The sequence below is a fragment of the Monodelphis domestica genome, chromosome 6, assembly GCF_027887165.1.
Source record: "Monodelphis domestica isolate mMonDom1 chromosome 6, mMonDom1.pri, whole genome shotgun sequence".
NCBI lineage: Eukaryota > Metazoa > Chordata > Mammalia > Didelphimorphia > Didelphidae > Monodelphis > Monodelphis domestica.
In genome coordinates, this window is record NC_077232.1 from 277,573,891 (window position 1) to 277,645,979 (window position 72,089).

General features: G+C 38.4%; 1 protein-coding gene across 2 annotated transcripts; it reads left to right on the top strand.

The window, feature by feature from the left end:
• Positions 1 to 9,083: 9,083 nt before the first annotated feature.
• Positions 9,084 to 54,191, top strand: RASGEF1B (RasGEF domain family member 1B). Of its 2 annotated transcripts, XM_001362167.4 has the most exons (14): positions 9,084 to 9,592; positions 25,807 to 25,989; positions 28,572 to 28,694; positions 29,442 to 29,579; positions 33,581 to 33,793; positions 35,090 to 35,164; positions 38,427 to 38,522; positions 38,723 to 38,825; positions 40,472 to 40,551; positions 42,015 to 42,110; positions 43,699 to 43,794; positions 45,332 to 45,455; positions 47,254 to 47,326; positions 53,218 to 54,191. In XM_001362167.4, the coding sequence occupies exons 2-14, from the start codon at positions 25,813 to 25,815 to the stop codon at positions 53,240 to 53,242; spliced, it is 1,419 nt and encodes a 472-aa protein (XP_001362204.2). In that variant the 5' UTR covers positions 9,084 to 9,592; positions 25,807 to 25,812; the 3' UTR covers positions 53,243 to 54,191. The 2 variants fall into 2 exon arrangements, with proteins under 2 accessions (XP_001362204.2, XP_056659238.1); XM_056803260.1 differs by lacking the exon at positions 53,218 to 54,191 and having other exon boundaries at positions 9,094 to 9,592; positions 47,254 to 47,688.
• The last annotated feature ends 17,898 nt before the right edge of the window (positions 54,192 to 72,089 follow it).

The following is a 72,089-nucleotide window of genomic DNA, read 5'->3' on the forward strand; positions in this document are numbered from 1 at the left end:
TAGACATTGAAAGAATTCATAGAACACCCTCTACACTAAACGCTCAAAAAACAATGCCCAGGAATGTAATTGCCAAATTCAAGAGCTTCCAAGCTAAGGAGAAATTTTTACAAGAAGCCAAAAAGAGACAATTCATGTACCAAGGAGCACCAATCAGGATTACACAAGATCTGACACCTTCCACACTAAAGGACTGCAAGGCTTGGAATATGATATTCAGAAAGGCAAGAGAATTGGGTCCTCAACCAAGGATCACCTATCCATCAAAACTTACTATATACTTCTAGGGGAAAGTATGGGCATTCAACAAAATAGAAGATTTCCAAGTATTTGTAAAGAAAAGACCAGAACTAAGTGGAAAGTTTGCTATCCAAACACAAATATCAAGAGAAACATGCAAAGGTAAATAAGGAAAAGAGGGAAAAGGGGAAAACGTTTTTTATTCAAACATTCTTCTTTAAGGGCTTCAATAAGATCAAATTATGTATATTAGTATATGGGGAAAATATTATTTGTAACCCGCAAAAATTATATTCACAGGGAGGCAGAGTCAAGATGGCATCATAGAGGCAGCAAAAGTTCAGATCTCTGAAAACCCTTCCATACCAATTACAAACTAAATGCTCCTAGGGGACTGAAAATCAAACCTAACAACAGGACAGAGCCAAGGAACCTGCCTGCTGGACTCAACTTAAAAGGTATGATCCAAAAAGACGGAATTCAAGAACACTGCAGTTTATGGGGAAGGAAGAAGGAAGGTCCTAGGACCCCTCCCCCACATAGAGCACTAAGCCTCCAGCGGTACCTGGAACCTCTGGGTGAGCAAAGGTGCTGATCTGGAGGGAGTACTTTGCAGGCAAAGCTGTGCCAGACTCAGAGTGTCCAACACAGGCAGTAGGGAAGCAGTTAGAGAAGAAATGGAGAGCTCAGAGTGGGAGGCATAGTTGCAACAGCAGAAACACTCCATATTGCTCCCCCTTCCAGAGGTTTTGGCCTCAGGGCACATTCAGCAACCCAGCTGGACTTAATCCCATTAAAGCCTCCAGAGGGCAGGGAAGCTCAAGCTCCAATACCCCTCCCCCACAGACTGCTGGACATAACCCCATTAAAGCCTCCAGAGGGCAGGGAAGCTCAAGTTCCAACAACCCTCCCCACAAACTGCACTGAGAGATTTACTGACAAAGCTCCAAGGGAGAAGGCAGAAAGAAAGGCCCAAAACCACCAAAAAAAAAATGAGAGGAGAAGGAGCTCAGGCAACAGCAGGTTGTAGAGAAGGGGTAAATATGAGCAAACAACAGAAAAAGAAAAAAGAAATTACAATTGACAGTTTCTATACAGGCAATGAACAAAGAGCAATGGAACAGAGAAGGATGAGGAAACACCAAGCAAAAAAAAAAAAAAAACAGAAACCTCAGCGAATCAGATACAGGCTCTGGAAAAACTCAAAATACAATTCAAAACACAATTAAAAGAGGCTGAAGACAACTGGGAAAAGAACTTTAAAACTAAGATAAGAAACAGAGGCACTTGAACTAAAACAAGAAAATAGAGTTTTGAAAGCCAAAATCAACCAGCTTGAAAATGAGGCAAAGGAGATGAAAGATGAGGCAAAGGAGATGAAAGATGAGGTAAAGAAGATGAAAGATGAACTCCAAACAAAATAAGACCAGAAGGAGAAGGATGACCAAGAAGCCAGGGATGAAATCTAGTCTTTAAGAACCATAATACAATAACTAGAAACAAGCTACATCACAAGACAGCAGGACACTATAAAACAAAATCAAAAGAATGAAAAAAAATTGAGGAAAATATGAAGCATCTCATTCACTAAACAGAAGATTTAGAAAACCATTTAAGGAGAGACAACTTAAGAATCATTGGTCTACCAGAAGACCATGACAAAAGAAAAATCCTGGACATCATACTACAGGAAATTATGCAAGAAAACTGCCCCGATATTCTAGAACAAGAGGGAAAAGTGGAGATTGAAAGAATCCACAGATCACCTCCTATATTTAATCCCCAAATGACAATACCCAGGAATGTTGTAGCCAAATTCAAGAACTATCAGACAAAAGAAAAAATATTAAAAGCTGCTAAGAAGCTTTTAGATACCATGGAACCACAGTGAGGATAACACAGGATCTGGTTGCATCTACACTGAAGGACCAAAAGACATGGAATATGATATTCCGGGAAAGCAAGGGAACCAGTTCTACAACCAATAATCAATTGCCCAGCAAAACTGATTATATTCTTACAGGGGAAAGTATGGGCATTTAACAAAATAAAAGAAATCCAAGCATTTGTAAAGAAAAGACAAGACCTGAACAGAAAATTTGATGCCCAAGCACAGAACTCAAGAGAATCATCAAAAGGCAATTAAGAAAGAGGGGGGGGGGAAGAAAAAAAAACTTTTTTAAGAGACCCAACAAGTTAAAATGACATGTATCCCTATAAGAAAAGAGGTCATTGGTAACTTTTAAAAATTGTTATTATCACCTGGGCAGCTAGAAGAATTACACTTAGAGAAAACAGTGACAAACTGTATAGGATGAAATGCCAAGACATAAATATGTATATAGATATATGTATGCATAAATACATATATGTGTGTGTGTGTGTGTGTGTGTGTGTGTGTGTGTGTGTGTGTGTACAAATAGAGCTTTAAAAAGAGGTTAATACTAAAATAAATGAGAAAAGAAACAAAAGGGAGTAAATTTATATGTCACAAAGAAGCGCATGGCGGGAGGGGGGAGAACATCAATATACTGGAAGGAAAAAGAGGTTGGAGATAGGAAATACTCAATTCTTATGTGAATTGAAATTGACTCATGTAAACCTTAAAATTTCTTAGACTTATGAATGTTGGAAATTTCCCCATTGGGAAATTTCATACTTGAAAAAATTTCCTACTGATAGTAAGAACTCTATTGGAATGTGAAACTCCTTGGCATGGGAGGATCCTTCTCCTCCCTACTTAAGACTACTTTAGGACAGAAATCTTTTGCTAAACAATGGAAAGGGCTTTGACCTATGCTTAAGCATAGAACAGGAAGTTCTTTGAGTCATGATTGATTTTAGAATTGATACAATAGAGATACTTGGAATGACAGAACCAGGTCTTGGAAACTACAATCTCCACCCTACTCAGAGTAACAGGATTTAGGAAGGGCTGCAGCAAAGATCAAGATTTAATTATTTGAGAATATGACCTTCAACAGACATGTGCAAAGGGGACAGACCTCTGGGCGGTCCTGGGTTAAGCTAGAGCCATCATTGGCACAGGGGAGACATCGACAGTGATTGGTAGATGTGAGAACTGAGGGGAGGGAACTTGGATGGTTTCCTTAAAGATAGCGGGGTCTGAGGACTGAGGAGGTTTCTGTTGGAGGACCAGGAGAGAAGGCTGGCTCTGAAGGAGGAGGTTTTGCTCTGAGGAGGCTTTGCTCTGAAGGAGTCTGAGAGGAGAGAGATCCTGGAGAGGTCTGAGAGGAGGGCTTGCTCTGAAGGAGGCTGGAGGTGGAGGCCCCTGAGACTGTTTCTCCATTTTGGTCACATGAGTGATAGGGACTGATCTCTTTTCTTTGCCTCAGCTATCTAAGGGCTTGGGCCTTTGGCCCAGCCTAAGCAGAGGGGGTATTTAAGCCCTATTCCCTTCTCTCCCTCTCTCTCTCTCTCTCTCTCTCTCTCTCTCTCTCTCTCTCTCTCTCTCTCTCTCTAATACCTTTCTTCCTCCTGTTTGTAATTAAAAACTCCATAAAAGGTTGACTGCTGACTTGAGTTTTCATTTAGGAATTACATAGCTGAATTCCTTGGCGACCTTAAATTAATATATATCAGTCTTTTAAAGTGATTTCCATATCACACTCAAAGAGGGAAGAACAATCCAATCCATTGGGGCAGAGAATTGATTTGTGCCCTATAGGGAAGTAGAAGGGTAACAAACAACCTGGTGGGGAAGGAACCAGTACAAGGGAGGGAGAAGATGGGGGTGTGGTTTAAAAAGACTGTAAAGAAGGGGGGAATAAAAAGGGGGGAAGAAAGGGAATTAGAATAAGGATGGGAATTAGGGGGACTGGTTAAAAGCAAAACATAGGTGTAGAAGGAAATAGTGAAAGAAGAAAAGGCAGGAATAGAGTAGAAATCAAAATGCTGGGAAATGCACAGCTGGTAATCATAACTCTGAATGTGAATGGAATGAATTTACCCATAAAATGCAAGCAAATAGCAGCGTGGATTAGAAGAAACACACATGGAGGAAGGTAGACACACATAGGGTAAGGTAAGAGGGCATCAACTGATAAAAAGAAGGCAGGAGTCACAATCATGATATCTGACAAAGCCAAAGTAAAAATAGATCTAGTTAAAAGAGATAGGGAAGGTAATTACATCCTGATAAAAGGCAATGTAGACAATGAGGAAATATCAGTACTTAATGTATGCACCAAATGGCATAGCATCCAAATTTCTAAAGGAGAAACTAGTGGAGCTCAAGGATGAAATAGATAGAAAAACTATACTAGTGGGAGACCTGAATCTTCCTCTATCAGAACTAGAAGAAAGAAAGAAAGAAAGAAAGAAAGAAAGAAAGAAAGAAAGAAAGAAAGAAAGAAAGAAAGAAAGAAAGAAAGAAAGAAAGAAAGAAAGAGAGAGAGAGAGAGAAAGAAAGAGAGAGAGAGAAAGAAAGAAAGAGAGAGAGAGAAAGAAAGAGAGAAAGAGAGAAAGAAAGAGAGAGAGAAAGAAAGAGAGAGAAAGAAAGAAAGAAGAGAGAGAGAGAAAGAAAGAAAGAGAGAGAGAAAGAAAGAAAGAGAGAGAGAGAGAGAAAGAAAGAGAGAAAGAGAGAAAGAAAGAGAGAGAGAAAGAAAGAGAGAGAGAAAGAAAGAAAGAAAGAAAGAAAGAAAGAAAGAAAGAAAGAAAGAAAGAAAGAAAGAAAGAAAGAAAGAAAGAAAGAAAGAAAGAAAGAAAGAAAGAAAGAAAGAAAGAAAGAAAGAAAGAAAGAAAGAAAGAAAGAAAGAAAGAAAGAAAGAAAGAAAGAAAGAAAGAAAGAAAGAAGAAGAAAGAAAGAAAGAAAGAAAGAAAGAGAAAGAAAAAGAAAGAAAGAGGTAAGAGAAGTGAATGGAATCTTAGAAAAATTAGAGTTAGTAGATATGTGGAGAAAAATAACTGGGGACAAAAAGGAATACACCTTCTTTTCAACAGTACATGGTACATTCACAAAGAATGACCATATATTAGGGCATAAAAACATTGCAAACCAGTGCAAAAGAGCAGAAAAAATAAATGCAAACTTCTCAGATCACAATGCAATGAATATAATAATTAGTAAGGGTAGGTGGAAAGGCAAATCAAAAATTAATTGGAAATTAAACAATACCATTCTCCAAAATTGGTTGCTTAAAGAACAAATCATAGAAAAAATTAATAACTTCATTGAAGAAAATGACAATGATGAGACATCCTTTCAAAATCTATGGGATGCAGCCAAATCAGTAATCAGGGGAAAATTCATATCCTTGAGTTCTTATATAAAAAAATTAGAGAGGGCAGAGGTCAATGAATTGGGCATGCAAATTAAAAAACTTGAAATTTAACAAATTAAAATTCCTCAGATGAAGACAAAATTAGAGATCCTAAAAATCAAAGGAGAAATTAATGAAATTGAAAGAAAAAGAACTATTTGATTTAATAAATAAGACTAGAAGCTGGTACTTTGAAAAAGCAAATAAAATAGACAAAGTACTGGGTCAGTCTAATTTAAAAAAAGGAAAGAAGAAAACCAAATTGACAGTATCCAAGATGAAAAGGGAGACTTCACGTGTAATGAAGAGGAAATTAAGGAAATCATTAAAAATTATTATGCCCAATTATATGGCAACAAATCTAGGTGATATGGATGAATATTTACAAAAATATAAATTGGCTAGACTAACAGAGGAAGAAATAGACTACATAAACAACCCCAAATCAGAAAAAGAAATTGAATAAGCTATCAAAGAACTCCCTAAGTAAAAATTCCCAGGTCCAGATGAATTCACAAATGAATTCTATCAAACATTCAAAGAACAATTAATCTCAATATTATACAAACTATTTGACAGAATAAGCAAAGAAGGAGTTCTACCAAATTCCTTTTATGACACAAATATGGTACTGATTCCAAAGCCAGGCAGGTCAAAAACAGAGAAAGAAAACTATAGACCAATCTCCTTCATGAACATAGATGCAAAAATCTTAAATAGGATACTAGCAAAAAGACTCCAGCAAGTGATCATGAGGGTTATTCACTATGACCAGGTAGGATTCATACCAGGAATTCAAGGAAAAACATCCACATAATTGACCATATCAACAAGCAAACCAAGGAAAATCACATGATTATTCACATAATTTAGATGCAGAAAAAGCCTTTAACAAAATATAACACTCATTCCTATTCAAAACACTAGAAATAATAGGAATAGATGGTCCTTTCCTAAAAATAATAAACAGTATATATCTAAAATCATCAGCAAGCATCATCTGCAATGGGGACAAACTAGAAGCAGGAGTGAAACAAGGATGCCTATTATCACCTCTATTATTTAACATTGCACTAGAAGCACTAGCAGTAGCAATTAGAGAAGAAAAAGAAATTGAAGGTATTAAAATAGGCAATGAGGAGACCAACCTATCACTCTTTTCAGATGATATGATGATCTACTTAAATAACCCCAGAGAATCAATCAAAAAGCTAGTTGAAATAATCAAAAACGTTAGCAAAGTTGCAGGATACAAAATAAGCCCACATAAGTGATTTGCATTTATATATATATATATAACCAGTACTGGTTAAGAGACAGAAAGGAGGATCAGTGGAACAGACTTCGGGTAAGTGACCTCAGCAAGACAGTCTATGATAAGCCCAGAGTTCCCAGCTTTTGAGACAAAAATCCAGTATTTGATAAAAACTGCTGGGAAAATTGGAAGACAGTATGGGAGAGATTAGGTTTGGATCAACATCTCACACCCTACACCAAGATAAACTCAGAATGGGTGAATGACCTGAATATAAAGAAGGAAACTATAAGCAAATTAGGTAAACACAGAATAGTATACTTGTCAGATCTATGAGAAAGTAAAGACTTTAAAACCAAGCAAGAGCTAGAAAAAATTACAAAATGTAAAATCAATAATTTTGATTACATCAAATTAAAAAGATTTTGTACAAACAAAACCAATGCAGCCAAAATTAGAAGGGAAGTAACAAATTGGGAAACAATCTTCATAGCAAAAACCTCTGACAAAGGTCTAATTACTCATATTTCAAAAGAGCCAAATCAATTGTACAAAAAATCATGCCATTCTTCAATTGATAAATTGGCATGGGACACAAATAGTCAATTTTCAGTTAAAGAAATCAAAACTATTAATAAGCACATGAAAAAGTGTTCTTCTAAATCTCTTATAATCAGAGAGATGCAAATCAAAACAACTCTGAGGTATCACTTCATACCTAGAAGATTGGCTAACATGACAGCAAAGGAAAGTAATGAATGCTGGAGGGGATGTGGCAAAGTTGGGACATTAATGCATTGCTGGTGGAGTTGTGAATTGATTCTGGAGGACAATTTGGAACTATGCCCAAAGGGCGCTAAAAGAATGTATGCCCTTTGATCTAGCTATAGCACAGCTGGGTTTGTACTCCAAAGAGATAATAAGGAAAAATACATGTACAAGAATATTCATAGCTGTGCTCTTTGTGGTGGCAAAAAAAAAATGGAAAATGAGGGGATGCCCTTCAATTGGGGAATGGCTGAACAAGTTGTGGTATATGTTGGTGATGGAATGCTATTTTGCTCAAAGGAATAATAAAGTGGACGAATTCCATGGGGACTGGAACAATCTCCGGGAATTGATGCAGAGTGAGAGGAGCAGAACCAGGAAAACGTTGTACACAGAGACTGATACACTGTGGTACAATCCAATGTAATGGACTTCTCCATTCCTGGCAATGCAGTGATCCTGCACAACCGGGAGGGATCTATGAGAAAGAACACTATCCACGTTCAGAGGAAAAACTGTTGGAGCAGAAACACAGAAGAAAAACAACTGCTTGATTACATGGGTCGAGGGGGATATGGTTGGGGATATAGACCCTAAATGAACAACGCAGTGCAAAAATCAGCAACATGGAAATGGGTTCTGATGAAGAACACATGTAATACCCAGTGGAATTCTGCGTGGGGTAGGGTGGGAATAGGAGAGGGAGAGATAGAACATGATTCTTGAAACCAAAGAATAATGTTCTAAATTGACTAAATAAAATAAAATAAAAAGAAAATTATGGTAATGTAATGTCATTGGGCTATAAGAAATGATATTTCAGAGGCAACTGCGAAGACCTAGATGAAATGATTTGAGCACAACCAAAACAATTTATACCATAACTGCACTGGTGAGGAAACCAATTTTGAAACACTCTGGAACGCTGATCAACGCAAAAGAATGACGATGAAACAGGCCTCCTGCCCGAGAGGGGATGAACTTAAGAAATGCAGAAAGGGTTGTACATTGTCCGACATCGCTAATGTGGAAATTTCCGTTGCCAAACTAGGAAAAGACCTTTACAGATTTAGAAGGGGGGGAGGGGGGGGGAGAGACATTGTTCAGTTGGGAAGGTCAGATTTATTTTTTAAAAGTTGTTACGTGAAAAAAAAATTAAAAAAAGGAAAAGTTCAAGGAAACTAATCCTCTGATTCCCAGCTATGCTACTAGATACTGTGTTACTAGTCGAGCAGGTAGCTGTGGAGCAGCTCTACAGCTTTTTGGGTACACCCAGGCCAGCAACAACAGCCGGAGTCAGGTACATGCAAGAGGAAGTGCCCATCGTCACTAGCAGACCGCACAGAAAAGGAATGGCTTTCGGGACACAGCAGCTCTCCAGCCCAGCCCTCAGCACCCCGGATGGATCCTGGTCTCCCCGCCCGCTCCGACGCTAGGACAGGGCAACAGCCAGTACCTTTGTGGGGCGGGGGGAGGGGTGGTAAGAGGAGCTCCCTCCATTGGTTCGGCTCGGCCATGGGGCGGGAAGGGGCGGGGTGAGCCACTGAGCTACCGGAAAGGGGGTGTGTGTGCGCGCCGAGAGTCCGCGGGGTCGTGGACAGTCTGGCACCTCTGGCACAGAGACTCTCAGCTTGTCCACCTCCGCGCGTTGTTGTCTGGATCCTAGACTTTGAGTGCCGGCAGCTCGCGGTAGCCAGGTGCCCCGGGGCCTCGGCTCGGTACAGGTCGTTCCTCTTTCCCCCGAGAGAGAGAGACAGAAACCGGAGGAAGCACCTCCTGTGCTGATCGCTCTGGCTGGTTGCTGCGTCCCCGGAGCTGGTACCTATGGACTCTGGCTTCTGAGATTGCGGCTACTTGAGGTTGTTCGCCAGGACTGAGACGGAGGTCGAGAAAGGCGCAGCAAAGAACTAGGCTGATTTTTCCCTGGTGAAGAGCTTCACGTCCCTTCCCCTAAGCAAAGCCATTCCAAAGGGAGCTAGTGAGCCCGCGGACTGCCTCGGAAACAGGCTGCTGCTAGTGGGAAGGATTGAGTCACCTGGTGCTTGAGGTTGGTTCAGCTCCATCTATCTGGGTTATTTCCCCATCCCAACAGGTGCCAGGGGCTGCTGGTGTGGATCTGAACTAGAGAGAATGCAGCTTTCTGGAGTTTACTACTTTGATGGAATCTTCCCCTTTGGGTCTCTGTGACATCTGCAAATGTTTTTGTTTTGCACGACCTCCTCTCCTCTCCACTCCTCACCTATCCTCTCTTCCCTCCCCCCACCCCCTCAGCACCGCTGCCTACCACCCTCTTTCTTTCTTCTCGATGGGTGGTTGTTTTGGTCTGATTGGCAGGTGAGCCTAGTGCTATTATCTGGTAAGACGACTAACGAGGAAAACTGAGAGATAGTGGAGAGCGGTAGAAGTTGGAGCTGAGGGGAGAGCTTCCTTTCTGTTTAGTGCTCATCCCAAGGATTTACTATTTATTTTGTCCATCGGTGCTTTTCGTTTACGATTTCAGAGGTGGGGGTAGGGGGGGATCAGTTCAAAGCATCCATCTCTGATTATATCTCACTCATGGATCGAGCTGTTTGAGGTAATGTCATGCGCCCCTAACATGGGCTTACCTCATAGTTTTGAACAGAAACCAGTCCTTACACACACACCCCACATTTTACTCATGAGGAAACTAAGGTAACTTAGTGCCTCGCCCAAGCTCACGCAGGTAGTAAATATCGAGGTGGAATTTGAACCAAAGTCATTCCAGGGCTATCTTCTTGCCACCCCAACTCCCAGTGCCTGGTGAAGAGAGTCTGGAATGCTAGTAGAAATAGGTCTTGACTGAGCAAACAATGTAAACTATGGCTGATATCGGGCAGAGAAAAGAAATGGGACCCTGGGCCACATGAGGAGTCCTTCCAACCTCTGAGACCTAAACTAGGTGAGCTCAGGTGAACTGCAGCCTGGTCGTCTATGAAGACCAGTGATTTCAACTGTATGGTCTTAAGTGCCCAGAGCAGGTCCAAGGAGAGGGGAAGAGAGGGCAAGGAGCTGAGTCGCATGCCCACCTCCACAGCCTTCACTAGCACCTGCACAGTACACTTACTATCTTTGGATAAGTGTTCTGTAGAATCCTAGTTTCCAAGGAATCTTGTCTCCACTACGACGTTTGTATGAGCTGAACCACACTATCAGGTTCGCCTTTGGAGTCTGATGCTTTTTCAACAAATAATTGTTCCTACCTCCACCAAAATAGTGCTTAGTGCAAATCATGTGATGGTCACACTAAATCGGAAACTAGGGGAAGTTGGACTGTAGTGCTATTTGCATGCTGAGAAACAGGAAATATTCTCACTTGACATAAAATACTGGAGAAAATGACAAGTAAAAATGTGATTTACAAGTTCATGGAATCAGTGTTGGAAGGAAGCCCAAAGGTCCTCAATCCAAGGCACTACCCTATCCTAGTGTTTAGGCTCTAGACCAGTGGTTCCCAACCTTTCTAATGCTGTGACCCCGCAATACAGTTCCCCATGTTGCGGGGACCCCAAACCAAAAAATTATTTTGGTGGCTACATCAAAACTGTAATTTTGCTACAGTTATGATTCGGAATGTAAATACCTGATATGAATTATGTATTCTCATTGCTACAAATCAAACATAATTTAAACATAGTGATTAATCACAAAAACAATATTTAATTATATGTTGAGAAATATTAATCCAGCAGGAGGCAACCTGAGTACTGGGGCAGGAGGTAAGTCCTGCCTGGGGAGGGGATCCTAAGATGCTGCCTTCTTCTTCCTGTTGGCTCCCTCCAGCTCGAGGTGAGGCTTCACTTTGTTACTTAGCCCAGTTATCTGCTCCAGGAGTTATCTGCTCCAGGACTCATCTGCTCCAGGACTCGTTCTTAACCCCTCTGGAGCCAGCGCTGGAGTGTTCTCTCTGGGTCTCTGTTTGAGTCCAGTCTCCAGGCAACAGGGTAAATCCATCACCCCTCATAGGGGGAGGGCTGCTGATAAGTAACTAATATTAGTACAATGTGCAGGCAGCAGGGTCCCCGTTCTTTCCGAAATCTTGCTGTAAAGTAGCGCGATTTCTCAACGACTAAAGCCATCGGAAATATGTATTTTCGGATGGCTTTCAGCTAACCCTGTGTTTTGATCGTTCGACCCCGGCCGGGGTCGCAACCCACAGGTTGAGAACCGCTGCTCTAGACCCCCATCTCAGAGGGTACCTATTCTTTTCTGGAAAGTTCTATTTCAAAATACATCTACAATGGACTTGAATTTTAGAAGCACTTGCTGCAGCAACTTATGAAATGAAAATGAAAGGTTGAATCTGGCAATTTTTGACACATTGGAAGGGGCTGCGTCATTATAGGGTGTCTTCCTTTCAATTGGGCCAATGAAAAGATATGCAGCAAGTTCCAAATTGTAAGCTCTGTTACTGCAGGGTGCTGTTTAAAATTTAAGCTTCATTTATTTTTAGCAGGCAGTCACTAAAGAAAAGTTTTTTTTAATTGATTTAAGCAAATGTTTTCTTTCATAGTCTTATGACCTTTACTTTAGATTATGTAGTAAAGATCGGGAAAGTGGTCATTGATCTGTCCACATCTTATTTTCTTTCCCTTGGATTTGGTGACATCTCTAGTCCATAAATTCTGTAGCTTCATTGGATTTCTGTTCATTCAGGGCTGGTTTTCATGGCATTTACCTTTGCTACATTTTTTTTCTATGCCCTTTCCTGTTTTAACCACTGCTCCAATTAGAATGTCATGGTGCACATATTCCCATCATAATTACAAAAGGTATTAAGCTTCATTGGAATGACAGGTACTATATGTGGTTTAGAAAAAAAATACAAAGAAATAGGATCTGTAAGAGTTTATGCTGCTTGGGATGATAAGCAAAATGCTTATTAACATGACCCCCCAAAAGGGAGGGAAAAAACCTCTTACTGAAAATACAAAATATTCAAATTGACAAGAGGGAAAAATAGCACAAGGTGATGTGCCTAGCTTTCATAGGAGCCTAGTTGTCAGGTAAGATGGAGAAGAAATACGGATACCCTGATCTAATGAGATTTCTCACCGAAAATGGAATTTGAACTACCAGAAAAGAAAAGTGCTGGATAGAAGAGGGTATTGGACCTTCCTTATAAGAGGGTGGAGGCGGAGAAGGAATGAATAATAATTATAATGGCTCTCCTTTTGTCTGGGCGTTTACATTTTTTATAAAGCACTTTCCTCACGATAACACTTTGCAGAGGTGAGTGGTTCACTCTTCACTGTTGGGGAAGCTCAGAGGACACTTTGGAATGGATCTGCAAGCTCCTAAGTGACCCAGCAGCTAAGTTTCAGAGCTGCTTCTCCCAGAATCTGATTCCAAATTCAGTGCCCTTACCACTAGAATGGAAAGTCTAGCATAAACATCCCCTAATTAGGGCTTTAGGGAAGAGGGACCCTGCTGTAACTTGATCCAGAGTGTAATGAATGGGAGGCCATTGTAGAAGTGTTGGCTGGTTGTTTGGCTTTTGGTGGGGTTTTAGTTAAATCCTGTCTGTTTTATTTGTTTTTAAATCATGACCCTTCATATAATTATAATAGATGAATCCCTGACTCTCCTCTTTCCTCTCTCCCTGACAGACCTCACAAACATTTAAAGATAAAAAAATAATAAATAGGAATGATGGAGATGGGGAGAGAGTATCATGCTGACTGAGAGAATCAGGCCACCTGACTTTGGAGCCTGGTCAATCAAGCAAGCCATCCAGAAACATTAGCCACTCACTAATTATGTGAATTTGGGTGCAATTTCAATTTTTACTCTCCTCTGAAAAATAAGAGATGTTGGACTAGATTATATAGGCCCTCCTGACTTTCTGATCCTATGAACCATTTTTCTGACTGCCATACACTTAGAGGACTATGAGGTAGAAACTAAAATGAAGGGCTTAGGGAACCCTGATTTGTTCTGGAGAACGAAGAGAAGGGAAGGAGAATTGGAATATACAGATGTCCAATGACTTTATAAATGCATTGTTTGTTTTAATTTTAAATGAATGGGAGGGAACAGAGAAAGAAATATGTTAATATTTGGATAAGAAAATTAAATATATTAATGGCATACAAAACTTTGAAAACATTCCCTTTTCTTAGCTGTCTTCCCCATCCCTGCATCTCCATTTTTCATTCTGTAAATACATTTAAAGAGCAAAGAGCAGGTTCTTTGGAACCTAATTTTATTTTGGTTTCTGACATCTAGGAAACACTTAACTTGAGATACCCTTCAGAAGACTATCCCAAATTCTTTGTTTTCAGCTTTATGTTGCTAATCTACTTCATTGATCTCCAGTATTTGGATATTATGCAACTGTTCCATGTAAAACATTATATTGTTTAAAATGTGTCAGAATCAGACTTCATTTGGCAAAGCATCCCTTTGAGTGCTCTTTTGGAAAGGAAAAATGTGTGATTTTGTAAAAATTTTATTGAATGTGTGAGAGCATAAAATTTAAAGGAGAGTAAGCAAGAAAAATTAATCTTTTAATCCAAGAACCTTGTTTGGAGGATGCATTTTAAACCGGTTTCTCAGTGTTCTGTCACTGTAGTAACTGTTACATAATACAGTGTAAATAGAAAATTCCACCTGCCACCAAAAACTATTACTGAATTTTGTTTTCCTGTTTTGATGAATAGTCTTTAGAGAGCATTTGTATTATCAAAGGATATCATCATTGTGTTTATTTTTTCTACTTAACAATTTTGGCTTAAACCTTTCACTGGCTTTGTTTGCTACTTAAAATACTTGGATCTGTTTTAAAAATCAGAAGATAAGTTATTCTCCTGAGAAGCTGGAATATTCCACTCTTATAAAAGATGGGAATCCAATGAGAACCAAGGGTAGAAACTGTCCTCACCCAGTGTACTTTCCAAACAGTCTATCATGTGATTTAATCCTTTCATAAATATTCCTCAAGGGCACAGAAGCCAATTTACAAAACATTTTATTTAGAGATATGATTGCTTGTTTTTTGCTTTTCTAATCAGCATGTTGCAACAGTGAAACTCAACCTTTTGAAACCATAAAGAGGGAAGAGGGAAGCTCGCCTAGTGAAGGAGTCTAGGTACTGCAATAAATATGCTTTTGTTTTTTTAATTATATTTTAATTTTTTCCAGATTACACGTGGATACAGTTTTCAATAATTCTTTTTTTGGTCACTTTGTGATCCATATTCTCTTTCTTTCTCCCATCACCACTCCTTCCCCAAGATAGCAGGTACTATGACATAGTTGGTACACATAAATACAATTACTATTTCCATGTTCATGTTGTGAAAGAAGATATGTCTTACACTAGAGAAAGTATTCATGGAGGAAATAAAGTGAAGAATGGTGTACTTCAATTTGCATTCAGATTCCATCAGTTCCTTCAACTGCAGCAGTGAATAGCTTTTTTTGTCATGAGTCCCTTGCATTTCTGCAGTTGATCACCATACATTATTGCTGTTATTGTATATAATGTTCTCCTGGTTCTGCTCGCTTCACTTTACATCACATTATATAAGTCTTTTAGGGTTTTTTTTTCCATTTTCATTCATTTCTTATGACACAATAGTATTCCATTACAATTATACACCACAACTTGTTCACTCAGTCCCAATTGATAGACATCCTTTTAAACAGAAAGTAAAAGTTGAGAGAGAGTAAGAGAGAGAGGGAGGGAGAGAAATTTGACTTTCAGTTTTAATTCCCCTGATGAAAATGAAAATAAGCCATTTTAAAGCAGCATTCAGTATATCCCTCATTGAAGATAAAGATGAACAGAGGCAAAAAGGGAGTATAACTGGGAAGAAAATTCACACAGCAACATCATTTTGGTACTTCAATAGATATGTGATCTCATTGATATCAAAACAGCAAGCATTTCATTAAGCATCTACTATGTGTTAAACACTTAAGATACAAAGGCTGCCCTTGGTCCAGGGAGCTCACAGTATAAAAGGGGCAGCAACATGCAAACAACTATTTAGAAAGAAGATCTAGAGAGTGCAAACTGAGGGTAGTTTCAGAAAGAAGGCACTAAAATTAAGAACTGGGAAAGGCTTCTTTCTTTTTCACCCAATAATAGCAACTAACTTTTATTAAGCATCTACTATTTGTCCAGCACTGTGCTAAGTGCTTTACAATTATTATCTCATTTAATCCTCCCAACAACCCCAGGAGGAGTGCTCTTATTATTCCTATTTTATAGACGAGTTAAACAGAAGTTAAGTGACTTGGTTCAGCATGGGAAAGATTTTTTTTTTATTGTTTTCTGTTTTTATTTTTTTCACTGCAGTCATTTATGTCTTCTGTGATCCAATGAATTCTTCACATTTCTCATTTCTTACAGCACAGTAATATCACTTTACATTTATGTACCACAATATAATTTATTCTCCAATTAGTGGGGATCTCCATTTTCCCTTTTCTTTGCTACTACAAAAAAAATTAATGCTATAAATATTTAGTATATATACTTTCTTCATACTTGGGTTACATAACTAGCCATGGATTATCTAGGTCAAAGGATGTGAGCATTTTAGTCATTTTTCCTTGCAAATTTTACATTGCTTTGCATTATAATTAGATTCAAACATTTGCCAACTCTATTAGTGTGTCTTCCTTGCCCACAACTCCAACACTAACTATATCTAAATTTTATCATCTTTGTCAATTTCCTGGGTGTGAAGTGAAAATTCATAGTTGTTCTGGTTCCCATTTCTTGCATTATTACTGATGTGGGTCAATCTTTCATGTGCTTAGTGGCAGTGATTTTGTTTGTACAAAAGCTTTTCAAGTTTATGTAATCAAAAAGTATCTATTTTATCCTTTGTGAATGCCTTTATCTGCTTCCTTTTTAAAAAATTCATCTTTATTCTCATGCAAAACACTATATTGGTCATTGTTGTAAGAGCAAACTAATACATAACCAAAACCCTGAAAGAAAACCATAAATATAGTGATGTGGAAAATGGCTCTGACAGTTCTTTCTCTGGAGAGAAAGAACCTCCTTCATAAGTCTTTCAGGATTGTCCCAAATCATTGCATTGCTAAAAGTAGCCAAGTTTTCACAAAACTTTCTAGCTTTTTCTGGACTCATCTTGCTCATCTTGTTTATCATTTCTTATAGCACATTAGTATTGCATCACCAACATGTACACAATTTGTTCATCTATTCCCGAACTGATGAATATCCCCTCAATTTCCAAATCTTTACCACTACAAAAAGAGCTGCTATTTTTGTACAAGTAGGTCCTTTTCCCTTTTTTATTATCTCTTTGGGATATAGACCCAGTAGTGGTATTATCAAATCAAAGGGTATGCACAGTATTATATTCCTTTGGGCATGGCTCCAAATTGCTCTCCAGAATGGTTGGATCAGTTCACAACTCCACCAGCAATGTATTAGTGTCTCAATTTTGTCACATCACCTCCAACATTTAATATCAAGTTCTTTTGCTGTCATATTGGTCAATCTGATAGGTGTGAGGTGGTACCTTGGGGTTGTTTTAATTTGCATTTTTCTATTTAACAGTGATTTAGAACATTTTTCATGAGATTATTGATGGCTTTGATTTCTTCACCTGAAAATTGTTCATATACTTTGACCATTTGTCAATTGGAGGAATGAGTTGAATTCTCATAAATTTGATTTGGTTCTCTATAAATGTGAGAAATTAGACCTTTATCACAAATATTTGTTATAAACATTTTTTCTCAGTTTGTTGTTTCCCTTCTAATCTTAGTTATATTAGTTCTGTTTGTACAAAAACAAGTTAATGTAATCAAAAGTATTCACTTTACATCTTATAATATTCTCTATCTCTTGTTTGGTCATAAACTCTTCCATGGGCTAGATTTCTTGCTGAAATTTGTCAATTACAACACATCTTTGCTTTTCCAGCTATTCATTTTATGCCCTATTACTCTCATAGCCCTATTCCTCTGGTCAGTTTTCCACAGTCTGCCCACAATGCCCAAAAAAGATTAGTTTGGAACTCTTGGCATCATGCTGATAGCAAAGGGCTAGCTGCTGGTTTTCCCTGTCTCCATCCACATGACCAGATTGCTTCTTTTCCTGGTAATATATTCCCTCACCTCCTTTAAACTAATCCTATTCAGAATATAACAGACTTCTTATGCCCATCATGGACTTCTCCATTGCCCTTTAAGCAACCTTAAGTTTCAGTCTGTCCAAGACAGATGTCTGAAAAAAAGAGCCTAAATAGCTATACTACTTATAAAAGAAGAGACCTATTTATTATTCTTCCCTAAGCCATGAAACCCCACCCTCTCCAAGTATATAGTCCTTTTGGAATCTAGCCAGGGAATTAGAAGTCACTAATTCCAGGATATTAGATCTGATTTCTTTCACAAAACAAATATACTTTCAAAGTTCATCTGTCAAATAGAAATAGTTTTTTTTTTAGAAACATTCCTTATAGGTTGTAAGAATCAAGGAACATAACATATCTAAAGTACTTTATAAAGTTTAAAGTATTATATAAATATTGGCTTTTAATATTATTAGGTGGTTACAGCCTTTTCAGTTTTTACTGAAAAGACTGAGGCTCTTTGAAAGAAACTCCTTCAACCTTTCTTCTCCAAACATCTAATGACTTCACCCATTCTCCTGCCTTTGTCTTAAAGTAAGAAATATGCCTTCTCCTTTATAATCCTTTTCTACATATGCCCTCATCTCTCCTCTCACTCGTATATCTTCCATCTGGCCATTTCTCCTGGTTTCTTTTGATGTGCCTCAAGCATTCAATTCTTAAAATTAAAAAATTAAAAAACTTCCTGTGGCCCATTAGCCTCAACTACTACTCTCTTTTTTCTCTTTCATGGTCATTTAATTCTTGAGAAAGTTGTTTATATTTGCTATTTCAACTTCCTCACTGGTGACCTTTGAGAAAGCATGAATGGAAGGGGGAAAAACACTGTCCAACTGCCTACTAAAGACCATCTTCCCTAGGTAGCAGAACATGAAATATGATGCCCAAGATAGGTGTCTCCTTGAAATCAAACTTTTCCCCCTTGGGAGTGGGGAGGGATGATGATCCACTCAGCTTTGAACTTCTGCTCTGGGCAACCTAGCTATCTTAATTGGTGGGTGATAGAAACCTCACCTACCTAGTTGGGCCCAGACCATTCTTCACATCCAACCCACTACGCTTCGTATCCATCTACCCTGGATATCATATTTCCTGCTCTATCACATAGGGAAGATATTAGTACCTGGTCCTTAGTAGGTTCTAGGTTAAGTGGGTCTTTTTTTCTTCCATTCTTTCTCAAAGGTCACTGGTGATGTAATCATCCAATTCAAAGCCTTTTCAGACCTCATCCACAGAGCTGGAAAGGACCAAGATGTCCATAGGAAGGAAAATGACTACTAATTATCTAATCCAAATGGCCCCTTTTGATGAGTGTTCAGCTTCTTACTATGAATTTAGTATTCAGCATTTATGGGGGGACAGGAACAAAGGGAAATAAATATTCATTTTTTACTTAGTGAACAGAAATTCCTGCCCTTAATACATTTAGTATTTTATTCTCTACAGAATTTGACACAATAAACTACCCTTTTTTTTAATCTCTTACTTTTTCCTTAGTTTCAGAGATACCTCCATTTTCCTGGAGTTTGTTGTTTGTTTTAACCTCCATGTGTTCATTCTTCCTACTGACTCATTGATTCCTTGCTGATTTCTCAAGGTGGGTATTCCCCATGAATGACTTTCCTTCTGTTCTAATCTTTCTCACTTGGTAATTTCATTTACTACTACATTACCTGACAGGTCTGTGCATTTTCCAAAATTTTATCTCTTAACTTCAGCCTCTTCAGGGTTCCAGACTTATACCTCCAAATGTTTAAAGCACATCTCCATCAGTTTTAACCAGTAGTCAGTTAGTAACATCTTCATACACAAAGATATCTTGATATCACTCAAATATAGTGGTTGTTTCAATTAGTGCTCATTGAGGCTTTTCAGATTAACACATTTAGAAAAGGAAAAGAGGGCTAGATTAGAAAATTATAAACATATTATAGTAAAGGGATTTGGAAATTGATTCCTGCTATGCTAATGACTTAGTGACCTTAAGAAACATTAGGTAAAGAATTTTACTTTTCCAGGACCTCATTTTCCTTACCTGAGTAATGAAGAAAGGAAGACTAACATAGTTATGGAGCACATTGAGGTTTATAAAAGCTTTTTTTCAGTACACTGTTTTGAGGTAGATAATGTAAGTATTATCCATATTCATATCTATTAGAAATGGCATTTGAACTCAGGTCTTCTAACTCCAAGTCCCTGGGATATTGCTGCTAATCCTCCTTGAGCCAGCATCTCATCAGAATGAATGCTCTCTGTGGTTCCTTACAACACTGATATTATATGACTAAAGAAAGTACATGCAAGCCATTAAGAGATATGTTGAATCAACCCCCATTTTTCTGCTTTCCTCATTCTCTTTTTCCAATTTGAGTCGCCACCTGAAACCTCCTCCTTTTCTTTCTTGACTGCACCTGCTTGATCATAAATAACATCTTAGCCAGTGATTTAGTAGAAGACAGCTTTTCATCTTGTTCTTTTAGCTTGTCTGAAGCCATTAGGCATGCCTTTCCCATCAATCTGTCCTTTGAACCACAAAAAGTTTGCTTCCATCACTCCTGAGTCAATCAGGCTGAACCTGGCAAAAGAGGGTACAGGAAGGTCACAGTCTATTATCTCTAAATTAGTTGCCCCTCTGAGATATTGTATCTTGCCAAAGCAAGGAATTTCTTAGCTAAGTTTACCCTATTGCTAGTAAGAAGGACAATTGTTTTTATTTACCAACAGGAGAGTTTTATAGGAAAACCTGACTAGAAAAGCCAGACATGTCAACTGATGCAAAAACAAAAAACTAATTTTACTTTGAAATAAAAATCTTCATACTTCCACCTCTATTTTCTTAGCCTCATGGATTGGGGGGTGGGGGGTGTGAGGAGGTGTGGGGGTGTGGACTCGCTTTCTCTCTGTCTCTTTCTCTCTGTCTCTCTTTCTAGATATGCATATATATGTGTATATATATATATATCTTTGAATTAACGTGGTAGCTTGGTCTTTTGAGATATTAAAAACAGACTTTCTGTTGTTCATTTTTTGATGTCCTAGCTCTCCTTTGCAATCTGTTGAAGTCTGGGGACCTTTTCTCATAATCATGTTTTTGAATATATAAAATTCATAGGATGACAAAGGAGACCAGTTTTATTGAAATAAAGATGTAATTTTTTTCCACTTATCCAAGGTGGCCTCTCTGGAATCTTATCCATGAATCCCAGGTTGAAAACCCTCCAATTAGATCTATATTTCTCTTGTTCTGAGAATCCATTTATCCCATGTTGTATTCTTGTCCACTGCCTCTGTTTTAAAGTACTATTTGAAATCAGTAATGTTAATGTTTTAAAAATATTATTAGGTTTGCTTCCATTTAATAATACATATAAGTTTTAATATCTTCGTTCAAAGGGCAATTAATTCAGTGTTTCTCTTTTTTGAACTCTATTCAACAAACCTCTCGACTTGGAGACTTGGCATGTCTCATTGTTGGATAGGAACATGTCTTGGCACCACAGGTTTTAGTGAATTTATTATCATTGCCTTTATTAACATTCTACCTTACAAACGCTCTGGAAATGTGAACAGCTAGTACTCAGTTCCGTTGGGGTTGTATTCCCTGCCCAATTCCTGGAAAACAAGTGTCCTCTGAGCCCTTGGGTATGTTCTTTTTTCTGTTGGTGTAGGCTGTCTTTGAACTTAGAGATGGGTGGGAGGAAGGGAGGGTAGAGATGGGAAAATTGTTTCTTTCTTTTCACTATGTTCCCAATGAAGATAAACTAGATACAGGCTTTAGTAGCTTAAAACTACACTGAAACTTTTGAAAAACAGGTACTATGAACATTAAAGTTTGACTAAATCACATGTTAACATAGGGTTTTGCGGGCTGACTTGTGAAATTAAAAACAAGTAGCTTTGGTAAAATGGGCTCAGGGTTTTAAGTTGTTTACAAACTTTTGGAACACAATCCATTTGTTTGTAAGTCACATGGGTACTAAATGTACAAGAACTAGCTTCTAGGGGTGTCCCACTGAAAGTCATTTGAATGAAACTATCATCTTTTGTTATTTGTACAGGAAAAATTCTCATTTTTTTTCTACAAAAGTAGGTAAGTATCAAACTATTATGGAAAATGAGTATTTAACTTGCTACTTTGAGCCAATCTTTGAAACTAGGAATTCTTAAACTGGGGTCCACAAATTCCTTGGAGCTTCATGAATTTATTTTAGGAAATATATGAACTCAAAACTTTTAATATATTGATAACTAGGTCTGAACAACAACGTATTTAAATATAATTGTTTCCTTTATAATCCTATTATTTTATGCATTTAAAAACATTCTTCTTAGAAGGTGTTCATAGACTTTACCAGGCTACCAAAGCTATGACCCAAAAAAAGTTAGGAATCCCCCATCCAGTTTAAGAGGTCAGATTTTTTTACTGCAGGGAGGGAAGAGGAATTAAAGAAATTTTTACTGAGGATTTGCCAAAGTTAGGAAAGGAATTAGCAGTATTGAAGGTGGATTGGGGTAGAGAGGGATAGTAAACTAAGAGATTTAAGTGTTGAAGAACAGAATCCACAAGTTACAAGAGATAGTGAAGGAAAGGAATCTGGGCCATGGGGATACTTTGTTCTTTGAAGACACACCCTGGAGACTAGAGAAAGTAACCAAAGTAGTCTTAAGAATAGATCCGTGCTGACTTGAGAAATTGAACCACAAACACAGGCCAACATACAAGATTTTTCCAGGGGAACACACCCCAGGAAAAGCCAGACCAGACTCCCCCATGGCTATATTACTATAAAATGAAGAGGTCTTATCTCACTATCCTTATTTACCTTCTTGTCACCACATGCTATCAAAGCTCTGATTGTGCCAACACTAAGGAAAGAAAGTACCAGCCAGAGAGACAGAGAATAGAGGAAATCAAAACACATGGGGAAAGGTTTCCAAAAAACTTGCTTATTGTGTCTGACTCTTTCTGACCCCATTTGAGATTTTCTTGACAAAGGTCCTGGTGTTTGCCAGTTTCCTTTTCTAGCTCATTTTACAGATGAGGAAACTGAGGCAAACAGGGTGAAAGGACCTGCCCCAGGTAACATAGCTGATAAATGTCTGAGCCTAGATTTGAATTCAGGAAGATGAGGCTTCTGGACTTCAGGCCCAGCACTCTATCCACTCTACCTCACTGTTCTAGTAGCCTGGCCCTTTCACAAAGTAGAAACTCCTGTAAGGACACATTCACTAGTGGAAGAAGGGGACCAGCAGGGTAGAGGGATGTTCCAGGTGAGAAGGTAGCTGAGTCATGGTGGTAAAGTTCAGGATTGTCTATGGATAAGAAAACTCCCTAGAGATCTTCAAACATAGGCCAAATAAACACTTTATGTTTGCGTTAAACTAGAAGGGATCTGAGATCCTTTCCAAGTCTTCAATTCTATGATTTGCAACTATAAATATCTGGTTATTAATAACAATTAAGGTTTAAAGCCATCAGAATGTGGCTCCGTGGATAGAAAGCCGTACTTAGAGATAAGAGATTCAAATCTGGTCTCAGATACTTCCCAGCTGTGTGATCCTGGGCAAGTCACTGAACCCCAGCTGCCTACCCTTACCTCTCTTCTGCCTTGGAATCTATTCTTAGTATTGGTTCTAAGATGGAAGGTAAGGGTTGGGGGAAAAAAATCTGATGGCAAATATAGGTAAGAATAGATTCTACCAATGACTGTAGAGAAGAAACAGAGATCTCTTGTAACCTTTACTAAATCTTCTGGATATCACTCCCTTTGGGCCAGTTTCCTAGTTCTTTGAGTTTCTCAGAATGAGAGCAATATTTCTCAGATTACTTTTAAAAGAGAAGACAGAAAGGACCACAAGAGTCAATGTCTTGATTCAGTGTATAAGGTTATTAGCCTGTGTACAGGCTAACTTCCAGAGCTAGAAGGCGCTTTCTCACCTTAGTATTCTTATTCCTAGAATTTATCCTTTCCTTCCAAATCCAGAGCAAATACTTCCTTGGACATGAGGCTTTTCCTAATCCACTCCCCTCTCCCAAGCCCCCAGCTGCTAGCATTTCCACTGAAATTGTTTTTATTTTGTATTTAATAGCTGGTGTATGATACTGTACATATATCATGGAGCTGTTACATAATAGCTGTAACAAATGCTACTGTTTATATAGTGCATAAGATAACAGTATCAAAAAGCTTTCAGATAGTGCTTGGCCCATAATAGGTCTTACTTCATAAATGCTTTTGGATTGATCAGGATCTGAACTGACTTTTCTTGAAGACATAGAATATGCCTGAATATTTGATCCTTTGGTCATTGGTGCGTACCAATACCTCATATACCCGGAGATTTGAACAGAAAAAGAGAATTCTGATTTTTGACATTATATACTGTTCACAACAAAGTTATTTAGATGGTGGGGGCCACATATAAATATATGTGAGATCCACAGACTCATCTGCATTCCCTCCGAAGGGTTCATGCCAAGATTTCAGAATCTATGAACCTGAGTTGGGAAAATAGGACATCTTTATTTTCACTAACCTTGGGTTTCCTTTATAATCCCATGTGCTTTATTTTATACATTTAAAAACATTATTTTGAGAAGGACTCTATGGGCCTCCCCAGAGTGCCAAAGTGGGGCCTGGAACACAAAAAAAGGTTAAGAACCTTTGGTCTAAGGGCAGCATTTGTGTTCTTTGAATTCCTTGCGGTTTCTAATCCTTCAGCTGTTATAATCATCCCCAGCTGTCCCAACAATGATGACCCGGGCCATGCCACCTCCATGTGGAGAAATTCTCAGCAATGGCTTGCCTCCTGTCGGTAGTTGGTTGTCTCCTGTGAAGTTTCTTCCTAGCCTCAGTTAAAAGAGCTTAATATTTGGTCTCTCTTTCCTCTCTTGCCTCATTTTTGTAAAAGAAAAAGTATATGGCCTGATCCTGAGGGACTTTTCATCTGCTCGTTTGGCCACAGAAGAAAAACTCTTGGCCTGGCCTTCCTCTGCCCTGGCACATGGTTTCATCATTCTATGTTCTCTACCACCCTCCGCCCTCATTTTCTCCTCTGTAAGGAATCCAGCTCCACTTGAACAGATGCAAGGAGTGAATTTTCAAAGTCTCTTGACTTTTCTCCATTTTGATGCAAATTGTTTTTGGCCTCTTGAAAGGAGTCCTTAGTACAGGTTGTATTATCCCTGGAGCAGTGGCCCTTCTCTCTCCCCTGCCCCCCCCCCTTGGCCCTGTCTGTCTTAGCTCCAGAGGACAGCTTTCCCTGCATTGTTTACCTACTCAATCTCCCCTGAGCCTTGTGCCGTTTTGAATGTGTCCATTGTCCAAGCCTGCTGCCAGGAGCAGAGTCTGTGCTCTCTTTAGGCCTGGCATTATGTCCTAGGAGTCTAACTAATAACTTAATAGCCTCTAATTCGCACTGAGCTCACTCTGAAAAGTGCTTTGTGAGTTTCCAGGCTCACAGATGGAGAGAAGCTACTTATCTCCAAGATGTCACATTACTACTTGTGCCTAAAATAAGATGCCTTTCTAGACTGGTGTTGACTGAGGATTGGGGCTTTTAAGAGAGTTTCTTCCCAATAGGATTTGACACAAAGGAGGGAAAATCAGCAGCATCTGGTCTTCCAATGAAGAACAGAGTCATTAAATCTTTTCACTGCTAGGCATGTAGCATCTGCCCCACTGCAGGCATGGACAAATTAATTTTCTTAACTTACTTTTTGTTGCGAACAAATTTGCCCAAGCAAATAGAAGCAGAGAGGATCATCTTAATTGATTTTTTTAAAGTATTGAGCTTCATGGCTGGGAATAGACATTTAAATTGGCATTTGTTCCTTTGGGTTAAATAAACTTTTTTTATTTGATTTGGTGAACTTCAGTTACTAAGGGCATTTATGTGTAAATTTGCTTTTTTAAAAAAATAAACTAAAGAGAAAGAAACCTGCCTTGTTGCAGTCTCTTATCAAACTTAAAACACATCTTTTAGAAGTGTTTTCTCAACAAAAAAAAAAAGTGTTTTCTCCTTCCCTCTCACTATTCAATCTGTTCAAAGGATTCCCCGTTTCTCTTTGCATCACATTACATGGTTGTTTTCTTTCCTTCTCTCTATTTGCCTTCAGGAAAACATGCCTCAGACTCCTCCCTTTGCCATAATGTTTGACAGCAGTGGTTATAACCGGCCCTTGTATCTGTCCAAAGAAGATAGCTATGAAGGATTATATTACCAGGACAATAATTTACTATCAGGATCCCTGGAAGCCCTCATCCAGCATTTAGTACCCAGCATAGATTATTATCCTGATGTAAGTATCTAAATGCCTCTTCCCTTCCTCCCCTCCCCCAAAGATGGAACTATATAGAAAATATTTCACTGGTGTCATAGAATCTCTATCCCTATGACTAAGAATTATGCTTATTGAGAATACACATTAACACTTAATAATCTAATTCAGTATCTTAAAGCCAAGTTGGTTGGTAATATAGGTATTTGACTTAATTTTTAATGGCATTATTAGTGAAATTATTTATTCAAAAAATATTCATTTTTATCCCTCCTACCTCCCTCTACCAGCAAGAAAGAAACAAAGAATCCTTGACTCACAAAAGTATAATAAAGCAAAAGATTGCCCTCATGGGTCACATCCCCAAATAGTCTTATTCTGGATATTAGTCCTATCATCTCACTGTTACAAGGTTTTGATCATAAAAGTGGTCAATGCTCTTAAGTCTTGCAAGACAATTAATTTTTATAATATCACTGAGATGACATAAAGTGTTCTGGTTTTGTTCATTTCATTGTCTCAGTTCATTTGAGTCCTACCATGTCACTTTGAAGCTGTCTTTTCCCTCATTTTTCTAGCATTGCAAAATTTTCACAATTTAGCTATCTATCAAAGACCTATTTCAAAGCCTATCAAAGACCCCTATTTCTGTTGTAGTAGACTCTTATTTTTTAAAAACAATCAAACAAAAAAAAACCCTCTTACCTTCCATCTTAGAATAATACTATGCATTGATTCCAAGGCAAAAGAGCAATAAGGGCTAGACAGTGAGGGTTATATGACTTACTCGGGGTTATACCCCTAGTGTCTGCAGCCAAATATGAACTCAGGATCTCCCATCTCTATGCCCAACTGTCACTCAATGAGTCACCTACCTGACTGGTAGTGAAAAATTCTACTGAAAAATTCAATGGGTTTTTTTAAGAAAGGTTAAAATCAGTAATTTTATTATCTAGGCTGATAGTTCATGCTCATTTAAAATAAGAAGCAAAATATGGAAGTGCACAAGAATTGGAAGATCCAAATTTTATATTAGGAAAACATTAGGTAGGCCCAGTGGAATCAATCTCTCCAACAATTGGCAGGTTCATTACTTTTTTATTTGAAGCATTTAATCACAGGTCAAAATCATCATAGACCAGTGATGATGAGGCACAGGAGAGAAGACAGCTCACAGAGTGCTCTCTGTGGGGACTCAGCTGCCTTCCCCCCAACCATCCCACCCCAGAATTCATCACTAGAAAGGCAGTGGGACTCAGGCAGAATTGCTCCCTTCCCCCTCACCATCATGCCTGATGACATAAAATGTGATAATTTTTTTTTAACCCTTACCTTCCGCCTTGGAATCAATACTGTGTATTGGTTCCAAGGCACAAGAGTGTTAAGGGCTAGGCAATGGGAGTCAAGTGACTTGCCCAGGGTCACACAGCTGGGAAGTGTCTGAGGTCAAATTTGAACCCATGACCTCCCATCTCTAGCCCTGGCTCTCAATCCACTGAGCTACCCAGCTGCCCCCAAAATGTAATAATTCTTGATAGAGATTCAGTGAAAAGAATTGCTTTCTTTCTACTGTAATGACTATTGTTAAACTATGTGTTTAAGTGATTTCTTATAAAGTGTTTTCAGAAATAATACCACCTTGTTAGTTATAATCAAAAATAAGAGGATTTCTTGTTCTATTTGTTGAGTATTTATGAGCTGCGTGGGGAAAAATTAAACTATGGGGCTTGGGGTTCATTAGAATTCTGAAAGGACTGTAATAAACAGTCCTTGACTCATTGCTGGCTTCTCAGGAGGCAAGGAGTTTAGGGCAAAGTATATAGTAGTATATTGTACTCAAAGTTTTTAGTTCTTGAGCAAACAGATTACTTGAAAAAAAGCACTTGAAAGTGCTTTTAAATGTTCTGACTCAAATACCCCTTTCAACGTGCTGCTCAGAGGGTGGGTTGTTTTTTCTTAAATTTGCGTGGAGTTAACGTAAGTGGTTATAGAAAAAGCTCATGACGCATCTTAGGTTGGATTTGTCTTTGAGACAAATTGAGTGACTCTAGGGCAATGGATGAGATATCACCTTGCCCATTCTCACTGATTTTCAAGACCAAGTACAAATGTAAGCTGAACAATCTTAGGAACCAAGCTATACCTCAACTTTCCTCTCCTTCTTAAACAGAATGAGGATTCAAGAATTTATTAATAACCTACTATATACCAGGCACTGGGGCTACAAAAATAAAACTTTTCTTGTTTACCTGAACCCACATAACTATGTAGGGAGAAAGAAAAATGATTGCTTAAACATAGTCCTTGAGGTATGTTTTGAACCAATTTAGCTGTAATAGAACACTTAATTCCATCCTACACACTGATTCCAACTTTGACTCTATAGTTAAAAATATGAATACATCTACATTATAATTTTAATAATATGTTATATCATTCATATTACATTATAATAATTCATTCACATTAGAATACAATATTGTATATAAAGTTAATATTGAATTCATGATAAATGATATACATGGAAGGAGACATTTTAGCAGGAACATGAACCTAGGATTCATATGAATTTGTACTTACATTTTTCTTTCTCTTGCCCACAGAGAACATATATATTTACCTTCTTACTCAGTTCTCGTTTGTTCATGCATCCTTTTGAGCTAATGGCCAAGGTTTGCCATTTGTGCATTGAGCACCAGAGGTTGAGTGATCCCAGTTTGGACAAGGTAAGGATAAAATATGAAAATGTAAATTCAGTTTTGTTACTAAGTCCAGTTATTTCATAATCTGGCTAGTTCTTGAGCTGAATAAACATATCCTCGGGTCTATTAAAAGCAAATATTGTCTCATTTGATCCTTACAACAACCTAGGGAGTAGGTGCTTCCATTACTCCCATTTTACAGATGAGAAAACTGAGGTCACAGTGAGTAACTTACCCAGGTCACACAGCTAGGAAGTGTCTGAAGCTGCATCTGGACTGAAGTATTTCTGGCTCTGGACCCAACACTATCTACTGTTCCACCTAGATCCCCCAAATTAAGTTAAAATGATTTAAATAGTATTTTATGTAATTAATAATTCTTTATAATAGTCTCGTTAGGTAGGTATTACAGAAATGTTTGTCCCATTTCACAGATGAGAAAGCTATCTTGTCCAATCATACAGCTAGTAAAAGACAGAAATTAAACTCAACTTGGGTACTTAGACTTGAAATCCAGTGTCCATTCTACCACATTGTAACAATTATAGGGAATGGTATAGAGACCCAAAAAATGCCTTAAATTATTATTGGTGTACCCCCTTAATGTGATAATCCATTTATTAGCACTTTAGGAAGGGGACCGTGGAAGTGTAGACACACTCTAATTTTTGTTTCCTCTTCCTTATATTCCCAGTCAACTTATATGTGATTATTCCTTAGGAGTATCCTCTGGTGGCAAATAATGATATGGTTTTCCTTTTTTCTTTCTAGAGCCAAATTAGAAAAATCGCACCCAAAATTCTTCAGCTCCTAACAGAATGGACGGAGACATTTCCATATGATTTTCGAGATGAAAGAATGATGAGGAATTTGAAAGACCTCACCCATCGAATAGCCAGTGGCGAGGAGGTTGGTGACCCCAGTTTGTTCATTTAGCCCATCTATGTCAGAGGCATATGAGATTTTGTGGGAACTGGGCAATAAGGTATAGGACAAATTTTCAGTATGAGCATTTGCTTCTCAGGGGCTTGAATTACTGTTTTATTGTCTAGACTTAAGAAAGTGAAGGAGAAAATATTAATAATGAAAATTAAAATAAAAAGTGTGTTATGTATACATCCTTCCCATCCCTATCCTGAACTGATTGTTAATATTTACCAGCACACCCCTGGATCTAGACCCATGTTGGCAAACCTGTGGCACACATGCTAGAAGGGCTGTTCCCTTTCCCCCCTCCACATGTAGCTGAGGACATTTCTCATATCATCCATCTCTCTGCCCAGCAGCCCAATGGGAGTCCTTCCTCCCTCCTCTGTCACATGTAATGTGAGGATTGCAGTTTGGGCACTCTCTAAAGGTCTAGACTTTATAGGTTGAGTGTTTGCTCTCTGACACTCATTTCTTACTTAGCTTTTTTTTTTTTAAATAAACCCTTACCTTCTGTCTTAGAATCAATATCATGAATTAGTTCCAAGACAAAAAAGTAGTAAGGGTTAGGCACTGGGGGTCAAGTGAATTGCCCAGGGTCACACAACTAGAAAGTGTCTGAAGCCAGATTTGAACCCAGGTCCTTCTACATCCAGACCTGACTCTATCCACTGAGCCATCTAGCTATTCCCCTTGCTTTCTTTTGAACAAGATTTGTAATATGTCTGAGTTCTGCCTTTTATATTCAGTGGAAGATGATTACTTAAGATGGGATTGAACCTTCAATTTCATTGGCATAGGGAACTTCTTAGTGAGGAAATTCCTTCTATCATTACAAGTTGGCACCTTCTCTATAATTTAAACTATTTTAAATTAGCCTAAAGTCCTAAAAGGTTGTCATTTAGTCAAAAAACATATATTAAGTCCTTATTACATGCCAGGCACTGTGCCTTAGTACTAGTAATACAAAAAATGGTAAAAGGCACAATCCCTGCCCTGAAGGAGCTGATATACCAATATGGGAGAGTGGGGGGCATGGTATAAATAACTAGGTACACATAGGATACAGAGAGAGTATATGAAAGGTAATCAATCTGTAATTAATTCAGATTAGTGGTTTGGATAATCAGAGGCATACTTGGATTTTTGTGACTCTGGGAAAGTCACCCAACCCTGTATGCCCATTTCCTCATCTATAAAATGAGCTGGAGAAGAAAATAGCAAACCACTCCAGTAAACCCAGTGGATAGATCATGAAGAATCAGACATGACTAAATAGCTGAACAACAATGTAAGTGAAGAAGAGGGGATATATATTATAAGAGATGTTGTGAGGGTAGAAATGGTAAGATTCAGCCATGGGTCAGATAGGCAAGTTGAGTGAGCATGAGGAGTTGAGAAAGACACTTGGTTTGCAAATTTTGGTGACTGAAGGGTGTGGTGCCCTAAGCAAAGGAAAGTTTGGAAGGGAGTCTGGTTTAGGGTTAGAAGAATGAGTTCTGCTTTAGATATGTTGAATTAAAGATGCCTTTAGGACATCTACTTTGAAATATCCTAGGGACAGATAGAGATACATGATTATATCCTAGGAGATAAACTAAGGCTGGAGATAGACATATAGATATAGATAGAGACATACAGATATAGATACATAGATATAGATATATTTTTGAGCCCAGGGAAGCTTATGACATCACCAAGTGAAATGTTGTTGTATAAAAAGAGGAGGGAGAACATGCCAAAAGAGTGGAGAAAGGGGACACTCATGGTAAGTAGGTGAAATGTTAATTAAGACCCAGCAAGGGAAACTGAGAAGTAGTTGGGTATGTAGGATAATAAACCAAAGAGAGAGAGCAGAATAAAAAAAAAATTTAAAAAAACCCTAGAAATGAGAAAGTATATTAGAGACAAGGGTCATCACCAATGTCAAATGATCCCGGGAAGTGGAAAAATATCAGAACTGAGAAAAGGCCATTTGATATGGCTAGTAAGAAATGATTGGAAATAGCACTTTTAGTTGACTGATGAAGATGGAAGCTCAGATTGGAAGGAGATACCAGAGTAAGAGGAAAGGAAGTAGTAAATAGATTGTAGACTGCCTTCTCAATAAGAGTAGTGGTGGTGATGGTGGTATTTTTTTCCAATGAGATACCAATGTAACCAAAATATGAAGTGAATTTGATATTGGGAGTTATGTGACAAAAAATTCTAGATAAAAGGAAAGGGTTATTTCTTGCCTAGTGGAGTTATCTTTATATTATGATCTAACTTTATTTACCAGTTAATTACTGCCACTGACATTTAAAATCTTGAAAAGGGGAGAGTAAATGTTTGACAATAAAAAAACTGATGGAGAAAACTATTTAACTGTGAGTTGTGCTTCTATAACAGCTCCATAGGAACAGTAATTATTCAAGAATGGAAATATAAAAGGTTCTTTGTTCTCTGAATGGCCTTTGATGAATCTCCCATATGTTTCACAAAGATCTTCATTTATATTCGATTTCTTTCTAAGCAGCACATTAGCATTCTTTTCCACCTTAGATTTTCATTTTACCCCCCCACCCCAGATTTGACTTTCCCCCTGACCTTTCTGTACAAATGAAAGATTCTGTACCTAATACTGTGAGCTCCCTTCAAGACAGGTTTACTGTTCATTAGAAGTGTAGGAAGCCATAGGAGCTATCCCTAATTGAGCTCAGCTCCTTTCTTCTGGCAGTCCATTGCCTGTTCCCTAGTATCCTCAGCTGATGACCTACTGAGAAGTTGCAGTGGGCTGGTTATTCAGATTCTAATTGCCATTCCATCTGGTGGTCCTAAAAAGTTATTTCTGCATGTGGGTAGCGCCTGGGGTATGAACCAGAGAAGAAACATACTGAAAGGGCTTGTAATAAATGGAGTCATCTCTCTCTCTTTCTGTCTGTCTGTCTGTCTGTCTCTCATTTTTTTCTAAAATTCTTACCTTCTGTATTAGTGCCAGTTCTAAAACCGAAGAGTAGCAAGGGCAGGACAATCAGAGTTAAGTGACTTGCCCAGGATCATGCAGCTAAGAGGTATCTGAGACCGGGCCTAATCCACTCTATCCACTGTGCTACCTAGCTGCCCCATGGCCCATATCTTAAAGGAGGTAGAAACTACCCTTCTCCAAAACAGAAGAAGAGGTCTCCCTTGTACACATTCTCTAGAACTTTGGAATCCAACAAAGTCCTCTCTGTAGAGAAACTGAGGCATAAAATTGAGGAATTTTCTAAGATAAATATGAATTGCATTGTAGGGCTGGGCCCCAACTCCTCCAAGTCATTAGAAAAACAATTTAAACCCTATCACATAGGCAACACTCAACGAATATTTTCTTTTGACTGAACAAAGTCATGTAAATTGTTAGGTTAAATTGGTTCCTTTAATGTGAAAACAAATTAATTTCTGTATTGAGAGGAAGATTGTCTTGTGTACCTCAGGCTAGTATATAAAAAATGCATTTTCTCTTTGTTTTGCCTTCCTTTGGCTCCTTCACAGCTGCTATGATGAGCAAATTGTCTATTTTGGGAAAGGAGATGAGCTTGTCCTCTTAGACCTGTGTGATAGAAAACTAGATAGTCAGGGTGACTGGGGAGGGAAGAGCAGCATTTGGTGAGATGGTCTAGCCAAGGCTACTGATTCTGCAGAGCATCCTAGGGATTGAATTGAATTTACATGTTATATCATTCTGCCTTTCACACCTGGAATGGCCTAGAGTCCGCACTGAACAATTTCCTGAAAGATCTCACTGTAGACCCAGGGCCAAAGCTGAGGGTGGATAAGTTCGAACTCCTCCTGCCTTGTCCCTGTGACCTCTAGTCAAGGTCACCAGAGAGCTCCAATGAGCAGAACCAACCCGTACGATGGGCATTGTGCAGAATGTTACTTCAGCACTGAGTTTAAATGGTGCTAAAAAACAATCTGAAGTCCTTTGAAATGATCTCTCTTCTTTTGTATCATGGCAGACATACAGGAAGACCGTTCAGCAAATAATACAGGCTCTGATCCGAAAACTCGCTACTCTCAGCCAGTATGAGGAGGTCCTGGCAAAAATCAACGCAACAGCCACAGATCGGCTTATGGTTCTCAAATCCAAACCACAGTCAATACAAAGAGATATAATTACCATCTGCAGTGACCCTTATACACTGGCACAGCAACTGACTCATATAGAACTGGTAAGGTTGCTACTTTCACTTGGTTTTACATCCAGTCAATCAATAAGCATTGTTAAGAGCCAGACAGGGCTAAGCACAGAGGGAAACAAAGAAAGACAATCCCTGATCTCAAGGAGCCCACAATCTAGTGTAGGGAGTGGGGGAGTGAGAGTCTCACAGTCTAATGAGATATCCACAAGTTATTTTGTTGTGACTCAGTCATTATGCCCTCCAGCAAACTCTCCATTATTATTTTTTTTGGCTGTTTAGCAACTTTATTTACATCTAGGTAGAGATATTAAAGTGGGAAATATAGGAAGGAGGTAGAAAATATCACGTAGCTAAAAATACCCCAAGTTCTAATCCTAGTGCCTCTAGACTTTGAATGCAAATCTCACCAGTCCACAAGAGTGTCTCCAGACAGGCGTTGTAACAACCAAAAGCCATTGCCAAAGAGGCTGAGTCACAAAGGGCAGTCTCTCACACTAAGCAAACTCTCCATTATTTGTAGTACTAATGGGAATCTAAGAGATGGCTAATGCAAAATAGCAAAAAATCTTTGGGATTTAACTTTAATATTTGCAATTGAGTATAGGCATGTTGTACTAGGATTTGACTTCAACATCTGATCTCTGGGGGACAGCAAAGTTTTCCCAATTCCCTTTTCATTCAGACCCTTGCTCTAGTCCTAGCCATATAGGCTTCTGCTTTGGAGGCCTAAAAAGCTTCTCTCTCAGACTAAGACAGAGAATTCACTGGAGCAGAGAACTACTTGCTTGTAATTGGGGTAAAGCCTTTCAGCTTGAAAAACAAGAGCTGTTGGGGGCAGCTAAGGGGCTCATTGAGAGGTCCTGGATTCCAGTATGGCCTCAGACACTTCAAAGCTGTGTGATCCTGGGCAAGTCACTTACCCTCCATTGCCTCACCCTTGCTGCTCTTCTGCCTTGGAATCAATACATGGTATTGATTCTAAAACAGAAGGAGACAGAGACAGAGACAGAGAGAGCACAGTTTTTCCATTTGTTATGCTTTTATATTTGAATATATAACTTCCAAGTGAGGAAACTTCCTTTGCTAAACTAAATCTGAACCCTCATTGTACCCTAGGATCTTAGAAAATGTTGTGAGGCGCTCGAGACTAAGTGATTTGCCTAGGATCACCTATCCATATATGCCAAAGATAGGACTCATACCCATATCATCCTGATTCCAAGGCCAGCCCACACATCCATTAGAATACCTTCCTTCTCCAGTTTAATTATATTGCTGGGGAAACTGCTGATTCATCATGGTTTGGTTTGGTTTTAAATTTTTCAGGAGAGGCTCAATTATATTGGACCAGAAGAGTTTGTCCAAGCCTTTTTGCAGAAAGACCTTTTGGACAATGACAAGGTAAAGACTGTTCCACTGACTTCTAGAAGCTATATTTGTGTGTGTGAGCCTACTGTACTGAACTCAATAGAATAAAATTGAGAAGGAATTCTTGGGGGTCCTAGAAACTTCCTCATCTCAGTTTTGCATGAACAAGCTTAATGCACATGATTTTTTTGGTGGGTAATTTGTAATAGTGGGTGTTTTCTCCAAGTTTCTATGCCCATAATTGATTTTTTCCCCTCTTTCTCCTTCTGGGAAATTTATGTAATTAGAACTTTTGATTATGGCTGATGGAGGTGAAAGACATGGTTTTTGCAGCTCTTGTTAAAAAACAGAAGCAAATGCTCAGCTTTTGATCCAGTTACAAGGACAGTGTAGGGCCATTCGCCTGGCTGATAAGGAGCTGTTAAAAAGTTTCTGTCTTTTTTTTCCCTCTTCCTCTAAGATTCAGGCAAAGACACTTGATAAACTATTTATTTATTATCTGACTGAAGCCAGCAAACATATAAAGCATTCCAGAACCTTTCTCTCTAAAAATAAACTTACTGGAAATCTGTAAGACACATTTTTGCCCTCCAGATAGTGTGAACAATTTAATGCATTTTGAACTCTCCTAGAAATCATGGTCTTCTGGGAGTAGGACAACATCTGCTTTCTGTCCCAATGATTTCCTTCAGTACTGGAACTACAGAATAAATTCTTCAAGGAAAGGATAAGGGAGACTTGTTAAAGGGAAAACAAAGAATAATTAACCTGAATTGGAATTTTGCTTTTGAACTAAGTTCCCTTTAGTCTTCAATGATTGTTTTGTGAAGACTTTCCTCTACAACTTGAGAGATCACAGATTCCAGCATTCCAGTGCCTGTCTCCCTCACACCCACCCAGTTTGCCAAGTGTTCAATTCAGTATAATTTGTACCCGATGTCCCAAAAGCTTGGTGCAGCTTAATACTTTAAAATTTTAATAATTATAAGCCATTCAAATTTTAAACTTTTGGAATACCCAATGGATTCAGCACCTCAGGTACATGGCACTTGGGAATATAAGAAATTGCTCCACTTTTTTTTAAAGCTTTACTTTTTGTCTTAGAATCCATACAAATATCCATCCCAAGGCCGAAGAGCTATATGGGTGAGATAGTGGGGGTTAAGTGACTTGCTCAGTCTCACTGCTCAGTCCAGATCTGAACCAGTTCCTTCTGCCTCCAAGCCTGGCTCTCTATCCACTAAGCAACCTAACTGCCCCAATTACTCCACTTTTGATTGCGTCCCAGGAACAAGAAGGACATTCAGCTCCTCTCAATGATGATAGTGAAAGACATTGTGGTACAGTGTGTGGCAGATAACTTGGATCAGATTCTGCCAGTGTCCTCCACTACTTCCATGACCTTGTGCAAAGTCATTGGCCATCTAGAAACCTGAGTTTCTTTCTATGTTAAATAAGACAGTTGGATTAGATGGCTTCTAAGGCTCTTTTGAGTTCTGCATCTATGAACTGATGAATCCATATAGAATCTGCAAGCATTTATTGAGCTCCTACTGTATACCATACATTAGATTAGGTACCAGAGAAAAAGGTTTTTAAAACTGCCCTCAGAGAGAGCTAAGGAGATATAAGAACAACTCCCCAGATAAATAGAGATGAGAGATAATACTAGCAACTGCCAAGGGACTAGGCAGAGATCCGTAGATTTTCTTTGTTATTTTCACTTTATTTCCCCCAACAATGAAAACAATTACATCTTTATTTTCACTAACCTCTAATTGAAATTTAGCATTTCCTTCAGTTATTTAATAATATTAGTTTGAGATGTCCATTGGCTTCACCAGACTCCCAGAATGAGAGTTTGGAGAGGAGTGGGGTATCATTGACCCAAGAAAGATTGAATCCTTGAGATAGAGGGTTGTTGTCTGACTGATTGATCAAACAGCTGTTTAAAGTTGGCAAGAACACTGTACGTATTTGATCCTCATAACAAGCTTGCAGCTATGACACCATGGGTCTTATTCTCAACTTGCAAATGAGAAAAGGTAAATGAATTGCCCATACAGATGCTAAATGTTGGCTAAGATTTGAACTTATATGTCCCTGGCTCTAAGCTGCCACTTTGATGCTTAATTTTAGAAGCAAGTATTCTAGTCCTTTCAGTCCCCCTTGTTATGGTGGTGTCACTTGTTGGCCTCTCTGAAGCTTAGAGGACATTGGCTCAAATTCTTTTAAGCCAAAGTATAAAGGCTTCAATAAAAGAATATCTTTGGCCAATCCCAAGTCACCCAGCCTGGGATCTGGGAGAAAGAGCACCCAAATGAATACATTGGAGTGAACAAATAGATCAAGACCTCCAGGGACCCTTATGGCATGGCATCTTACATAATTCCTGAGGTGGAGGTGTTATGGGGGATTTAGGAAGGGGAAAAGTTTATACAAAGGGGAAAAACACACTTAAATAAATGAGTTTATTAACAAAGAAAGGGGTGATGGGGAAGGAAAAAGGGAAAGGTTTACATCTAGTTGCCCCAAGATATTTAACCCACTATAGTTAATTTCCTAAGCTTAACCTGTTTAACTCACTCAACTAAAGATTACTCAGGATAAGTCCAACAGGGAACCCAGAATCTCACACACAGAGTCCTTGGTGGGTCAAATAACAGGAATCCCATTGTTGAGTCCTCAGATGTTCCAGGAAAGAGAGAGAAAGGCTCCTCCAAAATCACTCTGTCCACCAGAATGTGTGGGGATCTTCTTCTCATTCCTTTTGATCTTAATTTAATGCAGACAGCTTACAAGATGAGGTTGTCCAGGGAGAGTCCAGATTCACACCCTTTAGGCTTGACCTTCTGCTCCAGACAGACAGTTGGAAACCTGTCCCTTCAACATCTTAGAACTCTGACTCAGCCAGCTCTTGAAGAATTCTGAGGCTTGAGGGCTGTCAATCGATTCTTTGGAGCTTCTTTGCACTTTGTAACTTCTCTCGCTACAGAGGCAAAGGTGTGCTCATGTAAGAGTACAGTCAGAAATCAGAAAATATTACAATCAAGACTTGTTGATTGCCTAGACATAAGAAAGGGATGGGGAAAATGTTAATAATTCCCATTAAATCCATAAGGGTTGTGAATACTTTTTTTCCCCTAGAGAGTTAGTTGTCAAACTTTTATCAACACACCCCTGAGTGAGGCAAAATGTTACTATTTTATTTCCTCTAGGCTTTCTGATTTGAGCCTTTCTTTTTGTCTGATAATTAGTAATAGTAATTTCTATTCTTTTTCTTGTGTTTATTCAGAGTTGTTATGATGAGCCAAAAAAGACACGAAATCTAGAAGCTTATGTGGAATGGTTTAATCGACTCAGCTACTTGGTTGCCACTGAAATTTGCATGGTGAGAGAATAGATCATTTACTATCCTCTAGCAAACTAGCCCTCATTGGGCTTAGGAGTCATTATCTCATCTTTCCATCCATCCTCTGGCAGATCTGCTCTTTAGGTTGGCTTTCCATCCATCCTCTTATAGGCTTACTCATTCTATTGGCTTTCCACCTGTCCCCTGGTAAGTCACATTCCACTTCTATTGTTTTTCAGCCTGTAAAAAAGAAGCATCGAGCAAGAATGATTGAATATTTCATTGATGTTGCCCGGGAGTGTTTCAACATTGGCAACTTCAACTCTTTAATGGCAATAATATGTGAGTATGTTCAGGAAGGATCTTGCCATTTTCCTTATAGTGAGACTGATGGAAAACAATTGTCAACAAAAGATGAGGAGTTTATAAATTTAACAGTTTATTTGATGTTCTAGAAGGGAAATATTGTTATTCAATTGTTTATGACTCTGTGTGACTCCATGAAGTTTGTCTATAGGGTTTTCTTTCAGAGATACAGTAGTGGTTGCCAATTTTTTCTCCATTGTGTCCCATTTTATAGATGATTTTTGCTTTTCTTTGCATCCTCATCACTTAGTCTGTCACATAGTAAGTATTTAATAACTGTTTGTTGACTGACTCATTTTGCATAATTAAAGGCAGTGGAGCTGCTTCTTAACAGGGGCTTGGAAAGGTTGTGTATTGGGTATGTAGCCTGGAACTAAAATGGAATCCAAATAGTTTTCAAAGATGTATAGCTAGAGATGACCTAGATAAAAGAACAGAGCATGAACAGAATGGAGTTGTCTTCATAATTTGACCCTTTTCTTTCTTTCCCATTCTTCCATTTAGAAAAGTAACAAAAAATTCTGACAAATGTCAATGCCACTTTGGCTAGAAAATTGAATGGAAATGAGCAGAATAAATCGCTCTAAGACACAAATTTTAACTGCAGGGGTTCTGAATTTTTTTGTGTGTCAATCTGGTGAAACCTTAAGGACCCCTACCCAGAATAATGTTTTTAAATGCATGAAATAAAATACATAGGATTGCAAAACAAATCACTTAGATTGAAATACTGTTATTAAAATGCAACAAAAGCAGATTCACAGACCCCAGGATAAGAACCCCTAACTTGGAGGAATAAAAAACCTCAGAGTTTCACAGTTCCCCTGGAAATAAGTCAGACATTGCACATAAAAGCCTTATAGATATTATCTCATTTGATTCTCAGAACAACCCTAAGAGGTGGGTGCTATTATCACTGCCATTATACAAAGAAACCAAAACAGAGATTAAATGACTTGTCCAAGGTCACACAGGTAGGACGCTTCTGAGGCCACATTTGACAGCAGGCCTAGGTTAAAAAATTAAATTAATTTTCCTTGCTATGTAATGATGTCAGAGAACCTGTCTCTCTTTTGTAAAGTATGAATACCAGAGGTCCGAAATTATTTGGGTCATTGAGAGCAATTTTCCTTTTTGATTCTTTTTTTTTAGCCTTGGAATCAATACTATGTGTTGATTCTATATATTGGATCAATCATCATTTATATATATGGATTAATACTGTATATTGATTCCAAGGCAGAAGATTGGCAAGGGCTAGGCAATAGAGGTTAAGTCACTAGCCCAGAGTCACACAGGGAAATTTCTGAGGCCATATTTGAACCTAGGACCTCCTGTTTCTAGGCCTGGCTCCCAATCCACTGAGCTACCCAGCTGCTCCCTCCTATTTAATTCTAAAGATACTTGCATTTAATTTCTAAAATTAGATTGAACTCCTGCTGTGCACAGAGTAGACACAAAGAGAAGGGATTTTTAAGAGAATAGAATGCATGGTTTCTAGAGTTTACAATATCTATAGTCATTTGCAGAAACCTCAATAATAGATACATTTTTAGACTCATAATTTAGAATAGAATTTTGTATTTGATTTGCCTTTTTATTTTTTAATTTTAAATGGAAAGCTGGTATGAACATGAGTCCTGTCTCCCGGCTAAAAAAAACATGGGCCAAAGTGAAGACTGCCAAGTTTGACATTCTCGAAGTAAGTATACTAGATGCTTTGAAGGAATCCCAGCATTTTTTGATTCTTGCAAAGGGAAGCTGCTTTCCCCTTGCTTCATGGATGGACCTGGCCTTCGACCACCGAAAAGACTCAGAACCATCATCCTTTAAGACCTAGTGCAAAGAGATATCCAGTTAGAAGAAAAGAGAACTATAAATAGGGCCCTAGCTTGATTATGAGTCAGGAGTTTTCCCTTTTTCATTAATATAATTATAACTTATTAAACCCTATCTTGACAGCAGCATTTTGGTCTTTAAATACAACGGCTTTATATACAGTACCAAGTAAATGGAAGTAGAAGAACTTGGAGGACTATGAAAAAGAAAACAGTTATGTCACTTTTTAAAATATATATTTTTTAAATTTGAATTCTAAATTCTCTTCCCACTTCCCCTCTTTTCTCCCCTTCCCCTCACCCTGAGACAGTAAGCAATCTGATATACATTTTACATGTATAATCTTGTAAAACATTTTTCTGTATTAGTCATTTTGTGGAAGAAATCTCAAAGAAGAAATGAAGTGAAATATAGTATGCTTTAGTCCACATTCAGACTCCATAAATTCTTTCTCTAAAGGCAGTTGGCATTTTGCATCATGAGTCTGTAGGATTGTCTTGAATCACTGTATTGCTGAGAATAATTGGGTCATTTAGAGTCATTCATCAAAAATTATTACTGTTACTAAGTCACATAGCATTCAGTAAATATATAATTACTATTGTTTATAACAAATGTAAATCTGAAAGCACTGTGTTGCAATATTGATTCAGGTTTATATAGCACATAACCTCAAAACATCCCTATGGAGTAGACATTATTAAACCCATTTTATAGATAGAAAGCTGGAACTCAGCAGACTTTACCCAAAGTCATACAGAATGTAAATGTATTAGATGGGATTCAAATCCAGGTTTCCTAACTCTTAAGAACTGTGCTCCAAAATAACATTCTCTCTCTCCCTCCTCTTCCCCCCCATCTCTCTTTCCCTTTTTCTCACTCTCTCTTTCTCTCAACCCCTTAACTTCCATTTTAGAATCAATACTGGATATTGGATCCAAGGCAGAAGAGGCATAAGGGCTAGGCAGTGAGAGTTAAGTGACTTGTCCAGGGTTACACAGCTAGGAAATATCTGAGGCCAGATTTGAACCTGGGTCCTCCTAACTCCATCCACTCGGCCACCCAACTGCCCTTAAGTGTTAACTTTCTATGAATTTGGACTAGATGATGTCTAGTCCAATTATCAATTCTTGCAACTAGTAAAATCTATTTCAGTCACCTGAAAAAGTTTTATACCATATCATCTATTCTTTACATTAAAAATAAACTCTATCCCTAATCTAATTGTCTTCACAGAAATTGACTGGTTATCATAATTGCAAAATACAGTTGTCTCTTATTGTTAGGGGATGCTGAGTAGTAATGCTGCTTCTCTTCTGTGTATAGCATCAGATGGATCCTTCAAGCAATTTTTATAATTACCGAACAGCTCTCAGAGCAGCAGCACAGAGGTCTTTGACAGCTCACAGTAGCAGAGAGAAGGTAAATTGCAAAAATAGACTGATATGAGAAGCTTTTTAGTGTGAGAGATCATATGTTATATTCTGAAATGCAATGCAATGATGCTCCTTTTACTAGGCTACTCATTTTTTCTTTTGGGGCACAGGAGTTGGTGGGGGGAGGGGAAGGGAAAAGCAAATTAGATCATGAATTGACCACAATTGGGAGACTTTCCCATTTTTTATTGAGTTAACTTTATAAACCACACCCCAATAACTGCATTAGATGTATATTTTGTACAAATGTAAATTTGATGTACTTCCATACTCTCTTTGTTCTGCTCCATCTGTTTTATAAGTGAATCCCAAAAAAAACTCCATGTGAACATGAAAGAAGATACCACAAACCTTCTCCTTGGAAGTAGGGATTATTTGTTATCATTATGAATAGGAAGGTACATGGGATGAAAGAGAGTGTCCCCTGAGATAGAAAGCTAAAGGCAAGACAGCACACTTCTCCCTCTTCTATCAGATGCTTCTCCCAAAATATTGCCATACAATGGTACTTGTGTGATTTCCTCTCTGAGGAAGCTGTTGCTAATCTCGTGAGATGAATGTCACATTTTCTCACTAGAAAGCAGCAGCTGAGCCTGGAAATGCTGGGGTATTCTAGGACTTAACCTTCTCAGTAGGCAAAGATGTTTGGAGATGGAGGAAGAAAAGGCTTATATAGATGTTTTCTTATCTTAAAACAGTGTCTCCTGAGCCTGGAACTGATGAGCAGGCTATCAAATACACTTTAGCATAATAAGAAAAGGTGAAAACAGTTGGGGTTATGTGAGATTTTGGTCTTATTTTCAGCTGTAGAATTAGGAATAAACCCCTCAAAAGCTTCTTTTCCATTCTCAATAGTATGTTTCAATCATTTCCCCCCTGAACCCAAGTCTATTTCCACAAAAACAACAACAACCAAAAAAAAAACTCCTTGTCATCTCCTAATTGGAAAAGAGAATTACTGGCATTTCTCTTTTACTAGAAAACTTCTTTTTTTTTTTTAAACCCTTACCTTCCATCTTGGAGTCAATACTGTGTATTGGCTCCAAGGCAGAAGAGTGGTAAGGGCTAGGCAATGGGGGTCAAGTGACTTGCCCAGGGTCACACAGCTGGGAAGTGGCTGAAGCCAGATTTGAACCTAGGACCTCCCATCTCTAGGACTGGTTCTCAATCCACTGTGCTACCCAGCTGCCCCCCTTTTTTTTTTCTTTAAACCCTTACCTTCCATCTTGGAGTCAATACTGTGTATTGGCTCCAAGGCAGAAGAGTGGTAAGGGCTAGGCAATGGGGGTCAAGTGACTTGCCCAGGGTCACACACAGCTGGGAAGTGTCTGAGGCCATATTTGAACCTAGGACCTCCCGTCTCTAGGGCTAGCTCTCAATCCACCGAGCTAACTTCTATTAGGATCTTTCCAGTCTCAGCTAAAAGAAGGACTCTTTCTAGTAATGCCTGGTGATATTATTTAGGATTCGTTGTTAAGATTGTTATAAAATGACTTAATTAAGACTTTGATCTCATTTCTTTATTGGGTACTTTTTTTTACATAAGAAAAAACAGAATCTTATGTTTTCTTTAGATTGTAATACCCTTCTTCAGTCTCTTTATCAAAGATATCTACTTTCTCAATGAGGGCTGTGCAAATCGTCTTCCAAATGGTCATATTAATTTTGAGGTGAGTGGATTAAATATTTATTATTACATGAAGAAATAAATATGTAACACTTCAAGGTTTGGAAATCACTTCACAAATATTTTCTCATTTTATTATTACAACAGCTCTGGGAAGTACATGCTCTCATCCCCATTTTTTAGATGAGAAACTTGAAAGAATTAAGTCACTTGCCCCAGGGTTACACAATTAGGAAGTGTCTCCGGCACTATTTGAACTCAGCTCTTCCCGACTATCAGTCTGTCCACAAAGCCACCTAGCTTCTTAAAAAAACTTTTTGTTAAACACTTGCTTTCCATCTTAGAATCAATACTTTGTATTAGTTCCAAGGCAGAAGAGTGACAAGGGCTAGGCAATGGAGATAAGTGACTTGCCCAGGGTCACACAACTAAGAAATGTCATAGGCCAATAAAATGCTCTTCATGCTCCTAATTGAGTCACCATCAAGTACAAAGTGCTTTATCCATGGCACCACCTAGCACCTACCTAGATTTACTAAAAAGCAGGATAATGTAGTGTTTTATGTAGCTAATAATATAATGTAGTCACTTCTTTCCCTCTCCTGAACAATCATATCCATGTTCACATAATATCAGCATCAGGCTTTTTCTATGACTTATGAATCACAAAAAGAAAGGTTAAATTTTCTTTTTAGTGTTGTTCGTTTGTTTTTCAGTCATGCCTAACTCTTTGTGACTCCATTTGGGATTTTCTTGGCAAAGATACTGGAATAGTTTACCATTTCCTTCTCCAGCTCATTTTACATGTAAGGAAACTGAGGCAAACAGGGTTCAATGACTTGCCTGGAATCGCACAGCTAGTGTCTGAGACAAGATTTGAACTTTGGAAGATGAGTCTTCCTGGTTCCAGGCCCAATGATTTGTAAGCTGAACCACCTAGCTGCCCATGGTATAATTTTATTGTTGACTCTATCCCATTGTATCTCCAAACTTTTGAAATGTGTTGTATACATATAAAATGTATATCAGATTACTTACCATCTCCATGGCAGAGAGGAGAAGGGAAGGAGAGAATTCAAGATTCAAAATTCTTTTTTAAATGTTGGAAACTCTTTTTACATGTACTTGGAGAGGAAATAAAATTAAACACTTTTTTAAAAGAAAATATGTTGTATATCTACATTGTGTATTACAATTCTTCCCCACTGTGGGAAGGGCTGTCATATGGAAAAAAAACAGATGACTTTTTTTCTAGATCCATCCAGAGGATTATGAGTGATCTCAAAGTGATCTCAAAGGTGTTGGGGAAGAAAGTTAAGCCCCCTAGAAACCCAAAGTGACAAAACCATTATTTTATAGGTGCGAAAATTCAAGGGCTGAATTCTTGCAGGATTCTTTATGGAGAGAAATAGAACCTTTATGGTGATGCATAGAAATGGATGTCACAACACAATCTGATGTAAAGAAAGAATAACAGCACACACTTCTAAAGTGCTTTCAATAGGAATTGTTTCCTTCTTATTTTTTTAGGGAGCACCTTTCAAATTTTATTTGTATGTTTCTTCCTTTCCCTTTTTTAGAAATTCTGGGAGCTGGCCAAACAAGTGAGTGAATTTATGATATGGAAACAAGTTGAGTGTCCCTTTGAGAGAGAGCGGAAGACTTTGCAGTATCTGCTCACTGTTCCTGTCTTCAGTGAGGATAGTAAGCATGACATTCAGTTGAACTTCTCTCTGTCATTCCTCTTGGAATTATCTAAACAACAACACTCTGTCCTTGCTTCTTCCTGACCTCTGATTATCTCCTGTCATCTCTGTTATCTACAGGATAATCTACAGTTTATTCTAGTATCCATTTTGCTTATTCATTGAGCAGCAACTTTGGGGGTGGTGTTATTTAAGTTCAGTTGGTGCTTTTGACTCTCTTCATTTTTTCTTAACCCTCACCTTCTGTCTTAGAATCAATACTGTGTATTGGTTCCAAGGAAGAAAGCTAAGGGTTGGGCAATTAAGGTGAAGTGACTTGTCCAATGTTATACAGGTAGGAAGTGTCTGAGGTCATATTTGAACCCAGGACCTTCCATCTCCAAAGTTGGCTCTTTATCCAGTGAGCCACTTAGTTAACACTTAAATTCTCTTAATAGGAGCAAGTCTGGATAATGTCTCATTATTACAGCAAGGAAGCGGTGAAGAAATATACAAGACTGAAAAGTTGGGCCATAAATATTTCTTGCTTTTTAAAAAAAATTTTTAATTAATTAATTTAGAATATTTTTCCATGGTTACATAATTCATGTTCTTTCCTTCCCCTACTCCCTCCTGGAGCCAACAAGCAGTTCCAATGGGTTTTACATATATCATTGTTCAAAACCTATTTCCATATTATTACTATTTGCAATAGAGTGATCGTTTAAAGTCTACATCCCCAGTCAGATCCTCATCCGAACCATGTGATCAATCATAGGTTTTTTTTTTCTGTGTTTCTGTCCCCAGAGTTCTTTCTCTGGATAGGGATAGTACTGTAAATATTTTTGTACAGGTATTTTTTCCTTATTATCTCTTTGGGGTATAATTGCCTATGAGCTATCAAAATTTTTTGGAATATTTATAGCCATGCTCTTTGTGGTGGCAAAAAATTGGAAAATGAGGGGATGCCCTTCAATTGGGGAATGGCTGAACAAATTGTGGTATCTGTTGGAAATGAAATAGCATTGTGCTCAAAGGAATAATGAACTGGAGGAATTCCATGTGAACTGGAACAACCTTCAGGAATTGATACAGAGTGAGAGGAGCAGAACCAGGAGAATGTTACACACAAGAGACAAATACACTGTGGTACAATCAAATGTAACGAACTTCTTTACTAGCAGCAATACAAGGATCAAGGACAATTCTGTAGGACTAATGAGAAAGAACACTATCCACATCCAAAGGAAGAACTGTGGAAGTAGAAACACAGAAGAAAAACAACTGCTTGATCACGTGGGTCAATGGGGATATGATTGGGGATGTAGACTCTAAATGATCACTCTATGGCCAATATTAATAATATGGAAATAGATCTTGATCAGTGACACATGTAAAACCCAGTGGAATTGCTTGTTGGCTACAGGAAGGGGGAGAAAGGGAAGGAAAGAATATGAATCATATAACCATGGAAAAATATTCTTAATTAAAAAAATTTTGGAATATCAAGAAATGATTTTTCTCCCTCCTTCTTGACCCTGATTCTATGATGGCTTTGAGTATTCATGCAGCATAAATTCTAAGCATTTTTTTCAAACCTTTACCTTCTGTCTTAGAATTAATCATAAGAATTGATTCTAAGGCAGAAGGGCTTAGGCAATTAGGGTTAAATGACTTGCCCAGGGTCACACAGCTAAGCTAGTGTCTAGAGTCCAAATTTGAACTCGGGTCTTCTTGACTCCAGGCCCAGTAATCTATCCACTGTGCTACCTTGCTGCCCCAACTACTGCTAACATTCCTCTTATTTTTTATTTCAGCTCTTTACCTGGCTTCCTATGAAAGTGAGGGCCCAGAAAATAACATAGAAAAGGACAGATGGAAGTCTCTAAGGTATATTCCAAAAGTTTATTGTTTATCAACAAATCCAAGATGCTAGTCTAATTACAGCTCCTCAATCAAAGACAAAAATTTGGACTCTCCTCTCAAGAAGCTATGAGTGTGCTGTTTTAATCACTGTATGTCCTTCTGTCAGATCTCCTGAAATGTTCAACGTGATTAACTGGCATATGTGAACTCTCTTCTATAAGGTCCCATGAATAAAGCCTCATCCCTATGTCAAATACTATTTATTAGTATCCCTCTGTCACTTGATTTTTTGTTTTTGAAGCTGACAGGTATATATCTTTCTGAGTTTTAATTCTTTCTTCTCCCCTGTTTTATCTTCTAAAATAAATTATTCATTTTTTTAACTCTTACCTTAGTATCCATTTTTAACCCTTATCTTAATATCAATTCTAAGACAATAGAGTGGCAAGGGCCAGGCAATTGGGATTAAGAGACTTGCCCAGGGACACACAACTAGGAAGTATCTGAGGCCAGATTTGAACCCACATTCTCCTGACTCTAGTCCTGTTGCTCTGCTGCTTAGCTGCCCATGAAATGAATTATTCTTTAAAAAAAATTTTTTTAACATTTTATTTTCCCAGTTACATGTAATAATCATTTTCAACATACATTTTTCAAAATTGTAAGATCTAAATTGTCTTCCTCCCTCCTTTCCCCCTCTCAGAAATGGTAAACAATTTGATCTGGGTTATGAGTATTATGAAATGAATTATTCTTAACCTGTGGTCTACTAGAATGAACTTTGGACAAGGGGGCCAGTCACAGGCCATAGTGATGATTCTACCCTCTCCTTCCACTAAGCTAACTCTGTAATCTTGGTCAGCTCACCATCCCCTAGACCTCAGCATCTTTTTGTAGAAATGAAGGTAGGGTTGTGGACCAGATCATCTCCAAGGTTGCCTTCAGCTCTAAAATTCTGGGATCTGGGATCATGTTATTTGTGTAAGAATGTTTTCTCAAGCAAAGGTAAATTAGGAGGTTGTTCAAAAGACATTGTAGTCTAAACTTAAGCTGTTTTATTGCATTCTCAAAACAAAGCTATTCAGGAATTTTTCATCTTTGTATTAGGATTGTAACAATTAAAATTTAGCTTCTCTACTAAAAATTATTATATTTTTAGAGGTTTATTAAAGATTATTAGAATTAAGAAATAAAGAAATACAAAATAAGAAAAGCATGTGCAACCTACATCTTGCCTGCCTGGTAGAGAGACCTGTGTGCTTAGAAGCAGAAGCAGAGAGAGCAAGTAGGTGATACAGTCAGTTTAAATACCCATTTTGTTCTCGGCCCAGGTGAGCACTCAGGTGAGATTTTAGGGAATTCTGGGAACTACTAAGGACTTCTGAGAATTGAAGTCTGGGGTTCAAATCTCCATTTTTACAGGATGTTCTCATTCAGGTTTTTAGAGGCGCTGGTGCTGGTGTGAAAAATTACTTCTCTTCCTTCTGTCATCCAGCATTTTAGGGGCTGTTAACAAATCCCATTTCAAGTTAGATGTGTTCTTAAGAGTAAACCAGATCAAAAATAATCCTGGTCTGAATTTGCCAAAATTTTCTACTGAAAATTCTTACAAATTCAATATAGGTTTGGAAAGATGGCCAATAAAAAACAGAATTATCCCTCACCTTATTGGAAAAGACAATGAGAATTCTGCAGAATTTTTTTAATAATTAATTTTCCAATTACAGGAAATCACTAGCCATTCTATTTTTTTTTTTACCTCTTTTCCTCAGTGCTAATATTCTAGTGCTATTCCTCCAGCATCCAATCACACATGTTCTCTGTCTCAGGAGCTGCATATCCCAGAACTTCTGGCCAATGGCCTGGAATTATGGCAATATAAGTAGCCCATTGTGCAGTAATAGTCTATAATCTTGCTAGTATTCTTTCCTTTAAAAAAAAACAAAACTCTTCCTTCTTAGTATCAAAAAACCAAAGACCAAGGGGCAGCTGGGTGGCTCAGTGGATTGAGAGCCAGGCCCAGAGACAGGAGGTCCTGGATTCAAATCTAACTTTAGACACTTCCTAGCTGTGTGACCCTGGGCAAGTCACTTAACCCCCATTGCCTAGCCCTTACAACTGTGATATTGAAATCACTCTAAAAGATTGATATATACTAATTTAAGGTCACCAAGGAATTCACCTATGTAATTCCTAAATGAAACACTCAAGTCAGCTGCCAAATTTTTATGATGTTTTAATTACAACAGGAGGAAGAAAATATTAGAGGGAGAGACAGAGAGAGAGAGACAGAGACACAGAGACAGAGACAGAGAGAGACAGAGAGACAGACAGAGAGAGAGAGAGAGAGAGAGAGAGAGAGAGAGAGAGAGAGAGAGAGAGAGAGAGAAGGAAAAAGGGAGAGAAGGAAAGAGGGAGAGAAGGGAAGAAGTTTAACTCAGAACCACTCTGGCTCAGGCTGAGCCAAAACATAGCCAAGGCAGGGAAAGGGATCAGTCCTTATCACTCAGGTGACCAATCTGAAGGAAAGAAGTCTGCGGGGCTCCTCCAACCTCAAGCACCAGCCTCCAACTGCCTCTAGCCCTCCTCCCAGGAAGTCCCAAGAACTCCAGAGGCTGTTCTCTACCTCACTTCCTGCGTCTCACATGTTCCAATGGTGGCTCAAGCTTGACCTAGGACCCCCCAGAGGACTGTCCTTTTTTTTGCACATGTCTGTTGAAGGCCATATTCTCAAGTAATTAAATCTTGAGTTTGCTGCAGCCCTTCCTAATCTTGTTACACTGAGTAAGGTGGAGAATGTAGTTCCCAAGACCTGATTCTGTTATTTCAAGTATCTCTATTGTTATTGATCAGGAAATAGCAAAATCTGATCTTCTAAAGAATGGTCTGAATAGGGTGGAGTAGTTTTGAAATTCACAATCACCACTCTTCTGCCTTGGAACCAATACACAGTATTGATTCCAAGACAAAAGGTAAGGGTTTAAAAAAAACAACAACAAAGAGTAGCAAGAGTTAGGTAGTTGGGATTAAGTGACTTGTTCAGGGTCACATAGCTAGGAATTGTCTGAGGTCAGATTTGAACCCAAGTCCTCCTGACTCCAGGCCTCTCATTCTATCCACTAGTATCCCTTCCAATAGGTAAAATACATTAATTATACAATGTCTTAGATAGAGGACTATATTTTTAAATTCAGTGTAACTGTCCATTCTAATTAGCATAATGGGGAAAACACAAAAGATAGAACTAGAATCTTTTTTTATTCTGTTTGTTAGTTTTATTTTTTTAAACCCTTACCCAGAACCATACTTAGAACCAGTACTATGTGTTGGTTCCAAGGCAGAAAAGCAGTAAGGGCTCGCCATTTGGGGTTAAATGACTTGCCCAGGGTCATGCAGCTAGGAAAGATCAGAAGCCAGATTTGAACCTATGGCCTACCATCTCTAAACCTGGCTCTCAATCCACTGAGCCACTGCCCCATGTTGGTTACTTTTAAAAGCTTTAGATTCTGGTTTCCTTTTCCCCAAAAGAATTAAAATCCTCCTTTTTAAAAGTCTGACTGTGGTTCCTCTGAGTCATTGAACCAGAAGAGAGAGGTGAAAATTAGGCACATTCTCATTTGATTAGTAGGGAGTACTATACATATATAGGCAGTACAACTATTATTTTTCCATTTTACAGAGGAAGCTACTGAGAGCTATCTGTAATATTAAGTGACCTGCCCAAGGCCACACAGCTGATAAGTGGCTGTCAGAAAAGAAGCCAGTTTTTCTGACTCAATCTAAGTCATCAAGTCAGCAAACATTTATTAACCTGATTATGTGCCAGTGGGAGATTAATACAAATAGAAAGAAAGGCAGGTCCTGCCCTCATAAAGCCTATCTTTTAATGGAAAAAGGATGTATTTGAAAGGAAATTGAAGGAGAGAAAAGGATGGAAACAAAGGTCCCCACCATGGGACAAAATGAAGTAATAAAGTTGGGAGCATAAGCTAGAGAGCAATGAAACAAGGGCATTAAAGTCTAGAAACCATGGCTGAGGAAGCTACATTACATGCTTGAATTCCAAGACTGGAGAGAGCTGGGGCATGATACAGTCAGTCCAGAACACATCCTAGAGACGAATAAATCCAATGTTTCTCAATTCTATTAACCTAAAATTTTAAGAGCCTGAATGTTGGAAGGGATCTCAATGGCCATATTAGTCTGACCCCTACCTGAAGAGAATCTCCATTCTAACATCACATGTCAAATAATCAATCATCTGGCTCTGTTTAAAATCCTTACAAGGAGTCTCCAGCTAAGAACTTGTTGCCTCTAAGCTGGCTTTATGCATAGGCTGGATTTTAAATGAGAAAAATAAAAATAATTTTGCAAAAATTAAAGTGCTCTATTTCATTAAAATATAATAATAATTGAGTATTCTTTTACCTATATGATAGATTAAAAAAAAAACTCTTTCCTTCTGTCTTAGAATGGATATCAAGTATCAGTTTCAAGGCAAAAGTAAGGGCTAGGCAATGGAAGTTAAGTGACTTGCCCAGAGTCATACTGCTAAGAAGTGACTTAAGGCCAGATTTGAACCCATGACATCCTGTCTCCAGGCTTGGCTTTTTACCCCTGAGCCATCTAGCTGCTTTCTATGTAAAGTGATTTAAGGGATACTGGACAGCCTTTCTTTTCCTGGTGCCTCCCAGTTTCAACATTCCTTTGGCTTCCTTTTTTTTCCCCTAAAAAAAAAATAAGAAAAGCATTCACTACATTATTTAACACAAAAAGTGACAATCTGATTTTTCCTCTTGATTAGAAAGATTTATAGGCTCAGGGTTAGGGTGGGGGAGCAGAGCTATTAAAAAAAATCTTGGGAAACAGGTTTTGAAATGGGCATAGGGACCCTAAAAGGAACCAGAAAACCACTGACTAAAACTCTTTTGCAATATCACCTGATCCTTTGCCAAACTTAGCTCCTTTTTCTCTCCTAACTTTTTTTGGGGGCTAATCAGATAAGTAAGTCAAGAGGAAATCACCTACTTATCTATGGAATCCAGACAAGTTAAAACAATCCTAGCTAACGTGTAAATTCTTCCCCAACAAACATTGTGTTTAAAAGACATTTTTTATTGATTATGCCTCAGGCTCTTCAGAACCAAAAGCTAGGCAACAAGAGATCTAGGAGTTCATAATTGTTTAATCTATCCTTAATTGACAGGTGCCATGTTCCTGTAATTATTTCCCCTTTAGATCCTAGAAAAATTCTGTTCACATCCAACTTCTGACTTGGAATCCAAGTGCTCTCTCTAATTTTCCTTTTTTAAAAATTCATTTGCCTTTTATTTTTTAATCATTAAAAAAACCTTACTTTCTAACTGAAATCAATACTGTGTAATGGTTCCAAAGCAGAAGAGCAGTAAGGATTAATGGCAGTGGGAGGTAAGTGACTTGCTCAGGGTAACCCAGCTTTTAAGGGTCTGAGGTCAAAATTGAGCCTAGGTTCTCTAGTCCTGGCTCTCAATCTGCTGAGCTACCTACCTACCCCCACATTTGCCTTCTCACTCATGAAGGAGACCAGCTTTTAGCATCTTGCATAAATTCACCTCCTCCTCAGGAATAAGCCCTTCCTCTTTTTTCTGCTCAGTGTGTGGCATACTCAGTCAGTAACTATTGCTAATCTGTTTGTTGCCATGTTCAGGATTTTAAAGGCTTTCCCTTGACTAAGGAAGAAAAGCAAAGATCCTTATAAGTCATTCATATCTGCCTAGTGAAGGGTATATTCCAGGAAACCACTTGCAAACATTCATGAAATGATCCAGGGGTCTTTCCTAGTATGGAAAAACAAGCTTCAGAACAAGTGTAAATTGATCATTAAAGTCCTCCCTACTATGTATGAGCCATAATATTCTCTCATGATTTTTTTTCAGGTCCAACTTCTTAGGCAGAACTTAACATGAGAGATGCTGATGGCCACTGCTGTAGCTAATACCATCGCTGCTGTGCATTCGCTCCTTTAGGAACACATCACATCACCCTTGTTATTTTCAGCATCCCGCGGTAGGAAAGTGATGGGTACCTTGAACCTGGCAGATGAAAGAGGGGCTTATGTGAACCAAGAAAGCAAATTCATTTGAGAACAAAGGGGCAACAGACTTCCCGCAGATGACGGGTTGAGAAACCATGTGTGGGACTCAAATACTGACTGAGGGCAGTTTTAACACAATCCTCTGAAGCTACTGGAATTTCCACGTGATTCATCTTTCTCGGACTCTCCATGGGAATGAGTCACTCTGTACCTGGAAAGAGAAAAAGAGTCGATGCCTACATGCACCCTCTTGCATTGTTTGGGTTGAAGATTTGCTGCTAATGGGCATGCCAAGGCTCAATGATGACTCATAAAAAGCCTAGATTTCTTTGTTCATTTAGGAATCAAAAAAAGAAAAGAACAAAAACTTCAATAATCCAAGAAGCTCACCTTCACCAGTATTGACAGACAGAGCCAATGCTGCATACTTAGTTCGCTTCCATTGGGTGTCTGATATGGTGTGTTTTTTCATCAGTTTCCCCTATCCCATAAGGTATTGAGTTAGCTGCTGGTTAGCAAACTCATTTTTACTAATATAAATTATTTAAAATAATAATGAAGATTAATGCTGTGGCGTGGAAGATGGCCACTAGAAAACTTTCATTTAAAGCTGAACTATTTAATGTGTTAACAAGTAGTTTTATTTTTTTTTGAGCTATTTACAAATTGCCTTTATGTTGTATTCTTTTCCTTCAATAGTCTTTTTTTTTTGTTAATCATAATTATGGAAAATTTCTTTTCCTATGTAAGTTCAAACAGTTTTGCTTTTTGAAAAGGTACTCCTGGAGTCCCCAATACATCTAAAATATTCTCTGACATCATTTCTCTTGCTTATTTCCATGGTAATGCTGTTGTGATGAGCTAGCAATGTGTGTGTGACCAGCAGTTGGTATAAAGATAATATGCACATAATTGATCAGTATGTGATGTGTCTATCATCACCATATCATGAGCATGTGATAAATCAGTATGATGCTCATATGACCAATCCATGGTATGCATACACACCAGAACATGAGGCATACGTGTAAGAGAAATGGGCTGAGTTCAGATTCAGTTTGGGGACACAATTACTGTCATTGAATGGTTAACAAAAAGAAAATTGACTCTGCCCTAATGCAACAAGGATACAGAAGCTGCAACTAAGCTTAATTCTTCCTCTTTTCATAGAAGCTGATCTGTAAGGAAGCCTAGACCAATTGGGCCCCCCAGGAGCAACTTTTTTTCCCCTTACAGAAAGCTAATCCCAGTCTTCTGAGGGCATTGTAGGCATATTCCATATTGTGGGAAAACACAAAATTAGTCCTATTGCATACCACTTCATAATTGCATACCACAACAAACAACATAATTTGTTGTTCAGTCATGTCCAACTCTTCATGACCCCATTTGGGGTTTTCTTGACAGAGATTAGAGTGAGTTACTGTTTCCTTCCGCAACTCATTTTACAGATGAGGAAACCAAGGCAAACAAGGTAAAGTGTCTTGCCCAGTTTTACATACCCAATAAGTATCTGAGGCTGGATTTGAATTTGGGTCTTCCTGTTTCATCCTCTTGAGTTCAAATCTGGCCTCAGACATCCTGGGAAGACAATTAATCCCATTGGCTATAGTTTTCTCATCTGTAAAATAAAATGGGGAAGGAAAAGGCAAGCCATTCCAGAATCTTTGTTAAGAAAATCCCAGAGAGGATCCTGAAGAGTTAGGCATGACTGAAATGATGAACAACCACAACAATATGGTGGTGATATGCCCAGGGTCTTTCCAAGGATCTTCTGCCATTTAAATGCATATAAAGCACTTATAGGAAAGTTCCCCTGGCATGGGTTGTATACTAGGGGGAAAAGAGAAAAAAAATGCAAAAACGACAAGAGAAAAAGTTAAAAAGAGGGGAGGGTAATGTCAAAAATAAAAATCAGAGATCCTGGGCTTTTCCTTTCTCCTTCAGAAGGACCAATTCTCACATATCACAGTCAGGTCCATGTGGTGGTTTTTGCAATTCATGAAAAGTCTCCTAATTCAAAGTGGTAAAAATGAACCAGACCAGCACCAGGAACATCAAAACCACAGCATGGCCAGTGACTATAGTACCATAATAGAGTTCTTCCTTTTATGTGAGGTGCTCATGATGAGCTCCAGAAACATCAGAACCACAGCACAGACACTTTAACAATCAACAATTCATCACTGTCATCTGTGCTAAAGAAGCTAAAAGGTCATAAGTTTCTTGTATGCAACCTGTCCTGGAATCTATGTTGATACCAAGGGTCTGTTTATATTGCACCCTCTCATTCACTATTCTCTGGACCACCCACCAAAACCTTCCCCTTCCCAGAGACCCCTTAAGGAGATAATATCAAGTCTTTTGGCCCTTATAGTCCTCTGTGGAAGCTCTGCCCTCTCCAAAGGGATTGGGTAAGGACTGCCCCTCACTTTCATTTGGGATTCATTCATGATTGCCAACAAGTAGAGGAAGTCATCTCTTCTTCTTCCAGGTAAATTTAGTCATCCATATTTATGTAGAGACAATTGTACATTTCCCTTACCTTTAGGAAGTAGATCAGCTTCCAACAATTCCACCCACATGGATCCCCTAAGTTCTTTGTAAGAAGGGTTTTCCAAATAATCCCTGTGGAAAAGAGACCTGCAAATTAAAGACCTAAGTGGTTTTCTGGAGAAAGAATAGCAAGTCACTCCAGTATATTTGCCAAGAAAAGCCCAAATGGGATAACAAAGAGTGACTGAAACAACTAAACAACAAAGCTGTTACCCAGGGTGTCTAGAACACCTTGAGGGAGAAGGGACTTTGAAGTCTAGTAGATTCAGTACAGGGAGGAAATCAAAGAAAGCTTTTAGAAAGTCAGTTGGAACTATAAAAGCAAACCATTCTTATTAGGTATGTCTTTCTGGAGGCCAGAACCAAGAAGCTACCAATTGGCCTTAGTTTTTTCATCTGTAAAATAAATTGGAGAAGGAAATGACAAGCCATTCCAGTATACTTAAAGGAGAACCCTTTCCCTTCCTGGAATGGCATTGATTTGTTAAGGACATGCTCTTTGGGAGGTGGGACACTTAACCAAAATAAGGGACATGAAGATGAAGCTGTTGTTTCTTTTTTTTCATTTAATTTTCATTTTTTCTTAATTACATATAAACAAAAATTTATAACATTCAAGTTTACTTTTAATTTTGAGCTCTATATTCTTTCCTGCCCTCCTCCATGAGAAGGCATGTGTAATTCAATATAGATTATACATGTCGCAGTCATGCAAGACATTCAATATTAGCCATGTTGTAAAAAAAATGCAGACCAAAAAAACCCAAGAATAATAAAGTTTTAAAAATTAGGCTTCAATCTGAATTCACACTCCATCAGTTCTTTCTTTAGAGGTAGAAATATTATTTTTCATCATAAGAGCTCCAGAATTTTCTTGGATCATTGGATTTATGAGAGTAGCTAAGTCATTCATAGTTGATCACTCACTCAATTTACTGTTACTGTGTACAAAATTCTGGCTCTGCTCATTCTACTTTGCTTCAGTTCGTGTAAGTCTTCTTAGGTTTTTCTGAAAGCATCCTACTCATCACAATCATATGCCACAATTTGTTCAGCCATTCCCCAATTGATAGGCATCCCCTTAACTTTGCCATTGCAAAAAGAGATGCTATAAATATTTTTATTTTAAAAAGTCCTTTTCCATTTCCTTTGAGATCTTTGAGATACAGTAGTGATATTTCTGGGTCAAAGAGTATGCAGAGTTTTATAGGCCTTTGGGCCTGGTTCCAAATGGCTTTCCAGAAAAGTTGGATCAGTTCACACCACCAACTGTATATATCAGACCCTATTTTTCCCCATCCCCTCAAACATTTGTCATTTTCCTTTTCTATCATATTAACTAATCTGATAGATGTGAGATGGTGCTTCAGAGTTGTTTTAATTTGCATTTTTCTAATGAATAGTAATTTAGAGCTTTTTTCATATGATTTAATTTCTTCTAAAAACTTCTGTTTCTATCCTTTGACCATTTATCAATTGGAGAACAGAAGCTGGTGTTCCAAGAAACCATTTCAACATTTCAAAAGGCCAGCTGTCAAAGGAAAATATGGGTACTGTAACAGGCCTAATCTCAGACGTCCTTTTTAAATAAAGTGGGGTTTCCTCAGTGACAACAGTGTAAGGGAAGACAGGGTGAAAATAAGAAGGGAGATACGTTCTGTGAGAGTTTGGGTGACTACTTCTGTAGTCAATTTGAGTTCTCAGTGCCACATTTTATTGGCACTATAATGCCATAAGCTTAATGGATATCAAGTGCAATAAAGGCAAATCTTTTGCCCTGAGATGATGGAAGCCAATATAATCAATTTGCCCAATGGAAGTAGGTTAGGAACCAAGTGGTATCATTCCATACTGGTGCTCTGAGTGGCATGAGAAGCATAGCTGGGCAGAAATAGCTGCTTCATCATTTGATAGGGGTTTCATATGGCCCCATGCCCACCACAACATGAACTCACAGCCACTTTGTCCTAATTGGCAGTGGACCCCACTCCCCAGCCTCTGCTATTCTTCTAAAGGCATCAACTTATTCACTTCAGAGAATATATCAGATAAACAGATATGATCCACAAACAATTTTAGAAAATAGGAGGCATCAGCAAAATTCTTCCGACCCCAAAGAGGGGGACCTTTATTGTCCAGTCCAATCCTTTCCAGGCTAAAGACTATTCTACCAGACACATAACCAATGCCCTGGAATTTGTGTAAAGATCTGTCCCATACTCTGGACCTTCTCATATGCCAGCTTCAGAGGAGGATTCACCAGGACCCCAGGCTCTCAGAATATCCCATTACTGAAACTTCCAGGTAAACATGGCGACAGTCTAGACACAAGACTTCCTCTCCTCAGCACCCACCTATATAGACTACCAGCCAAATTCATAAGAACAAAGGGACTACGCTGTGCGTAGGGCGCAGCATTGAAGGTATGTGGGATTTGGGCATTTCCACACTATAAGGGGGTGAAAAATCTCCCACCAAAACTGTGAGCTGATCTACCCTCCCCCCACCCCACCTATGGAGCCAGAGTCAGAGCCAGCGCCCGCTAGAATCACTGAGCGAGGGGCACCTCTAGAGTGAATAAGAGGCACTTCTAGGTCCTTGGGAGCTGACTAAGACCACCAAAGACCTACCCCTGAGAGCAGCTACACCTGAGCAGCTACAGCCCCAGCAGGCTGAGGAGTGCAGACCTTGGGCACTCCCGGGAAGATGACACAGAGGGGGCAGTAAACAGCAGAAGCTTCAGAGACTCAAAAACTGGCCTCAGCCAAAATCCTTGTTCCTTAGGTCCATACACAGAGAACCTGACCATCTCACTCAGATTTCTAACTGGGAAGGGAAGGAAAAACTACCACACTAATGGTAAATAGTACCCAGAAACAACAACTTCCCAATACCAAGAAAAACAAGAAGGGGTTGGACCCTGCATAATTTTTACAGAGGAAAAACCCAGGCTACAGAGGAAATTCAAATAAATGCACCAAAATCTTCCCCCCAAAAAATGGAAATTGTTGACAAGCTCTTGAAGAATTTAAATTGAAGCTTATCAGAAATATAGAAGCCTTTTGGCAAGAAAAGTGGGAAATAGTTCAAAAAGAAAATAACAGTTTAAAGGACAAGAACTCCCAATTGGAGAAACAGCTGGAAGCCACGAAAAGCAAGGTAGACCAAACCAAAAAGGAAAACTGGTCCTTAAAGACCAGAATTATGCAATTGGAAGCAAATGATCTTGCAAAACAACACTAATTAATAAAGCAAAGTCAAAAGACTGACAAAATAGAAGAAAACATAAAATATCTCACTGACAAGATGAAAGATCAGGAAAACAGAGCATGAAGAGACAATCTGAGAACCCAGAAATAAACAGAAATCTTGACATCATTCTACAAGAAACTATCCAAGAAAACTTCACTGATGTTCTTGAACAAGGGGGCAAAATAGACATTGAAAGAGTTCATAGAACACCCTCTACACTAAACGTTCAAAAGACAACATCCAGGAGTGTAATTGCCAAATTCAAGAACTTCCAAGCTAAGGAGAAAATTTTACAAGAAGCCAAAAAGAGACAATAGCACCAATCAGGATTACACAAGATCTGACACCTTCCACACTAAAGGACTGCAAGGCTTGGAATATGATATTCAGAAAGGCAAGAGAATTGAGTCCTCAACCAAGGATCACCTATCCATCAAAACTGACTATATACTTCCAGGGGAAAGTATGGGCATTCAACAAAATAGAAGATTTCCAAGTATTTGTAAAGAAAAGAGCAGAACTAAGTGGAAAATTTGATATCCAAACACAAATATCAAGAGAAACATGCAAAGGTAAATAAGAAAGAGAGGGAAGGGGGGGGGGGTATTCAAACTCTCTTATTTAAGGACTACAATTAGATCAAATTATATCTATTAATATATGAGGAAAATGTTACTTGTAATTTTCAAAAATTATATTCACTATCATAGAAATTAGAAGAATCATTCACAAGAAGAGATAAGGGCTATATAAGATGATATGCAAAAAAGAAAAAGGTAGAGGGGAATCAAAAATGGCACCAAGAGATACTTGAAGAAATAAAATAAATAGGATAATCTTTATCACACAAAGATACACATGGGAAGGGGAGAGGAAGAATACTCTTATAAGAAGGAGAGGAAGAGAGTGCTAATAAATAATACTTAAACGTTACTCTCAGTGAAATAAATTCTGATAGGGAAGAGCATCTAGATCCATTGGGGTCTTGAATTCTATCTTATCCTACAGGGAAAGTGAGAAGGGAAAACTAAGGGGAATAAGGGGAGGGAGCACAAAAGGGGGGGAAGAAAGGGGGAGGGAACTTAACAGACCCTAAAAAAACAAGAAAGGAACAAAAAGGAAGGGGCCAGAAAGGGAAGCATATTAAGGAAGGGGATTAGGGGGATTGATTAAAAATAAACCACTGATTTAAAAGGATATAGCAAAACAAGAAAGGACAGAACTAGAAGAAGATATCAAAATGCTGGGGATACAGAAGTGACAATCATAACTTTGAATGTGAATGGGATGAACTCACCCATCAAACAAAAACAAATAGGAGAGTGGATTAGAATTCAAAATCCTACCATATGTTGTCTATAAGAAACACACCTGAGGCAGGTAGACACTCACAACATTAGAATTAAAGGTTGGAGCAAAACCTATTGTGCCTCAACTGATAGAAAGAAGGTAGAAGTCGCAATCATGATATCTGACAAAGCCAAAGTAAAAATAGAACTGATTAAAAGGGATAGAGAAGGTAACTACATCCTGATAAAAAGCAGTAAAGGCAATGAGGAAATATCAGTCATCAACATGTATGCACCAAATGGTATAGCAAGCAAACTTCTAAAGGATAAACTAGTGGAATTGAAGGAGGAAATAGATAGTAAAACTACTAGTGGTAAACCAGAACATACCACTATCAAATTTAGATAAATCAAATCAAAAAATAAATAAGAAAGCAGTAAAAGCTGTGAATGAAATCTTAGAAAAATTAGAGTTAGTAGATAAATGAAGAGAAATAAATAGCAACAAAAAAGGAATACACCTTCTTTTCAGCAGCACATGGTACATTCACAAAGACTGACCATGTACTAGGTCATAAAAACATGGCAAACAAATGCAGAAAAGCAGAAATAATAAATGCAACCTTTTCAGATCATAATACAATAAAAATAATGATCAGTAAGGGTACATGGGGAGCCAAATCAAAAATTAATTGGAAATTAAATAATATGATTCTCCAAAATTGGTTAGAGAACAAATCATAAAAACAATTAATAATTTCATTGACTAAAATGACAATGATGAAACATCCTTTCAAAATCTATAGGATGCAGCCAAAGCAGTACTCAGGGGAAAATCTATATCCTTGAGTTCATATATTAACAAATTAGGGAGGGCAGAGGTCAATGAATTGAATATGCAAATCAAAAAACTTGAAAGAGAACAAATTAAAAATCCCCAGAAGAAAACTAAATTAGAGATCCTAAATATTAAGAGAGAAATTAATAAAATCCAAAGTGAAAGAACTATTGAACAAATAAATAAGATTAGAAGCTGATATTTTTTTAATAGACAAAGTACTGGTCAATCTAATTTAAAAAAGGAAAGAAGAAAACCAAATTGACAGTATCCAAGATGAAAAGGGAGACCTTACCTCTACTGAAGAGGAAATTAAGTCAATCATTAAAAACTATCATGCCCAATAATATGGCAATGAATATGCCAATCTAGGTGATTATATGAATATTTACAAAAATATAAATTGGCTAGATTAACAGAAGAAGAAATAGAATTCTTAAATAATCCCATATCAGAAAAAGAAATTGAACAAGACATCAAAGAACTCCCTAAGTAAAAATCACCAGGGCTTGATGGATTCACAAGTGCATTCTATCAAATATTCAAAGAACACCTAATCCCAATACTATACAAAATATTTGACATAATAAGCAAAGAAGGAGCTCTACCAAATTCCTTTTATGACACAAATATGGTACTGATTCCAAAGCCAGGCATGTCAAAAACAGAGAAAGAATGCTACAGACTAATCTCCTTAATGAAGATAGATACAAAAAAACTTAATTAGGATACTAGCAAAAAGTCTCCAGAAAGTCATCGTGAGGGTTATTCACTATGATCAAGTGGGATTTATACCAGGAATGCAAGGATGATTCAATATTAGGAAAGCCATCCACATAATTGACCATATCAACAAGCAAACCAATAAAAATCACATGATTATTTCAATAGATGCAGAAAAAGCCTTTGACAAAATACAACACCCATTCCTATTGAAAACACTAGAAAGTATAGGAATAGAAGATCCTTTCCTAAAAATAATAAACAGTATTTATCCAAAACCATCAGCAAACATCATCTGCAATGGGGATAAACCAGATGCATTCCCAATAAGATCAGGAGGGAAACAAGTATACACTAGCAGTAGCAATTAGAGAAGAAAAAGAAATTTAAGGTATTAAAATTGGCAATGAGGAGAACAAGTGATCACTCTTTGTGGATGATATGATGGTCTACTTAAAGAATCCTAGAAAATCAACTAAAAAGCTTGTGGAAATAATCAACAACTTTAGCAAAATTGCAGGATACAAAATAAACTCACATAACTCATCAGCATTTCAATATATCTCCAATACATCTCAGCAGCAAAAATTAGAAAGAGAAATTCCATTTAAAATCACCCTCAATAATATAAAATACTTGAGAATATATTTGCTGAGACAAACACAGGAACTATATGAACATGACTACAAAACACTTTATACACAATTAAAACTAGATCACAATAATTGGAAAAACATTAACTGCTCATGGGTAGGATGAGCTAACATAATAAAAATGACCATCCTACCCAAACTTATTTACTTATTTAGTGCCATACCCATCGAACTACCAAAAAACTTTTTTACTAAATTAGAAAAAACCATAACAAAGTTCATTTGGAAGAACAAAAGATCAAGCATATCCAGGGAAATAATGAAAAAAAAATGCAAAAGAACGTGGCCTTGCAGTACCGGATGTCAAACTATACTGTAAAGCAGTGGTCATCAAAACAATATGGTACTAGCTAAGAGACAGAAAGGAGGATCAGTGGAATAGACTTGGAGTAAGTGACCTCAACAAGACAGTCTATGACAAGCCCAAAGATCCCAGCTTTGGGGAAAAAATCCACTATTTGATAAAAACTGCTGGGAAAATTGGAAGACAGTGTGGGAGAGATTAGGTTTGGATCAACACCTCATACCCTACACCAAGATAAACTCAGAATGGGTGAATGACTTGAACATAAAGAAGGAAACTATAAGTAAATTGGGTGAACACAGAATAGTATACATGTCAGACCTTTGGGAAAGGAAAGATTTTAAAACCAAGCAAGACTTAGAAAAAGTCACCAAATGTAAAATCAATAGTTTTGATTACATCAAATTAAAAAGATTTTGTACAAACAAAACCAATGTAACCAAAATTAGAAGGAAAGTAACAAATTGGGAAACAATCTTCATAACAAAAACCTCTGACAAAGGTCTAATTACTCATATTTCAAAAGAGCCAAATCAATTGTACAAAAAATCATGCCATTCTTCAATTGATAAATTGGCAGGGACACAAATAGGCAATTTTCAGTTAAAGAAATCAAAAGTATTAATAAGCACATGGGAAAGTGTTCTAAATCTCTTATGATCAGAGATGCAAATCAAAACAATTCTGAGGTATCACCTCACACCTAGCAGATTGGTTAACATGACAGCAAAGGAAAGTAATGAATGCTGGAGGAGATGTGGCAAAGTTGGGCATTAATTCATTGCTGGTGGAGTTGTGAATTGATCCAACCATTCTGGAGGGCAATTTGGAACTATGCCCAAAGGGTGCTAAAAGAATGTCTGCCCCTTTGATCCAGCCATAGCACTGCTGGGTTTGTACCCCAAAGAGATAATAAGGAAAAATACATGTTCAAGAATATTCATAGCTGTGCTCTTTGTGGTGGCCAAAAAAATGGAAAATGAACCCTTCAATTGGGGAATGGCTGAACAAATTGTGGTATATGTTGTTGATGGAATACTATTGTGCTCAAAGGAATAATAAAGTGGAGGAATTCCATGGGCACTGAAACAACCTCCAGGAAGTGATGCAGAGCAAAAGGAACAGAACCAGGAGAACATTGTACACAGAGCCTGATACACTGTGGTACAATCAAATGTAATGGACTTCTCCATTCGTGGCAATGCAGTGATCCTGAACAACCTGGAGGAATCTATGAGAAAGAACACTATCCACATTCAGAGGAAAAACTGTGGGAGTAGAAACACAGAAGAAAAACAACTGCTTGATTACATAGGTCAAGGGGACATGATTGGGGATATAGACACTAAAGGAACATCCTAGTGCAAACATGAACAGCATGGAAATAGGTTCTGATTGAGGGCATATGTAATACCCAGTGGAATTGCGCATCGGCAACAGGAAAGGCGGGGAGAGGGGAAGGAGGAATAAAATATGATTTTTGTAAATGGATAAATAAATGAAAATAAAATAAATAAAAAATAAATAAAATAAATTTTTAAAAAATAAAGAATATCCCATTTTTAGATATTAATCTGACATCCACTTTTTATGCTTCTTTCATAGGAAGCAGAGTGCTGAGTAAACCAAGCTCTGGTCCTCATAGATAGGGACTCATTGGGATAGTAGGAGAGGCAAAAATTGAGCCTCCAGACCTATCTCTGATACAGTCAATTTGTTTGAGATGGGTACCAATAGCTGAGGAACTTGAATGAATTCAATGTTGAACATACCACTTCTGTCTCATAATAGAGGCCTCTTGGGCCCTTCCCACCTTGCTAGGGAGCCTATTTTGCATCCCCCAAATCAAAATAGGAAAACTCTGGGCAAAGGGTGTTACTACTTTTCAAAAGTGAGGTAGCAAGTCCAGTGGCTACTTCCTGCTCTACTTCTGGCCACCCCAGTTCCTAAGGCTTCCTTCACCTTATTATTATTTCTTTTTTGTTTTTTGGACAGAGAAGTCTAAAAATGTGAACTCCATAAGTACATAAGGACCCAGACAGAGAAAGTGCTGGTCTTTCAGAGCTATATTCTTTTCTCTTTGCTCAAAAGATTTGTGGGTGACTGAGCAATGAGCACCAACCAGATAATCTGGTTAGAATGTGAATTTCCACAATCTAGAAAGTCCATTAAACTTTTAGGAATTCTTTTTGGATTGTAGGGAAATCAATCAGTATCTTATTCTAAACTCTGAAATCATCTGGGTTTTCCTCATCTAAGAACTTGACTGGATAACCCTTACATTGGGTTTTCTTGAGGTTAATTTCCCACCATTTTCCCTCCTATGGGTCACCATTCAATCGAGGACTTCAGCCACAGTGGCCTCATTTGTCCTAGTCATCATTATATCATCAAGGGAGTGATGTAAAAAATAGACTCGAATACAGGACTACAATCCCCATGAGCCTTTGCTCCACTTCCCCAGAATGCCTTGTAATCTCACCTGGGCCGAGATCGAGAAGATATTTAAGCAAAGGCTTTTGAAGGGCTCGGCTTTTGGACTTCCGTTTTTGGAGCAGAGGCGTCTCTTCCATGATGTGAGGTTATTTTGTCTAGGCCTCTGGCCTAGGCACATGTTTCTTACTTGTATATTCTTAATCTTTAACCTTTAATAAACCTCTAAAAAATATATATTCCTTGCAGAGAGAAACTAATTTCTACCTGCCTCAGTCTCCCCATCTCCCCTAAATTTTAATCTTTACAGTTTTTGGCGACCACTAGATTGGATGAGAACTTCTCAAAAAAATTTTTAGCCTAGAGAATTTTTTTAAAAGCCCATCTCGATTGGCTCCTGCTTCTGCTCCTGGCCTCTCACCTGGTGCCCGAGCTGCGCTCTGGCTCCCGGCCCGACCCACCCTGGCGGTCTGTCTCTCACCCAACTGGCCTCCAACCCAGACGGCTCATCACCCCAGCCCCAGACCCACGAACGAGCGTGACCCCAGCCGGCTCATCACCCAGATCCTTGGAGCAGATTGCTGAGGACTCATTGCGACCAGCTGGTAACAGTATTGGCCACGTGGGCGGAGGGGAGAGACCAGAGGGAAAGGAGACCGGGCAATTTTCCCCTAGGCTAAGCCTCCACGTGGCTGGGGGTATTGGCCACAGGGGTATCAGAGAGGGGAAAGAGAAAAGACTAGAGAGAAGAAACAGACTTTTCAAACAGAAACCTGAAAAGCAATGGGCTGTTTAAAAGGATTTTTGACTCTTCTGGCAATTTCATTGATTTTGCCTGCCTGTCAGGGAGCAGACTCAGCCCAAAGATTCAACTTTAACTTTGGGGAGGAAAATGGGTGGCCCAGCGAACCGGAAGCCAGGCCCAGAGCCAGGAGGTCTCTAGTTAAAATCTGGCCTCCGATGCTTCCCAGCTATGGGGCCCCGGACGGATCCCTTGAACTCCATAGCCTAGCCTTTACTACTCTACCTTCGGACAATAGACATTTAAATGGATAATTAAAAACAAACAAACAAAAAAAAACCCCAAGGAACTTTGAAGAGACTAAAGGTTATATTCTAAGGCATTTCAGACTCCAATGATTTATAAAAATCTCTGTATTCTATTGCATTGTTTTGTTTAAGGTTTAACTTTGTGATTTTAAGTTCATATATTACTGGATTGAATATTATTCTGTGAACTGAAGGTTGATTGAATTTATTTTGAATGTACTGAGTTTTGAAATTCTGTTGTTTTCCCCCTATAACTGTGTTGAAAAAATATTATTGTGAATAAGCCCATATATGAAAAAACAGCTTTTTTCTATTTTGCTGAGGATAGATGGACTTCAGAACTGGTTATAATTGTATTAACAACCTTGGAAAAATGTAATGTGCTAAATACCTCAAATGATTTGATTTTAAGGGTTTTTTAAATATGATTTTGGAATTTTTTTTAACAGTCTGGTTATTTTTGCCTGCCCCTACCACGAGGTAAGGCCCATTCTAGTAGCTGAAGTGAAATGTATTTTATAACCCCCAACCTTCCCACATGTGAATGGAAGTTGGGCAGTTAATCTCAGGGCATTTGTATCCCTATAAGCCTCCAAGAAAAAGGAGCACCCGGAGCACCCCTTTATTTATACTCTTCAGCTCACTACTTTACTTGCACCAGAATGATATATAGATTTCTTGATTATGTTCTAAACCCAAGATGAGTTTTACTTTGTTTAAAAAAAATATGTTTAAATACCAAGGTTGAAGGATTGCTATGTTTGTAAAGATTGTGACAAATGTCCATCAATTCATAGGTTTTAAAAATGTCATACAGCAACTTATGTGTGTTTGTTTGCTATTGTAATTAATTGGGCTATTGAGAATTTTGGGGATTTTGATATCTACATATTTGTACTACTGTATTTTTAAAGATGAAAAAATTGTTAACCTTGTTCAATTCATTTGCCTTCTACTCACAGTGATCATGGCCAGATACAAAGAGGAAATGGATCTCATTTTTTGGTGAGAAAGCCTTGCATTTTATATTTTCTTAACTTTTTGAATTTTTAAAGCTCTTTTATTGTTATATTTTTCTTGCATGTGCAATATACTTTTTTAGTTTTTTAATTATTTTTTCTCTCCTTTTTATATTTGAAGCACATGTCACCAGTATTAAGATTTTCTTTAACCTTTTGATTTTTAAGTTTAAGATACATTTTCTAATGCATGCCCTAAAAAGCTTGTGACTATGAAAATGATTCCACTAATTATTTAAATAAATTATGGGACTTTGCTTAATGATTCTGTCTGATTCCAGAACAAGAGATACACACAAGAGCCATTTCATAGGGCCAAAGAAAGGCCAATCTAGGATGGATTGATGCACTTCCAGGCCAATACAAAGGTCTTGAACCTAGTGTGAAGACTCGAGGTTACTATGTTTAACATGTGTTAAGACATAGGCTTTCCTTGTATCTACACTCACTCTGAAGATACTCACAGATGAGTATCCCCAAAACCTGGGCTCCTACTTGGCTTCTATAATCTGGTCCCCTTTTCTGCCTCTCATAGTGTGGTACCTTTCTGTAGTCCTGGCACTGACTGGGTAAATGCATCATTACTTAGATCATTTTGATTGGGCCCTGATTGAAGGACCTGTTATAGGTTTATTTTTCTTCTACTTGGAATTTTTACACATAAGACTTTGATAGTCTATATTTTCATCCAGAAATTTTTCTTTTCTTTTGGATTTTCTGATGTCTTTTTTAATATCTCTTGCCAATTGATTCATATACCTCATACCTCAGCCATGCATCCCTAACTGATTCTGAATCTTTCAATCACCCACAACACGGGGGAATGTAAAAAATATCATTATTTAAATTGCAAAGTTTAAATTCCTTTTGAGAAGAATTTTAGGTGAAGAAGATGCTACCTCTCTGAATCCAGAACTGAACTGTTGGAGAAGCCACCATGAAGAAGCCTCCAGACCACAAGTTGCACAAAATTGAACTTTGGGTGTGGTTGATTGAACATTTATTTGTATGTATACTTTTATGCCAAAGGGGACTGCCCCCTAACGGCTTTTTGTCAATGTGTTCAGAAATTATTGGTTTTATTCTTTTTTCTCTTATCCTCACATTATTGTAATCTTTTAAGTTGATTTTGTTTTCATGATCCTTTTGGGGAAAAATTAATTTTTCCACAAATGATCACACGGGGGGATGTAAAAAATAGACTCGAATACAGGACTACAATCCCCATGAGCCTTTGCTCCACTTCCCCAGAATGCCTTGTAATCTCACCTGGGCCGAGATCGAGAAGATATTTAAGCAAAGGCTTTTGAAGGGCTCGGCTTTTGGACTTCCGTTTTTGGAGCAGAGGCGTCTCTTCCATGATGTGAGGTTATTTTGTCTAGGCCTCTGGCCTAGGCACATGTTTCTTACTTGTATATTCTTAATCTTTAACCTTTAATAAACCTCTAAAAAATATATATTCCTTGCAGAGAGAAACTAATTTCTACCTGCCTCAGTCTCCCCATCTCCCCTAAATTTTAATCTTTACAGTGAGTGATGTACTTCAATGTCTTTACAAAGAGAAGCCTCTCTGAGGTCTCTGCCCACCAGTTCAAGTAACCCCAGGGAAGGATGGGGAAGGTGTATTAAACTCCTTTCTAGGTGAAATCAAACTGTTTATAACTCTTCTCAGTCAGAAGAATAGAAGTCTTTGGCAAGGCTGGTAACCCACTCTGGATCTGGGCTTCTTGGGCTACATTGATGTGGTCAGTGACAGCTGTAAGCAACAGGCTTGACAATTTCAAGTTCCTCATAGTTCACTTCAAGCTGCCAGGTGCCAATCTGGATAGTGAAATACGCTGGTCTTTTTCATCTTTTTCATCTCCATCATTAGAAAGGAAATATATTTCATTGCCTTCATGGATGGCTGGGTTTTCCCAGGATTGCTTTTTGGTCCTGCCCACAATAACTGGCATAGAGTTTGTGAGAAGTGCCCACAGAATTGCCCTAAATGTCAAAAGCTTATAATGTCCATCTGCACAATTCACTCTGATCAGCCATTATAATTCCTCCATCTCAGCCCCTTGAAAGGAAACAAAGGATGACCACTGCCTGGAGTCTTAATTGATTTAGTTGACTATGTAAGGAGTAAGTCTGCAAAGCTATCCAAACCTGAAATTCCACTGCGGAGAACCTCTGCAATGGATTCCTTTAGATCACACCCTTGGGAGTCATTATGCCAGTAACTGTTTGGTAACTCAACTTCTTTTCTAAGCTAGAAATTTCCATTGTACCAAAAGATGGCCCAGCCTCTACTCCAAACATACCTCCCACCCTTCAGTGAAGGAAATCCTACTCTAAGGCATAGTAATAAGGAAGTCTGGGACTATCTTCTTTGTGCCCCCAGTACCCAAGTCTTCCATATTGCCAATGTCATTCTCCTCTGATGCTTCTGATTCCAACAGCACACTATAAGACCTTGGGGTCAGAGACTTTATTTCCATCTCTAGAACAGTGTTTCTGAATGCAGACTATTGGTCCCTGCTGGAATATTGATAGGGAAAGATGTGGTGGATATGAAGAACAGGGGATACAGAAGGTTTGTAGCAGGGGTATGGAGGAGTTGAAGGGAGAGAGGGAATTTGGCTGCTGGTGAGGAAAAGGAGAGAGATGCCCCTGCTGAGAGACTATTTTTGAACAAAATGGGGTGTCCAAGAAATGAGCCACTTATGATAATCTGTGGGGATGTTTTCTCGCTGGATTGCTGCCGAAGTTGCCCCAGAGCAGGTAAACACGGACCCTCCTGAGGGACAAGCCTTTCCCCAGAATTTGGTTGCCCAGCAGGGATCCGATAAGGAACATTTGTAATTGGATGACTGAACTGAGGTTCAGCTCCCTCTGTGCCCCAGAAAAGATAGTCCACTTATTCAAATAAGATAAATTTTAATAACCAGTTCGGATTGGAGAGGTATCAGGGAAGAGGGAAGAGGGATGTCCCTAAATAAGGTTGTCGTCTTTCTCAGCTTTGGAGCTGAGGTTTAAGAGTTAAATTTTTGGGAAACTGAGGCGGGTAGAAATTTGTTTCTCTCTGCAAAGAGTATTATATTTTTAGAGGTTTATTTAAGATTAAGAACTTAAGAATATACAAGTAAGAAAAGCACATGTCTAGGACAGAGAGAAGCCTAGACGATCTCACCTACATCATGAAAGACCCGTCTGCTTGCAAGCGGAAACAGGAAAGAAAAAAAGGGAGGCCCAGAAGCCTTTCCAATCAGGTTAAATACCCCATCTCGATCTCGGCCCAGGTGAGAATTCAGTGATATTACAAAGCATTCTGGGAAAGTGGAGCAAGGACTTCCGGGGATTGAAGTCCTGGATTCAAGTCTCCATTTTTACAGAGGCCAGGTCTCACAGGCTGGTAGAGGGTTTCTCTTATTACTGTCTATGCTATATCTGTGCTAGTTTTCTTAATTTCAAAATCTTAGCAAGCAACAAAAAAAGTTCTGACCTTAAGAACCAGTTGGGCCTGTCTCTTCAGGCTGAAGAAAGTAGAGGCACCTAAATCCAGATACTGGGAAGAACCTGCTCCTCCCATTTCCCCCACCAGGAAGGAAGTACTCTTCTCAAGACCCACTGTCACTCCCAGTTGCCCCTTCAGTCTTGACAATTTCTTCTATCTCTAATATTCCCATTGTTGCCTATTCCAACACAGTGGCAGAAAGTCCAGAACTTGTTCTAGTTTCATTTCCACACTGCCCCCTCCTAAAGCTCTGTGCCTTTACCAGTTGCATTAATTATCCCTGAACCCTCAGTGCACAGTCTTTAAAAGATTAAAGAGAGAGAGAGAGAGAGAGAGAGAGAGAGAGAGAGAGAGAGAGAGAGAGAGAGAGAGAGAGAGAGAGTTAGTTGTCTCTAGTTACTGAGTACACTGGGCCAGTTCCCTTTCACCCTAATTTTCCTGGAAGTCCAACTTTTGCAGGATGATCAACAATAACCAGAAAAGGCTAACACTCAATAAGGACCTAACACTCAATACCCTCCCTGTCAGCCTCCTCTAGCACCCACTGGGCCAACTGCTCTGCATCAGTGGGAGTCTGTTCCTTTTTCCAGTGAGAGGATTGCCCATACATGACCAAAAATGGCTCTAGCAACTAGGCACCACCAGGATTTGTTGTAAGCCATAGAATCAAAACATCCAATTTTCTAACTATGCCAAATATTAGAAATTGGTCTAATAATACTTAGTTAAAGTTCAATTTTTGGACAAAAGGAGAACTAGTTAATAAAAAGCAGATTGACTTTGCCCTATAAGGATACTCTTACTGCAGTTTTGGTAATGGCCTCCTTTACCTCCTTATGGAAGCATGTCTGGTCAGCAAGTCAGCAAGGAATAGTGACTCACATGATCTCAGGCAGTCTCCAAGATAAAGGGACCTAGAAGCTACATGCTTGAGACTTTTTATGCCTTCTGGTGACCAAGGAACTTCCTCAGGGAGGCTGAAGCCTTTCAGTTCCTGGAGACAGTTTTGTCCCCTTTTATGGAAAACTAATCTCTATCCAGACAGGATTCTTCAATTCAAGCCTGCCTTTTCTAGGAGGAATCTTTGCCCACCTCTAG

Bases quoted from the DNA above. Each gene is read 5' to 3' on its own strand.
- RASGEF1B (XM_056803260.1), top strand. From the start codon at position 25,813: ATGCCTCAGACTCCTCCCTTTGCCATAATGTTTGACAGCAGTGGTTAT. The intron at 38,523-38,722 runs GTGAGAGAATAG...ATTGTTTTTCAG, and splicing joins TTGCCACTGAAATTTGCATG to CCTGTAAAAAAGAAGCATCG. The intron at 43,795-45,331 runs GTGAGTGGATTA...TCCCTTTTTTAG, and splicing joins ATGGTCATATTAATTTTGAG to AAATTCTGGGAGCTGGCCAA.